This window comes from Mauremys reevesii, linkage group 19, assembly GCF_016161935.1.
Source record: "Mauremys reevesii isolate NIE-2019 linkage group 19, ASM1616193v1, whole genome shotgun sequence".
NCBI lineage: Eukaryota > Metazoa > Chordata > Testudines > Geoemydidae > Mauremys > Mauremys reevesii.
In genome coordinates this window covers 9,310,651-9,382,739 of record NC_052641.1, presented here as the reverse complement: position 1 = coordinate 9,382,739, position 72,089 = coordinate 9,310,651, and the positions used below count along the sequence as shown (strand labels likewise).

General features: G+C 44.1%; 1 protein-coding gene and 1 long non-coding RNA gene across 2 annotated transcripts; one reads left to right on the top strand and one right to left on the bottom strand.

Annotated features, from left to right (window-relative positions):
- Positions 1 to 27,818: 27,818 nt before the first annotated feature.
- On the top strand, positions 27,819 to 50,013 carry TNFSF8 (TNF superfamily member 8). The gene is made up of 4 exons (XM_039506052.1): positions 27,819 to 28,302; positions 36,899 to 36,944; positions 47,842 to 47,913; positions 48,453 to 50,013. The coding sequence occupies exons 1-4, from the start codon at positions 28,111 to 28,113 to the stop codon at positions 48,887 to 48,889; spliced, it is 747 nt and encodes a 248-aa protein (XP_039361986.1). The 5' UTR covers positions 27,819 to 28,110; the 3' UTR covers positions 48,890 to 50,013.
- A 2,190-nt stretch (positions 50,014 to 52,203) lies between these two features.
- Positions 52,204 to 66,754, bottom strand: LOC120386877. Its single transcript, XR_005589955.1, has 3 exons — positions 66,722 to 66,754; positions 64,019 to 64,125; positions 52,204 to 53,856 (listed from the first exon to the last, which is right to left on the bottom strand). It is a non-coding gene; the product is annotated as an uncharacterized LOC120386877 (long non-coding RNA).
- Between the last annotated feature and the right edge of the window lie 5,335 nt (positions 66,755 to 72,089).

Here is a 72,089-nt window from a genome sequence, read left to right as displayed (position 1 = left end):
TCACTCCGGGGGCCCTGGAAAACTCTCGTGGGGCCGGGCCCCCGGAGCTTCTTCCGCTCTGGGTCTTCAGCGGCAATTCGGCGGCAGGGGGTCCTTCCACTCCGGCCCCCGCCGCCGAAGACCCCAGCCCCCCTGAATCCTCTGGGCAGCCCTGGCAAAAGTAGTCTCAGCTACATTATTCAGTGGCGTTGCATGCACCTGCTTGCTGCAGCACTGAACTTTGCAGATTACAGGACATAACCAACTCTGGCCAAGATTTACAAAAGTAGAAAGCGAAAGTTATGCTTCTAGGCCCAAAAACTCAAAGGTATTTAGAACCCTTACTCCCACTGGTTTCAAATGGGAGTTAGGTGCCTAAATACCTGTAAGGATCTGAGCTCTAGACCCATACTTAAGCACCTAAGTCAATAATCTAATTTTCAAAAGTGCTAAACACCCAGTAGGTTCCTTTGGGCTGTTGTGTGCTCAGCACTTTTTAGCTGCCGAACAATGGATTTAGAAACCTAACTGTGACAGAAAGTAACTCCGTGTTCACCCCCTACACACGATTGTAATTTTTTTTGTACAAGGAATGTCTTGTAAAGTATCATTTGAAAACTCATAATTTGCTGGTCAGTATCATCCTAATACAGTACGTGTGGCAACATTGGATGTAAAATTGTCAGAGTTCCATGTATGATGTTATTAACACATTCCAAACTCCACAGCCTTGCCCAAACAGGGGTTGGCAAACTGCTCTGTTGTAGACAAAGGAATGTGTGCGCTGCTTAATTTGCATTTAAGCAGTAAACAAAGTCATCGAGCAGGAAGGGGAACAAAGAAAACCCAAAGAGGTGAGAAAAAGCCATCAGGGAACATCTGCAGAAAAGGACCTAGGGGTTACAGTGGACGAGAAGCTGGATATGAGTCAGCAGTGTGCCCTTGTTGCCAAGAAGGCTAATGGCATTTTGGGCTGTATAAGTAGGGGCATTGCCAGCAGATCGAGGGACATGATCATGCCCCTCTATTCGGCACTGGTGAGGCCTCATCTGGAGTACTGTGTCCAGTTTTGGGCCCCACACTACAAGAAGGATGTGGAAAAATTGGAAAGAGTCCAGAGGAGGGCAACAAAAATGATTAGGGAGCTGGAGCACATGACTTATGAGGAGAGGCTGAGGGAACTGGGATTGTTTAGTCTGCGGAAGAGAAGAATGAGGGGGATTTGATAGCTGTTTTCAACTACCTGAAAGGGGGTTCCAAATAGGATGGATCTAGACTGTTCTCAGTGGTAGCAGATGACAGAACAAGGAGTAATGGTCTCAAGTTGCAGTGGGGGAGGTCTAGGTTGGATATTAGGAAAAACTTTTTCACTCAGAGAGTGGTGAAGCACTGAAATGGGTTACCTAGGGAGGTGGTGGAATCTCCTTCCTTAGAGGTTTTTAAGGTCAGGCTTGACAAAGCCCTGGCTGGGATGATTTAGTTGGGGATTGGTCCTGCTTTGAGCAGGGGGTTGGACGAGATGACCTCCTGAGGTCCCTTCCAACCCTGAAATTTTCTGATTCTATGATTCCTTTCATATAGACTCTTTGGCCTCTAGTGCTCTGCTGAAAATGTTTTTCAAGAGAGTGACTGAAACTATAAAAAGGAGGGACAAACACCCTGAGGCACCCCGCTTTCTTTCCCTGACCATTGCATTCACTACACTGAAGACATAAAGGAAGCATTTGTTGGACCCTGGAGGAGGAGTCCTGGCCTACAAAGGCTGGTCAATAAAACTGCTGAAAGCATGTGGTGAGAAATTTGTTTGACTCTAACACAGTGGTAGGGAGAAACAGCTGCATTTCAGAGAAGGGAGCAGGTAGCAATTTTTGCTAAATCTTGTCTTTTTAATAGTGAGTGGTGCATGTGTAAAAATTCCAGAAAGACATAATTTCCTTCAGACACTATGGCAAGAAAATGTCAGCCCTTTAACACAGATGTACTTCTGACAATCCTGGTGCCTATTTCTGAGCTCGTAGTTTGAGGTTCTTAGAAAACATTTCCCACAAAACTATAATTATTAGTTTTTATTTGTATTGCAGCATTTTTTTCAGCCAAGATCAGGGTTGTACAAACAGATAATGAGAGCCTGGAGTTTAACTCTGGTCTCCTGATTCCCAGGCCAATGCCTTATATAGGTCTAATTGTGATGAATAACCTGTATCCCTAATACACCATCCTTAGGAATACTTGTGCCTATGTTGTTTATATACCTTTTCACTGGCAACTTTACTGGCCATTGAATCAGCTGTGTAGCTACTGTAGCTCTTAAAAACCATAAAATCAGCCAAGGGTTTATGAGGAGGAGGCAAGATTAATGTTGTAAGATACAACCACTAAACAAGCCAACATGGTAGCACTAAGGTGTAAACATGGACATAGAAGCATTCTGAAGTATTACCACACTTGAAGCAAGAGAGGCTATCTTTTGCGGTCATCGCAATTTGCCCGCAAGAGAAATAAGCTTAGAAAAACAGGCAGGCACGAGCTTACGTAATGGGTCAGGCAAGGAAATAATAAAGGAAGACAGGCAGTCAAAGAGGATTTTAACCACCAGTACTCACTAATCCTCTGACCTAGTTTCTGAAAGGCCTATATAAGGAAGAATATTCTCCACTCAGCAAGCTGCTAATAAGCAGTGCCAGCATTTGAGATTTGGAGCATATAGATTCTGAGATGAAGCTTGCTCTTCCTGGAAAATAAAGCTATGCAAGCGAACCCTCTTCAAAGAGAATTTCACCCTACATCTGTAACAAAAGCAACATTGTCTCCCTCCATGGCAACCATGGTTAATGCAACAACCTCATGCGCTTTATTCTGTTCGCCCATTTGTGGTTGAACCTTAAAATGGATTTCACTGGCAGGGCCGGCCTTAGGGCCGAGCAAACGGGGCCCACGCCCAGGGTGCTGTAGCCAGGGGGTGTGCCAGAAGGGGCTCGGGCTTCCCCAGGCTGGCTGTGGACTCCTCTCTTCTCCGGCCTATCCTCCGCACTGGGCCGACGGGCTTCTCCCCGCCCCTGCCCCACTGGCCCCTCCCTCACTCGCTCCTCAGTACGCTCACTGTCCCTCAAACTTCCCTAACACACACAGTCACAGTTTCACACTCCCCAACACACACTCTGTCACACAATCCCCCAACACACAGTCACACACACACTGTCTCTCTCACACACAGACTGGCTCTCACACCCACATATCCTCTGCCTCTCACAGTCCCCCAACACTGACTGTCTCTCACACACACACACACAGTCTCACACTCCCCAACACATAGTCACACACACACACGGGCTCTCTCTCACACAGTGGCTCTCTCTCTAACAGTGGCGAGGGGCTGCAGGAGGGCCGTTGGCTCCGGCAAGATGCAGCCCCCATGTGATAGCACAAAGCCTGCCTTGAGCTGCAGGCCAAGCGCCAGGCACCCCAAGCCAACCCAGCAACACAAAAGTAAATGTGGCAATACACCATATGCCATGCCACCCTTACTTCTGTGCTTCTGCTGATGGCAGCCTAGGAATTTGCTAGTTGTAGCAGTTACTCATTCTGATGTTATCTGATTAAAACATGACCATGTAGATCATTGTTGCAACCACTGTTATATATTTGCAACAAATCTTGTACATGTGGCATGTAAGATGTCTCTGAAAAGTTATGATTTGCTGAATATGTTTATGCTATTTGCATGCATGTATCATTTTTGTATTTGAAGTCATGAGTATTGGCTCTATACCTGTATTTCAAATGTTTGCTCCTGGGGTAACGCCCGCAAGGTAGTTACCCAGCACATCTTGAAGGGAGTAGTCAAAGTAAGTGGCTCATCAAGTGACACTTAACTCACAATGAATCATGGGAGACGCCCATCTACATTGAATGGACTTTCCTGTGGACATTCCATATGAAGTATAGGTAATGGCCCGGCGGTGATGGGGGGTGGGGAAGCCCAGGGTGCCCGTAGGAGGCAGGGTTAATGCGGGGAGGTAACCAAAATACAAGTTCACCCAGGGCATCATTTTCACTAAGGCCGGCCCTGTTCCCTGGTGAGTCTCTCGTCCGTGGTTATTGATCTGCATTGTGCATGTTAGTACAATTCTTACAGCTATATATCCTAGGTGTTTGTACAGCCATCCATCACCATATGATCTGAGAAAATCCCTCCATGTAAAATCAGTAGCAATAATGAAGTCCTTAGTCTCCTTCATGGAGTCTCTGGGTCTTCTCAGTTAAAAGAAAGCTCAGGCTGGAATCGAGAGAGACCCAAACTAGGACCCTCATGGGATCTTCATCCTGTCCAAACTGAAAAGAGCATATCTGGGCCTTTCACAGTTGGAAGCCACTGCAGCCTAAATTTTGAAAAGTGGCCACTGGTTTGGGGTGCTTAGTTTTTGGGTGGTCAATGTAAGATGTACTAGAGGTGTCAGTTTTCAGAGGTGCTGAGCAGCTCCATTGACTTCATATGGAGTTGCAGGTGCTCAGCTCTTCTGAAAATTAGTCCAAATGTGTCTCAGGATGGGCTCCCAAAACCTGAGGAACCCAAAACTATTATTCAGTTTTGAAAAATCTGGCCAGTGTTCACATCTTACAGATTCAACTTCTCCTTTAACTTACATTGGTCCCATTTTGGTATCACTCAATTAATATCAATGGGGCTAGTCCTGATTCCTAGTGTACCAAGAGAGAGGAGAAATGAGCTCTCTGTATAAGCCGTGAGATTTCTTTTGTATCTTTTTCTCCTCTCCAGAAACACTGTGGATACACCACAGGGTCGTAGATGATACTGTCCTGTTGGTATTTCCCTGTCGACCAGAAATGAGGCAGACCAGAAAATGCACAACAGAGCCTGCCCTGGTGAGAGTCCCAGCCCCTTTTTGCAGACTCAGGTGTGATCCTTGTCTCAGGAAGAAAGTCCACTCCTCAAAACAATGAGATTGAAGATACAGTTGGAGGATGTCCAATAGTGAGGCTTCAGAGGAAGGTAAAAAAACCTCCTAGCTAACTGTGTAGTGCTGCGGATCGGGGGAGAGGGGATATGAACAGAGAAGCCTCTCTGCCTTGGCAGGCAGAGGGGCAGGATAATCTAACGTCTCTGATTCTCTCCAGCCCCAGTCCCACCCCATCCCCTGGTGATCAGCTTATAGAAGAGGCTTAACCCTACATTTTACTTGCATAGCTCCATATATACTGCTCATAGATTTATTCAGGGCTAAAAAAATCCACCGGCACAGTATTTCACTTACTGAGGCATCGAATCTTTGAGCAGCTCTTGGTTTACGTGGTCTAGGAAAGAATATGAGGGAGGGATTGCTGAGCTTTCACTACAGCCTTCATAGCATTGCTTATCATAATCAGGTCCCCTTAAATCTTCGCCTTTCCAGATTAAAATAATCCCAGTCTTTACAACCTCTTCTCCTACAGAAATCCCATTTATAACACTTTCCCCTGGAACATCTCAAAGGCATTTACAAACAGCAGTAAATTAAGCCTCATGAGATAGGTAAGCTATGCATCCATATTTTATCAATGTAGGAACTGAAGCGCGGAGAGGTTAAATGATGTGCCCAAGTCCACATCGCAAATCAGTGTCAGAGCCAGGAATCTAGCCTGCCTCTCTTGACTGCCAGCCCTGCTAACCGTGAAACTGCCTTTAAGATTTCATCCCTCTGTTCGGGCTCTTTTCAATTACTGCTTTGTCCTGCTTGAGACCAAAATGAACTCTGCACTCCAGCCTCCCATTGATCTCATATAACGTTGCTGTAATAATTTCCATACTATTTTCTGTCCCCTTTAAAAAAAATCTATCTAATGTTCTTTAAAAATAAAACAGCCAGCCCCAGGGGAACATATGACACCACTGTCCTCCCCCCTTTTCTTTTATCACTATCTCGTACAGAATGTGTTGGCTGTGGGAGGACCTCTGAGAGGAATTTGCCACAAGTGCTAGTAAAAACTAACCACATTTTTCCTGCAGCTTCATAACCTCCTCGGTACATTGAAATCATTCAGTACAGCATGTTCGGCACATCCACGAATTACCTCCAAGCAGCTTCAGGGGCACTGGAGAGAGGCCAGGAGACTATTCTGCCCTCTTTCCCCCTCTCTAACCTTTCACAACACCTACCTGTTTATTAGGTCTTCATTGTACTTCAGTACATATGTGGGTTTATGTAACATTGAAAAACAACCCACTGCCCACTGATTCTCAGGAAATCTTACCAAACCACAGTTGAAATGTGTTAGCTCTTGTGCAATGTGTTCTGACGCTGCTGGCCTAAGCGAGCAGTGGTGGAACTAGAGCAGGCCAGAATAAGAACTGACCTGAAACGTTGCCCAACCCTCCAAAGGAACTGAACATAAACCTTGGCTTAGCTCTGAAAAACTCAACGGATTGTGTTTTTCTTCACGTTGGAGGTGGAACTCTCAAAACGAGGCAAGAAGAGCTCGATGTTTCACGTACTACATGGTGGGTATAACGCGAGAGGACTCCGTGTGCCCAAAGGTGAACTGATGGAATCGTTCCATTCCAAAAAGCACAGCCAGTAACGCCTTTCCACTCGGCACATATCTTTCTGTGTGTCACGGATCTATTAGCAAGTGGTATGGGCTGCTGGCTTTGCAGCTGTGTCCCTTCTGACTCTTTCTGAGGCATCACACTGCAGCTCTAGCTGCTTTTCAGGGTTGTGGCACTTTAGGCCTGGTGCCTCATTTCTGAGTCTCTTAATCTTTCAAATGCCTGTTCTTAGGTCTAGGACCATTCCCACGCTGTGTCATTGTGTGTTAACTGTTCAAGGGTTCCCAGGCTTCTGATAGGTAGGTACAGTAACAGGAAAAGTTAGTCGGCCGTCCTTATGAATTGCTAGACTCCCTTCACATCCTTTGGTCCGGGACTGGCCAGACTCCCTCGGAAGTCACCAGATGTCCAGTGTAGGTGTATCCTTGTCGATAGCTTGCATTTGCCTAATGGCCTCAGAACGGTTTTATTGTCTGTCACAGCATTTGGACATATTTGTCCAGTCTTGTATCGCTGCTTATCAGGGTTACAGGGATAGTATTGCTTAGGGTGCCCATATTTCCCTATGCTGAATACGGGACACCTGGTAAAATGACTCATGTTCAAGCGAGTTCAACGGCAATCAGTCGTGCAAACGTTCAAATTAACATCAAGCCCCTGTTAAAAAGAAAGACTGCATCGTTGGATTCTTTTTATTTACCTTCTTATCTTTAAGGCTTTAGGGTTCACATGGGGAGGGATGACACATACACCCCTACTCCCCCACACACACACATACACGGGGAGGGGTGAGAGACACACACTCCCAGACACCTCTCTCACACAGGAAGAGTGACTGACTGACCCAACCCTTCCTGCCCGGTGCTCTCTGCCTGTCTGGGTCCCCTGGACGGACCCGCCTCTCCTGGTATCTGGCATCGCATCTTCCCGAGGCAACACGTGGGAGGGAGGGGGCAGGGTCACTTGCCTCTCCCCAGATTTCTGTCACAGTTCACACCAGAATGTGGCCAGCAGAGCCTTTTGGCTCTGTGCGAGAGGGAAGGGACACAAGGAAGAAGGAGGAGGGGAAGGAATGACCTGGCCGGTGTCTTTGCAGAGCTCATCTCTTCCCATCCCCCACCACTCCTGTGTGGCTGGAAGCAGCTTGTCCCTTCCTCCAGCAGAGTGTCGAAAGGCAGCTAACACCTCCAGGCTGCTGCTGGCCACCAACATAACCCAGCTGCCTCCTGTCGCCAGGCTACCGCATAGGCAGAACTGGAGGAAGCCCTAAAGATGCATTGTGCACCAGGGCCCAGGGAACCTGACGCCAGGCCAGGGGTGGGCAAACTACGGCCCACGGGCTGGATCTGGCCCATTAGGGCTTTGAATCTGGCCCACCGGACTGCCCCCCCTGTGGTGCCACGGGCCCCACGCCACTCTCAGAAGTGGCCCGTGGGCAGGGGGCAGAGGGCTCTGTGCATTGCCCTGGCCTCCAGGCACCATCCCCTGCAGCTCCCACTGGCTGGGGTTGGGGCCGGCCCCGTGCACTCCATCTTCGCTCCGCCACCAGCCTGGCACACTCACCCCCATCGTCGCTGGTGGGGAAGTGACTGGAGAGCAGGGATTCGGCCAGCTGCAGGACCTGCCAGTACTGATGGGAAGGGAGATGGAAAATACGGGACAATTTGCCTGTGTTTAAGAAAAAGTTGGGACATCTGCAGGATGGCTTAAATAGGGGACTGTCTCTTTAAAAACGGGAATCCCACAATCAATCCTGCCTCTAACTAGGGAATCTTTTCTGTCTCCAAAATTACATGTGGATGTCAGATTTCTCAGCTCTGGAATGTAATGTATCTACCACTACTTCTTAGTTCTGAGGTAGAGAAACAGAGTATCTCTCTACACATTCTTTCTGTCTAGGGTCACAGACCTCGTCAAACACTTTAATCAGCAACTGTTCCAACATTTCAGGCATTACTCCTGGCAACAGTGTCTCACTGATGTATCATCCTTTTCCTCCCAACGAGATAGTAAAAAACCGTTACTTATGTTTTCTCATCTTTATCCCCCACCATCAGCTCTGGATGCTGACTTCGTTCTTGTTTGCACTGCTTCCATGTTTGGGCGAGGGTTTTTTGCCTGGAAATCCTGCATTCCCAATGGCTTGAGTGCCTCCATGATACCTGTTTGCTCTGTACCTAGGTGCTTCCTTATTTGCCTGTTACTCAAACTCTCTTCCTTGCTGTGGGTCTCAGTAGCACAACCATGTTTCATGTACCAAATGCTGGGTACTAACATGAGAGGACTCCACCTTTGTAAAACTGAAGTGGCTCTTTATTAATAGAACTATTTACAGGGGTGCTGCAACGGCAGCTCGCATTCCAACCATGTGCACACCGCATGATTGCCTGGTGCTTCCTCCAAATTCTTCCCTCCTGCAATCTGTGCTCCTTGCTCCATGCAGGTTGCTACACTTAGGGCTGGTCTACATTACAGCTGTAAGTCGACCTAAGTTATGTCGACTTCAGTTACATAACTTCCAGTCCAGCAGATACTGGAAATCCCATGTAATGTTCTACATCAGAGATGGGCAGCCTTTGGCGTGTGGCCTGTCAGGGAAATCCTCTGATGGGCCGGGATGGTTTATTTACCTGCAGTGTCCACAGGTTCAGCCGATCACAGTTCCTGCTGGCTGCGGTTCGCCATTCCAGGCCAATGGGGGCTGCGGGAAATGGCGGCCAGCACATCCCTCAGCCTGCACTGCTTCCCGCAGCCCCCATTGGCCGGGAATGGTGAACTGCGGCCAGCAGGAGCTGTGATTGCCTGAACCTGCAGATGCTGCAGGTAAACAAACTGTCCCAGCCCGCCAGCGGATTTCCCTGACAGGCCACGTGCCAAAGGTTGCTGATTCCTTTTCTACATGCTCTCAATATTCTCAAAGCAGTGTCTAGTGAAAGGTTGAGGTAGCATTGCATATGTTTAAAAACATTTCACTGTCTGATGAATTTCAAAGCCTTGAAACTAGATGACTCACTGGATATCCCTCAGGAACCAAGTGGGTTTGCATCTTTATATCTTCATAATCACCACAACATCTGTGGATATTCATAATCACCATATGTCAGACAGACAATAGCTAGTCAAACTTTCTCTCAGCCATTCTATTTTACCTGGAGGAGCTGCCTTTAATGGTGAGAGAGTATTTCTGTATCAACAGCCCATTCATTCCTCAGCCTCTGCTGAGGCTGCCAACAATGTGACCAATTAGGGTATTTCTATGCTGCAATTAAAAACCTGCAATTGGCCTGTGCCAGTTGACTCAGGCTCACTGGGCTTGGGCTAAGGGGCTGTTTAATTGCAGGGTAGAGATTCAGGCTTGGGCTGGAGCCTGGGTTGTAGGACTCTGTGAGGTGAGAGGGTCCCAGAACTGGATTGCCAATTCTCCAGGATTGTCCTGGAGTCTCCAGATATTAAAGCTTAATCTTTAATTAAAGATGATATCATATGATGAAAGCTCCAGGAATACATCCAACTAAAATTGGCAACGCTAGCCCAACCATCTCCACTGCAGTTAAATAGCCCTTTAGTCCAAGCCCACATCAGTGTAGACAGACCCTTACTGGCAATAAGCCTTTTGTGGTGTAGCCATTTTGTTGTGAGAGAACTGGATTTGGCATAACTCTCAGCCATCTTTCGACTTAGCCCTCATAAACTGGAAATGAGGACACAGCATTGGAATAATTTGGCCTTGCTTGGGCAGACAGAACAGAAACAGCTGCAAGCCGCAGTTTTACTGACTAGGATAGAGAAAGGTAAAGGACAGATTCATGAGAAAGGAAGAATTGTGGATAATTGACCTTGATTTTGGTTGTCTGTGGCTGTAAGTGTGACACCCTGGCACCCCAATATTCACCACTGTCATGTAATTAGGATATGTTTTGTACAAGGTATGCCCTGTGAGGTATCAATCTAAATGTATTGATCTGCTGGACATTAATATCTCATTGGATTGTATGTGCTATCATCATATGTGAAATTATGAAGTTTGGCTAGGTATATGTTACTGAAACATGTTGTGAGGATGAAAACACCCACAAGCAGCCTTTCCAGTACAACCGTAAAAAGGCCAAACAATGTTAATGGATTATTGAGGAAGTGCACACAAGCACAAAGATTACCCCAGGAACTGTGTACAATAGAAACCTGTTAGATAACACTACACAGTGGTAACTGTTTGACCCAGGTCACAGCACAAGAGCTTTCCAGCAAGTGGGGAGAAGATATAAAAGGGAGAAAATGCCATCCTGGGGGGACCTCACTCTCCCTACAACAACACACCTGGAAACACCTGAGGAACAAAGACTGAACAGGGCGGGGAATTGATGGTCCCAGGCTAAAAGAGATTTCTAGCCTGTGTATGAAAACCTGAGAAACCCAAGCTGCAAAGTCAAGGCAGCTTGTGCCTTAAGAATCTGACAGCCTGTTTATCACTCAGGGTGAGAATTGACTAATTCATATCCTATCTATCTAATATGTTCAGATCAGTTTGCGGTTTTATTTACTAGGTAATTTGCTTTGATCAGTTTGCTATCACTTATAATCACTTAAAATCTATCCTTTTGTAGTTAATAAACATATTTTATGTTTTAATCCAAACCAGTGTGCATTTAACTAAGGTGTCTGGGGAAAATCTCCGTTTGGTTACCACAAGTGTGCATGGTCCTCTTCACACTGAGGGAGAGGCAGACCGGGTGTTAAACCATATCCTGGCCAGATTTGACCAGGGCAGGACAGTACTGCTCTGGGGTCCTTATCTGGGAGACTGGCGGTTAGGGAGCCTGCATGTGACCACAGCTGGGTGTGTCCCTACCCACGTGAATGCTGGTGAAAGTGCAAGTTTGGAGGGCTTTGCAACTTGTCACAGCAGCACAGTGTGAGAGGGAGCCCAGGCTGGTGGGTCAGAGGGCTCAGTGGTACCCCAGTGCCAGGTGGCATCCCGGGGGAACCCATCATAGTAAGGTTGTGGGTTTTTTTCGCTGAAGCTGCTTTGCTGATAAGGAGAATAATGAATTGTTATTGGCTGTTGTTATGGAAATTGTTAACCTATTAGCGGCTATTATGAATTATCTGCTTTGTTGGGAGAAAATCTAAAAAGAGTTTAGTTAGAAAATATGCTTTGGAACAGTCAGAGGAAGTGTCTCTTTGGGCAAGGATCTGACACCAAAACTCCCCAGCAGCTGAACGGAAGGAGGGCCCCGGGAAGGCTGGCTGTTTATTCCTTGAAACCATCTTAGACTTTGGTAAATATAAAGGTTTAGGATGCTCTGAACCTGCTGTTATAGCATGTGTGTGTGTCCATGTGTGCACACGGGTGCTTGAGACCGAAATAAAGAGTAGTTTTAAAGGTAAAAGCACTCTTGTTTGTATCAGTCATTTTATCAGATGGAGGAGCTGTGTCCCCATTGATTTATTCTTGCAACGCCTGGAGACAAACGGTTAAGTTACCACTGCTTTGGAGTTTGAAAACTCTGGCCACAATTTGTCCACTAGGAACTGGGCTGAGGCACCCCCTACTGAATAGACTCTTGTGCTGGTACATCAGCATGTGCTCCTGTAATCTCACCAAAGATTTGATCCAGCCAGGTACTGCAAGTCCCCCGCCCTATTCAATGGTTTGACCCTGCATCTTTGATGATAGTGGACTGTGAATGAGACCGCGGTGTAAGCTGAGGATTCTCAGCACTTGGCATCTCATTCTCTGTGCACAGAGGTAGATGACTATCAAAACTTGTTCCACTGGAGGCGTGTGGAAAGCCTGCATTGTGGGTTACTGCAGTCTAGAACATCTCTTTCATGGCCATCATGTTCATTTTTGGCACCCACTTCTCCTCCCTTTGATTTAAATTACAGGTGTATTGACCTAGCATTTATTACTCGGATGCATCTAAACTAGGGCTGTCAAGCGATTAAAAAAATTAATTGCAATTAATCGTGCAAATAAAAAAATGAATCTTGGTTAATCACACTGTTAAACAATAATAGAATACCATTTATTTAAATAGTTTTGAATATTTCCTGTATTTTCACTTATATTGATTTCAATTACAGCACAGAATACCACGTGTACAGTGCTCACTTTATATTATTATTGTTATTACAAATATTCGTAATAAAAACAAAAGAAATAGTATTTTTCAATTCACCTTATACAATTACTGTAGTGCAATCTCTTGATCATGAAAGTGCAACTTACAAATGTAGAATTATGTACAGAAAAATAACTGCACTCAAAAATAAAACAATGTAACATTTTAGAGCCTACAAGTCCACTCAGTCCTATTTCCTGTTCAGCCAATCGCTCAGACAAGTTTGTTTACATGAGTTAATGCTGCCCGCTTCTTTTTTACAATGTCACTTGAATGTAAGAACAGGCATTCTCATGGCACTGTTGTAGCCGGCGTCACGAGATATTTATGTGCCAGATGCACTAAAGATTCAGATGTCCCTTCATGCTTCAACCACCATTCTAGAGGACATGTGTCCATGCTGATGATAGGCTCTTCACGATAACGATCTAAAGCAGAGCAGACCGATGCATGTTCATTTTCATGATCTGAGTTAGATGCCACCGGCAGAAGGTTGGTTTTCTTTTTTGGTGGTTCAGGTTCTGTAATTTCTGCATTGGAGTGTTGCTCTTCTAACTCTTCTGAAAGCATTTTCCACACCTCCTCCTTCTCAGGTTTTGGAAGGCACTTCAGATTCTTAAATCTTGGGTTGAGTGCTGTAGTTATCTTTAGACATCTCACATTGATACCTTCTTTGTGTTTTGTCAAATCTGCCGTAAAAGTGTTAGTAAAATGAGCAATAATGTGCTGGGTCAGCATCCAAGACTGACATAACATGAAGTATATGGCAGAATGTGGGTAAAACAGAGCAGGAGACATGCAATTCTCCCCCAAGGAGTCCAGTCACAAATTTAATTAGTGCATTTTTTTTAATGAGCATCAGCAGCATGAAGGGGCATTCAAATGTTCAGCATATCTGGCATGTAAATACCTTGCAACGCCAGCTACAAAAGTGCCATGCAAACACCCATTCTCACTTTCAGGTGACATTATAAATAATAAGCAGGCAGCAGTATCTCCTGTAAATGTAAACAAACTTGTTCATCTGAGTGATTGGCTGACCAAGAAGCAGGACTGAGTGGACTTGTAGGCTCTAAAGTTTTATGTTGTTTTATTTTGAGTTCAGTTATGTAACAAACAAAAAAATCTACATTTATAAGTTACACTTTCATGATTAACAGATTGCATGACAATATTTGTATAAGGTGAAATTAAAAATACTATTTCTTTTGTTTATCATTTTACAGCACAAATATTTGTAATAAAAAATAATATAAAGTGAGCACTGTACACTTTGTATTCTGTGTTGTAATTGAAATCAATATATTTGAAAATGTAGAAAAACAGCCACAAACATTTAATAAATTTCAATTGGCATTCTATTGTTTAACAGTGCGATTAAATGTGTGATTAATTTTTTTAATCGCGATTAATTTTTTGAGTTAACCATGTAAGTTAACTGCAATTAATCGACAGCCCTAATCTAAACCTATTAGATATTGATTTTCATGATGCATTAATGAGTTGATTTAGAAGGCTATTTACTGCCAGATTTATTTATTCATTTTCCTCTTGGTTTGTTGTATCTGCCGCAGGTCACAGTGCTCTGAATCAGGACAAAGATTTAGAATGGAAAAGAACATAAGTCATAGCAATCTCCCAGGGCCTAATGGGCCTTCTCCCCTTCATAGAGAAGAACCAGTTGTCCCAAATGTTGCTTCTGTTTAGGACAATGGTTCTTGAAAGATTTATTTCCATAGACCACTTCATGTGAGAGATGATTTCATGCAGAATTTCCCTCCCCAACCTGATGGTGTGTCCCCCACACGCCTTATCTCTTATTACAGTCACTCACTTCCCTTCTAGCCCTGACCACCTTTATACCAAACCCCATCTTGCACTTCCTGTCCCAGCCTCCTACTCCCCACCTCCTCTCAGCCTTCTTCAAGTACTTTAATTCAGTTCTCTTTACACAGAATTGAAACTTTCATAAGCCACCTCCACCCCTTTCATTTACCTATCTCAAAACATAGCAGAGATCCCGGGGGAGTGTCAGTAGGAGACATTTTTCCATAATTCAGAATGAAAATATTGTTGAGGTTTTGAGCCACTGATGGCCAGAGATTTTACATAGCGCTGGGCGGGAGCCAGATTTTCAGTATCACAAGATTTTTTTTTTCCCCATTCAGAAATGGAACAAAATAAAAGAAATCAAATTTTCCCATAAAACAAAATTTTAAAAACGGGTCTATTGAAACATTTAATTTTGGCAAAATCAAAGCTGCCTTTCATTTCAATTTTTTTTCTATTTATGTTCTATTTATGTTTATATATATATAAAATGGAAGGAATTTCTAAATGACAAGTTGTTTAAAAATGAAACCATTCCATTCCAAAAATGTTGCAATGGAACATTTTGACCTTAGCAAAATGCTTCCCTTCCCCGCCCCCACCCCCGGAAGATAAAATTTCCATAACATGTTTTGCTTTTGACAAATTAGCATTTTCTGGTGAAAAAATGTTCCATCAGAAAAATTTCCAGCATTGGACTGGGACTCAGGAATCCTTGATTCTGGCCCAGGATCTACTATGGATCTTCTGCATGACTTTGGGCAAGTCACTTCTCTGGGGCCTATGTTTCCCCTTCCACCTTTTGTCTTTGTTAACGGGAAGGAAGAATCGGGAAGGCAAACGCTGCATCTGGAAGATCAAAAACATCTGGCAACTCAAAAACATCTCCCTCAAGAAAAAAACGGAATGTGTACAAAGCAATTGTTACTACCATCACAACATATAGCAGTGAGACATGGCAACTTACCAAGAAAGATATGGAAAAGCTGGATGCATTTCAGCACAAATGTCTGAGAAGAATATTGGGAATAAAATAGAGAGATAGAAAAAACGAATGAAGTCAGAAAAATGACTGGACAGGGTACCCTCTCACAAATAATCTACAAAAGAAGGCATCAGTGGCCGGGACATGTGCTGAGAATGGAAAAAGAACGATTAACAAATACCGCCCTTGAATGGAAGCCAGCAAACGCAAGATGAAAGAGAGGAAGTCCGCGGATAACATGGAAACCAATGGTTCTGGATGACATCAAGCACCTCAACATGAAATGGGGAGATTTGGAGAGAAGGTCAGTTGACAGGCCAGGATGGCAAATGTGGGTAGCCCAATGTGCAGCAAAGCGTTGGATGGACTGATGTCAAAGGGAACTGTCTCTTACTATGTGTTTTTACAGCATGTAGCACAATGGGGCCTGAGTCTCAGTTGAAGCCACCAGGTGCTGCTGCGATGATAATAACGTGTAAATGCATTGTTCTAGAGGTCTGACCGAGGCGCCCAGGCAGCATGCTGATTATCTATTATCTATTCTATAATACTGCTTTTACAAATTATGTGTAGCTAGATAGACACCTGGCTAGCTGACTGATACTGACAAGACTGAGGCATAATTGGGAGTAGTTTACATTGCCTAGATTTTTTTTTTAAAAAGACATTGTATTAGCAAACCAAGATCACCACTTTGACAACTCTTGTTATATGTTGTATCCCTTTGCCTTGTCCTCTGCCTGTTTGTCTGCTGTTAGATTATGAGCACTTTGGGGTTGGGCCTGTCCTTTCTTTTCTGCGTGGCAAATGCCTTGAGACGCGCATACATTACAGTAAACAAACACTAATCACACCTACGGACTTGGTGGCAGTTCAGCTGTGCTGTGCTTCCTTTAGCATTTAGTTCTTCAGGGACAGGGACTGTTTTAGTACGTGATTGTACAGTGCCTTGCACATCAGAACCCTGGGGGCCATTTTTCATATTGACTAATAATAACTCATTTGCAAGCTCTTTAATCCCCACTACCACGCATTTTTACCCCCCAAAAACCCCAGAGGAAATAACATGAGGTAAAAAGTTGCTCCTATTTATAGCCAGAAAAGGAGGAGTCCCAGCAGTACATCAGATAGATGTTTATCTACTGCCACAGAAATGTTGAGTCGATTTTTTAAATTACAAACTTGAAGTTTCCTTTGCTTATGTCAGAGCTTTTTTCGTTTGCTTTCACAACCTACACCACCACCTCCTCTTTCTCACTGTCTTCATCCCACTCCTCTTCCTTATTCCTTAGCTTGTCTGGTTGATTGTAAATATATGAATTTTCAGATCCATAGAGCCCAAATGAAGTTAGAGAAGCACCATCTGCCCTGACAGACCCAGGAGTGACTTCCTGTGGAAATTTCTGTCAGTGATTACACGGCTGCGTACAAACCCAGTAGGCAGTTGGGAATGAAAATCTATCACACCTCCATGGGGAGAGCTGGTTTCTATTCCTGTCTGTGACCTTGGCCAAGTTACTTTGCCTCAGTTGCCCCATCTGTAAAATGGAGATAATAATGCTTCCTTTGTGAAGTGCTAATGTTATTTATATTACAGTAGTATCTAGTGGCCCGAGTGGACATTGAGACCCCATTGTGCTAGGTCCTGTACAAATACATAGTAAACCAACAGTCCCTGCACCCAGAGAGTTTTCAGTGTATAATGATAGACAAATGATGGAGTAAAGAATATATTATTCTCTCTCCTATGCAGATGGAGAAACCAAGACTCAGACAGGTTAAGTGACATGGTTAAAGTCACACAAGAAGTCTATGGCAGAATACCCAGATCTCCTGACTCTCAGTCCTGTGGGTAACCACCTATCTTCTCACTAGAGATAAACAGACAAACAAACCAAAACAGGAAATGAGTAGGATGTGTCCTCCAACTAGCTAATTAAATTACATTGGCCACAGGGCCAGGGTTAGGTTTGTGTGTGTGACCCATATTTTCAGTTCTGATGGTCTTTCCTTTAGCATATCTTTAACTTGCAATTTACAGGGTTTCTAGCATTCATGTTCTCTGGGGAGATGTTCTGTTCTTCCCCTCTCAGAAATTACAGTGGCAAGATGTGATACAATAATTTGAGGTCTGGAAAGCACACTTTAAGAGAGTTAAGGAACTTTATCTATTTTGCTGATCAAAGAGAAATTGAAGAGGCAATTTCACCACAGTCTATAGGAACCTATCTAGGGAGAAGGGATCAGACATTAAGGGACACTTTGGTCAATCAAGGAAAGACTTAACAAGATCCAATGGCTGGAAGCTGAAATTAGAAAAATACAAATTGAAAATTAGATGAAGTTTCTTAACAGTGAGGGTAGTTAATCAGGGAGCAGCTTTTCAAGGGTATGTCGTAAGTTCATCATCACTTGAAGTCTTTTAAATGAAGACTAGATCAATTTCTAAAAGATATCCTCCAGTTCCGTCACAGGTTCATGGGTTCATTAGTATTTAATGGGGTGATTCCTATAGAATTCCATTGGCAAGCAACATTGGCTCCATTTCAATATCTGAGACCTTGTCTTCATAAATACTGTCACTGCCAAAAGGCATGTATTCTCTTCCGTGCCCATTTATCTTACACTCACAATTACATAGTAATTTTGGCCAAACCGTCTACACTTAAAAAAATCCTTTTCTATCCACCAGCCGTATAGATACAGTCAACTTTTATGTTAATGGTTCTCATTAATGATGGATCCCTCTTTCCCACCTTGCGCTCAATCCCCAACTGCGCCATGGGTTATCTGGGGCCGAAGTGGCCCTTGGCCAGGCGTGCTGGAACAGTTTTTATAGGGCGGGTGCTGAAGGCGGAAACCATGTATTTGGGATGTTATACTTCAAGCCAGGGGGTGCAGTAGCACCCCCAGTTCTAGCACCTATGCCTTTGGCATAACCGAGAGCAGTTACAAAGCTACTTGCTTTCCCCCACCCCTCATGTCCTGAGCTGCGCTCTGCATCAAGGGAGCAGAGGATTTAGAGCTGGCTACGTCACCTTAACACCGCTCGTGGATTCCCCGGTGAATCCTTCATTTCCTTCCCTGGGGGTAGCTCCACTTTCCGCTGCTCAGGCTGTGCAAAGCAGCCAGAGCTGAGCCCCAGGATTGAGCCTATTATGTGATGTTCATCCCTGGCCTAAGGGCCCATTCGAGGCCTATCAGGCACGCTATTCCCATTTAGCATGTGTTTGTGAGGCGTAAACGGTGCCTAGTGCTAGCTGGATGCATTCGTACTGGCCCTCCGGCAGAAGGATGAATTTTCACCCATTGCGTTACAAGAAGACAAAAGTGTATATATAGCAATTCAATTTGCTTTGGCACCTGTACTTCATGTGTTCTATTTCAGGAGCTATGCAATTATCATAGCGAAACCCCAAACTAGGTAAAATGTATGGTTTGGTCTGGAAACCATGAGCAATTCTGTGGTTTTTGCTTTGGGTTTGTACCGAAACTAGGCAAAAGTAGGTAGTTTTGGTTGAGTTTTGCTTAGAGGTGTTTGAATTCATTCATACCTGAAACCGAGAGCAAACTTCAGGGGGCATGAACCCATGCAATCTAAAGAACAAAAAAGGGTTAGTCTGAAACCGCAGGCCAGGTTTGCAAATTGAATTTCACACCACTTTGAGCCATGCTGCTGGTTGCTGAGCCTCTGAGCCCCTCTCCTCTAAACTCTGCACCCATTTCTGACTTCCTGAGCCCTTTTGATCCGAGCTCTTTGTGGACTGCTGTGGCCTTCTGTTGTGAACGTGGTGTTTGAGGCTGTGCTCCCATTGTAAAAGTAGCCCCTTCTGTTGTGCTGCTGAGTGTAGACTCTTGCAGCGTGCCTTCTGCTTTTTTCCAAGCCGCTGGACATTCCCATTTTAGCCGGCATGCCTCCAAGATAGTGAAAGACTTTGGAGAAAATGGAGTACTAAGTAACACTGCTAGAAACACCTTGGCTGTCTGGAGCACATGTGACTGGGGGGAGGAGACTCTCGATGGTGTTCCCCTTGACTTGCCTCTGCATTCTCCTTGTGCCTTTGCCTCCAACTTTGCTGGGAACAGTGAAGTCCTTGATTTTCCATCAGAAGTGTCCTCACCCCTCTTCTCTGCCCAAGGAAGGAAGAGCTGATGCAAATCCTGAGACATTGGTCTAAAAGTGTCTAATTTAGAGCAGAATTTGGGAAAAGGAATCCCAGAATCCTCAAAACATTGAAATTGACATTATTAAGGCGCCTAAGGTTTCATTAACTCAGGAAAAGGCTAAAGTAGAAAATATCTGAAGATCAATGGAAAACTGAAAGTCTTTGTACCCTGTGCTGAGCATCAAAGAAAGAAACAAAAAATTAGTCTCGTTAGAGTTGGTATGGCAACACCCATTTTTTCATGTTCTCTGTGTATATCTATCTTCCTACTGTATTTTCCACTGCATGCATTCGATGAAGTGGGTTTTAGCCCATGAAAGCTTATGCCCAAATAAATGTGTTAGTCTCTAAGGTGCCACAAATACTCCTCGTTCCTTTTACAGAATTAAAAATAACTCATGGGAGGTTAGATTTAGTATGATTCATGTTGGATAGCTGCTTCTGGTGGATAAAGTATATGGCATCGATAAAAGCTCTGGGTGTTTCTAGAGCAGCAGTTCAAGTGAAAAATCTTGGTGAGTCAATTCAAGGTAGTGTATTGTCTGTCTTTTACCCATGCGGGCACATAGGGCTTGTCTACACTGCAAAGTTGTTGACAAAACTTTTGTCTTTCACGGGTACTTTAAAAAGCTCCCTCCCCCCCCCTGCGAAAGACAAAAGTTTTGACGATGCAAGTGGCAGTGTGAACGCGGCTTTGTCGGCAGGCGCGCTCTCATGTCGAAAAAGCTAATGTCACTAGTGGGGGCTGGAAATATTTTGTCAGCAAAAGTGCCAATAAAATACCGAAAAAGAGCGTTTACACATGCTGACTTTTAGTGCCAAGCCTGTGTCGATACAGCCTTGTTGCTAAAAGCTGCATGGTGGAGACAAGCCCCAAGAAAGAATACTTCCAAGACAAGATTTTTTTTTTTTAATCTCAAACACAAGGTTCATGTGCATGGAAGGTGAGATTGCTCAATGCTGGCTTACCTCTGCTCCCTTTGGTTGTGATTTTTCAAAGGTGCCTATGTGACGTAAGGACCCAAGTCCCATTGACCTGCAATGGAACTTGTGCACCTAAGTCACATAGTTGCTTTTGAAACTAGTTGCTTGTATTAAAGTGAATCCAAGTTTTATTACTGACTGAGTTAGGCCAGCGCTGAACATCTTTGCAAACCCAGCGCGGAATTGCTTGTCTGGCATTATAGACTGGACATATAGGAGCTCAGGCAATGGAGTTCAGTGCTGCCAACCACTAGATTAACCCGGCTGACTTGTCGGTATCTCCCAGTGGCTAATTTAGGTGCCTCCCACCTCTGCTTGATGGCTTCTGTGAACACCATTCATAGGCACCTAATTCTCCCCATGCATTGCATAGAAAGCCTGGGCTGTGAATTCCACTGGATGGCAGAGTGCTTAAAAGCAGGGCGCTGCAGCATTGTAGCACTGAAGTCCCTTTGTGAATCTAACCTTTACGCCCTTTGTGCCTCAGTTCCCCAACTGTACAATGGGAATAATAGCAGTGCCCAGCCTCTCAGGGGTGTTGTGAGGATTAAAAATTGAGAGTTGCTCAGCACCCACAGTAACAGGGGCCCGATAAGTAACTTAGCTCATGATCCAGTTTTTGCAGGTTCTTTTCTTCCCCGGCTGACAGTGATGCAAGAAATAAAACAAAACAAAACAAACAACAACAAAAACTTCACACTCTAAAATGAAATGTCTCCTCCCTCCGAAAATTTTGATTGATTTCGATCGTTTTCTGAGGGTAAAACCATTCCTGCTTGCCAGATTTGCACACAGGGATTTGTCCTGTGTCCTTTCTCCTCCCTTGAGGCATAGTTTGCCTTTCACGTTAGATGTGACTTTGTCTTTTCCCTGTCTTGTATTATTTCCCAATTAAGTTTAATATATTAATCCCACAGTCAGCAGATTGAGTATTTGGTTTCCCTTCTTATAAGATATTCAGAGCTTTATTAACAGTCTGTGCTGGAATGTAATTTTTTCCTGTGACCCTTTATTATAATGTGGATGCTTTACTGCATCCAGAGCCCAATTCATGTCTGCAGTAACTCTGTTGCTTTGGTAAGATTAAAACAGGGCTAATTTTGGCCCTCTGTATGTTTCATTATTTGCTTTTTGTGTTTACAATCTCCAATCCGATTACATTTCTCTAACAAGTCTTTTAACAGCATTTTTAACCCAATTTGCTTGTATGTGGAACACAGAAAAGGTCATACTAGAGCAGACTAATGAGTCCTCTAGCCCAGTATGCTGCCTTCTGCAGTGACCAATACCGGATATTTCATAGGAAGGTTCACGGAAACATACTATGATGGAATAAACTACCCAGAGGGATGTTCCTTCCTGACTCCAGGCCATTAGGCATTAACTGAAATCTGACAGTTTGAATCCCTCATCAGTATTAAGCTATCTCACTTAACTCTGATTTACCTGCCACGTCCGCAGGTTCAGCCGATCGTGGCTCCCACTGGCCACAGTTTGCCATTCCAGGCCAATGGGGGCTGTGGGAAGCGGCGGCCAGTACATCCCTCGGCCCGTGCTGCTTCCCGCAGCCCCCATATGCCTGGGACGGCGAACCGCAGCCAGCGGGAGCTGTGATCGGCCGAACCTGCGGACGCAGCAGGTAAACAAACCAGCCCAGCCCGCCAGGGGGCTTATTCTGGCGAGCCGCGTGCCAAAGGTTGCCTATTGCTGGTCTATATAATCCCTTTTCATATCCAGCTAAGCTCTATCCATAAATGTTATGGCAATGAGTTACACAGGTTAATAATGTATTGTGCAAAACACATGGTTTCTTTCTTCCTCTCCTCCTCCTTATTCTTATGCTTCAAATTGTATTGAGCACTTTCTGTTATGAAAGTGAAGGGGTAAACAAAGGTTATCCCATTCTTTCTTTCTTTGGTCATTGATTTATTTGCCTCAAGTCATATTTTGTCATGTGTGTGACTTGCTTCAGTCAAACACAAGTTATTGGCATACTATAAGGATAACAGGATGAAATGCTAGGGGCTGTATTATACAGGAGGTAACACTAGATGATCTAATGGTCTTTAAAATCTGTGGTTGTGTCTTGCACTGTGAGCCCAAGATCTTTCTCTGTAAGTGGTTTGAGCATTGGCCTACTAAACCCAGGGTTGTGAGTTCAGTCCCTGAGAGGGCCATTTGGGGCAAAAATCTGTCTGGGGATTGGTCCTCCTTTGAGCAGGGGGTTGTACTAGATGACCTCCTGAGGTCCCTTCCAACCCTGATATTCTATGATGATTCTAATCCTTGACCAAGCAAATAGGGGGGGAGGGATAGCTCAGTGGTTTGAGCATTGGCCTGCTAAACCCAGGGTTGTGAGTTCAATCCTTAAGGAGGCTACTTAGGGATCTGGGGCAAAAATTGGTCCTGCTAGTGAAGGCAGGGGGCTGGACTAGATGACCTTTCAAGGTCCCTTCCAGTTCTAGGAGATTGGTATATCTCCAATTATTACCTTTATTTATTCCTTTAATCAGCAAGTTCTGGGACGGCATAATACCCTTGATTTCAATGCAAGCTCACCTCATGTGGCCTCGTGTCAAGATCATGCTCTCTGTGGGGCACTTCCAAAGCCCAGTGTGGTCAATGGGAACTTTCTCCATTCACTTTAATGCGTTTGGGATGAGGGCCTTTTTTTTGTGTGTGTGCATTTGATTATTCCTCCCAATCAGCTGAGTCAATTTATTGTTGCCTGTATTTGACCCTCGTTCAGTGACTTGAAACCATTCCACTGACCTTCCCAGGCCAAGCTTTGCCGAAGTGTCCTGAGATCTTGGGTGACTCCGATCTTGGGTACTCAGCTGTGGAGACCCTGAAGAGGCCATTTGCAGAAAGCGTTCAGCAGCTGCCCTCTGAAAATTAGCCTTCTTTCAGGTGTCTCAGATTAGGCACTCAGAAATTGAAATGCCCCAAATCACTACTAGACGTCTGAAAAATCTGGTCTTGGGCTCATGCTGTATGTTAATCTTAACCTTCCCTTTTCTCTCAGCTTCATAGTTTCCCTCTCACCCTCTCCATTCCATCCTCCAGGTCACTGATGAGACTATCAAATGGTATCGGACCCAGAAAAGAAAATTTCCATCTTTATTAAATCTTACCTAATGTGTCCTGCTGTGAGATACCAAAGACTGTCAAACAGCCCAGACTCATCCCCTCTTTGGAAAGGATGCTATGCAGACAGAACTATTACAGTCCATGGCAGACAATAACTCCAACTGAGGGAATGCATTACCTGAAAAATCGATGTGAGTTATTGCACTATCATCACCATTCGGTTTGTATTGGCTTATTATTGCATTTTATTATCTGCCTTAATGCCACTAGTTTCAATAGGTACTGTACTTTGAGAACGATGGATGATGCACATCACCTATTGTTATAAAAAGATTTTTGTTCCCTACAGGCAATTTACAGCTAATTCGATATACCTGCTCTGCTATTGCCTTGAAAGGCTGACTGATGTGTTGCCTTTGAACAAGAGAGCTGGCTGCACAGCAAGAATAAACACTGTGCAGTTTCCCGGGGAGAGAATCCCGCACAAATTGCTGATTTAACCTTTATTTTTTTCTCCCTGTCTTATGTCTAGTTTGGTTCAGTAATTTTGATTGTTTTTTTCTTCCCATCTATCCCAAAGGAGGAAGTCTTGGACGGGAGCTCCATAGCACTCTCTGAAAAAGAATAGTGTATTGTAACAGCCCCAGATATTGTCGTAACAGTAATAGGTGTGTAACACACACGGTATCATTAACTTTATTGATTTGCACCAGTCACCAGCCAGGATCAGAACCACATGATACATGGGCCAGTTTCCAATTATGTCAATGGTTATTGTTACAGTAACACTTATATTCCTATGTCCCACTGATTTTTCAACTTTGTCTCAGTTGGAATAATTGACTTTCAGTGGGACTTAGGCTCCTAAGTCACTTAGTCAGATCCTTAAAGGTATTTAGGTGTCAAACTTCTATTGATTTCCATGAGCTTTAGGTGCCACAATACCTTGGAGGATCTGGGCCTTAGGTATTTTTAAACTTGTATTCAGTGTTTCCTAGCCTTTTCCATGTGGACACACCCATTTCTGTATTGGAAACCTGCAGCTCTGGGACTCCTCTCCCATCAAGCTGGATCAACCTTCTGCCATTTGTCAATCTGGGAAGGGTAGGGTGGATGCAACCTATTCAGCTCCCAGGGCTGAAAAACCTAAGTTTTAAAGCAGGAGTGCAGAATATGGTAGTATCCGTTGAGTGATGCATCAGAGCGCTCACGGTGGAAAGGTCCCTCGCAACGGCATCCGTGTCCCAGAAAGTTCTGAATGCATCAGTCAACCCACCCAGGCCCTGATCTAGACTATAATGTAGGCCAAAGAGAGATGTGAAGAAATGATTCACTGTGGGAATTTTAAAAGGTGTGACTCATCTTGAGCATACATATTTTCAATAACCTCAGTTTTCTGATTCTGCATTTCCGGTTTCCAATGCTTTACCAGTGTAATCGTAAGGACGTGTGGGACAGAGGTGCAGCTGAGTCTAAAATGATGGGCACTGCTTGTTGGAGGGGGCTGTCTGAGTGGTTCAATGTGGAGATGAGTCAGAGGCCCCCCTCTCCTAATACCAAATATTTGCTGTGTAAGACCTTTTATTCATTTTTCATCTACATTCCAGGCACCAACCTGACTCATCAAATATATGTTATGGTTCATGACAAAAATCTGCCTAGAGATAAGTTAGTTGTTCATAAACTATGGGCCAGATTCTGGCAGAAGAGCTACAAGGGCATCAATGCAAAAGAAGAGGAAGATTTTGACAGCACCTGGACCTCTTTCAGAGAGAGGGTAAGTGCCTCATGAGAGGTACTGAGGAGCCTCAGTTCACAGTGACTTCATGCAGGGGGTGAATTTTACATAAGCCATGTTGGCTAGCTTGAGTCCATTCAAGTTTGATATTTTTCCTTTCCACTTGAAACTAGTGCAGTGAAGTTAAGTTGGAGCTAGAGGTTTTTTTTGCTGTTTCCCTGTCAGAGGAGTCACTTGTGTACTCTGCAAAGAAATAATTAGCATTGCTGGTTTTGTGGTTCACTTGTTTTCTCCCTTCTTGTCCTTTCACACAAAGGCAGAGAAAAGATCTGTGCAGCAGTGTGCCACATTCCGTGTAGTAAAGAGTCAACGCAAAGACCTGGCTACACTCTGCCTTTAAGGCTCTACAGCCGCAGTGTGGGAGAATACGCTCATATGAAGCTCCTTGAAGCTGTATGCAGCACGCTGGCCTGCAGCTCTGCATTCCAGCCCGTCACTAGATAACCAGGGAGATGATAGGGGAAGGACTCCAGGACTGATGACAGAATCCACGGAGTGATGGAACATCACCATGGAGATGTGTTTGAAAAAGTTTTAGTTGTACCCAGGCCAGTGTTTATGGGACACATAAGCCTGTTTTCAACTATAATGAAACCTCTCCCAGCTCTCTACACACTGCACTTGCCACTCACACCACAGGCTCACCTTGATTTGATTGGCTAATGAGGTGCAGTGTCTACTACTCAGTTATGGGGGAATTTATGAAGCATCTGTTCACCCTACAATGGAGACCATTAGAAACTTGCTAATAGCTCTAAGATAAATGTCTATCAGACAGTATTTGGTCCGGCCATGAGGGCAGGGGACTGGACTGGAACCTCTCAAGGTCCCTTCCAGTCCTAGAGTCTATAAATCTATGAATAACCACACAGCTTAAGTTGCCTCTGTAATGCAAGACATTTCCTACAGTCCATATGGGGATGTAGACAGGGCTCTGCAGACACTTCAGATAAATGGAGAGTGCTGCCTAACGCCGGTATGTACTTTTCATATGAAAGGGGAAGCTGTGTTTGTGCCGATGTTGTGTTTGCTGTCTTTAAGTAACAGTCTGCACTCATGAGTGACACAGCTGTGAGACTAAGAGCAGAGTTCTACAAGAAGTGGCCAGGGGTTGAATGGGTACCAGGAAAAGGAACATTCATAGAGGAAGCTGTTTCTCTTTTATTTTATTGGACAACTGCTGAGAACATCTTGGAGACGGAACGGCTTGGCCAAATAATGCAGTTGTTTAATGCCAATGTAAGGAGTGGTTGAAAAGCCAATGTTCACCTTAGCGCAGAAAACAGTGGAGAAACAATTCAATGAGCATTGTGCTTCTTTACACCAGGGCTGAATTTGACCTAAGATGTCCAGCCATTTTCCCCACCAAACTTCATTAATCTATCTACTTATACAAGCGTCACCAGCATCGGATCTGCGTGCCCGCCTATTACAATGATTATATGTACTACAGTACAGCTGTATTACTCTTACTCACATTTATTACAGTGGTGCCTAAGGGCCAACCAAGACTGGGGCTTCATTGTGCCAGGTCCTGTACACAGTAATAGCAAGTCTCAGTGCAAACACCGTGTAGTCTAAATAGACAGGCTAGCAAAAAGGCATTATTGTCCCCATTTTATAGCTGTATAACTGAGGCACAGATGGACTGTGTGGTGTGTCACAGCTCACTGGAATCAAAACTGGTTTTGCTGAAACACAGTCAACGTCATTCACCACAAAACTTCCCTTCTTTTCTAGGCAGCCATCTTCCTCCCCGAGCTATTTCTCTGGATTCCATCATGAAAGGAGTCCATCCAACAGTCCCTCCAAGCTTCTGTCAGGCCATTGCAAGGTCTTTTCAGCTCTGAATCTGCTGTGCCACCATGCTGCAAATGCCACACTGCTATTTTTAGCATGCTAGCTCAGGCAGAGCCAGTGTGAGTGTCTCTCCAGGCTGGGAGGCCCGCTTCCAACTGCAGTGTAGACATGCCCAAAGTGATTGAGGAGCCGGGATCTCACTGATTTTAATGGCGCTTGTGTTCCTAAGTCATGTAGGCACTTATGAGAATCCCTCCCAATGTTTCCAATGTCAGGACTGATGTTCACCAAGCTCGTGTTGGCTCAATCACACCGGGACCCAGATTTCCAGAAGAGAAAAGGAGATCACAGTCCTACATTGCTTGACTAAGAACAAGAAGGAACTACACTGTGAAACAGGAAGATACCAGCCGGGGTGATTTACTGTACTGAACTGTCCCTGTAGTTGAGTAGGAAGTGAAACAGCATTTGCCTTGCACTCAGTTTCACAGAAAGAGGGTGGAAGGGGAGGGGGGGACCAACCTTGGTTACCATTCACCTTCTGACATCAGAAACCTCCGGTGCAGCATGAGAGGCTGCCTTCACAAAATCCCTGATCAAGAACATGAAGCTCCTTCCCCTCTTCACGGCTGCATCCTGCCTCACGCCCCCAGGTCCCTTTTTCTTTGTACGACAAATGATGAAGCTTTTTTTCCAGATCACATGAGCCCAGGATGAAGGGGGAAAATCCTGCTAGGAGTGGAGATGGGCTGCGAATGAGAATCTGATCAAGGGGAGATACGGAGTGATACACTGAGGGCTATATAAGAATGTGCTCCTCACCAGAGAAAACATTTTTCCAGGTGAATGATTCTCATGAAGCAGCCATGACCATGACTGAAGCCGGTGTTTCAAGGAGGCTCAGTGCCGGTAACAAAACATACTTCTATTTCACCACAGCTTCCCTCACGGTGTGTCTCGTCTTTGCTCTAGCAACCATCATGGTCTTAATCGTTCAGAAGGTAAGTCACTGCCAGCTTTTCTCCTTCAGTCTCTTTTTTCCTCCTGCTCTCTAAAAGGGTTCTTGCAACTGGAGATTCAGACACCACCCCCCACAAAAAAATGTAGATTAGGAAGATAAAGGCAAAACAGACGAAGAGAAAGAGAGCAACGTTATAAGGAAATTATTTATTTTCTCTAAGTAAAATACTAGTTTCTTGTGCACAATATCTTCCACACAAGAGAAACAGAAAACCTCATGCTCCAGGACATAATCCATCAGGAGTGCCTAGAATGAGGTTTTTACTATGTGGTTCTCATACTTTTCTCTAATCTGTCTGGTTCTGGCCACCATCAGAGGCAGGACACTGGGCTCGGTGGACCTGTGGTCTGATCCACCATAGCAGTTCTTATAGTACTGTGATGCTTTGCCAAAATTCTTTATTGATTGATGTGATAGAAGGAACCACTGTCTATGACACCATGTATTTGCAAGTAATGGTAGTTTGCGAAGTGTGTGGGGTGGGGAGAAGCAGTGCTTCAAAGGCATTGCATGGTACATTCCTGCAAGCATTCAGATTTCAAGCTCATTAACGGACAGAGAGAGAGACATAAGGGGACGTAAGTGAGGGAGGGAGATAGATGTTTTCAGATTGGCTTTGGAAAACAATGGAGAGGACACTGAGGTAGAGGGATGCAGAGAAGCCGTTCCAAACTAGCACAAGCTGCAGAGGATAAGGCTCTTGAACCTAGTGTCAAGGTTGGGGGAAGGAACAAGAAAGCAGGTCAGTGCTAAATGCAGATAAGGAGCAAGAAAAATGAGGAACTCTGAGGTAGGTTGTCGACAAGCCTGTGGAGTATTTGAAAATAAAAGAGGACAGCTCTGAGCTGGATCTTGGAATGAATGGGGAGCCAATGGTGTATTTCAGGATGGGGCGATGGGGTTATATTTCTCTGTACAGCTGGACATAGTGAATAAAATCTTGAAGCTATTGAAATCAGCGAGAGTTTTGCCATTGCCTTCAGTGGAGCCAGGCTTTCACGCAGTGGGGTTAGAAATCTTATTATAAATCCAAGTTCTGAAGATGCCCCACTGCACCTGTTAGAAGGGAAGCTACAGTAAGTAGCTAAAGACCCAGATTTATGGGAGAAAGTTGGACTGAAAAATGCTACCCATCATGTTCTTGTCTCTTGAGTTACTAAATTGAGCGTGTGTGGAACGATCTGGAATTTACCTAAAAATGAAACCTCAGGGTCTGTTACATCAGTGTACATAAGAAGTCACCTAATTGAAATCAAGGTTGTTACACTATGTAAAACCAGTGTAAGCGTGGTCAGAATGAGACTCCGGTATTTTAACATAATAATCAACTAATGGGACACTAAGGAAACACCTAAAATCATGGATTAGTTAATTAGCTGCAGAGATCCCAAATGGCAGAGGAATGATAATGAAGGATTAAGGTTGTTCATTTTGGAAACAGAGCTTGCAAAAGGAGAAAGCAGCAAGCTGATAGCTCAGGCGTGTGATGCAGAGAATCATGATGCAATTTTGTTCTGCATGGGGGAATTAGGGAGTAAGGAATGTGTCTCCTGGTCTTGCTTTCAAGACACTGAAGAACTCACATGCCTAAATCATCTCCCTGTGGTCCCTTTATTCTCCCTCAATGGGGTGGTGACTAACCTACAAGCCCAAATGATGAACTGTGCCACCCCATGAGCAGTTCCTCAGTGGGATGCGTTTCTCATTTGGAACATGCTTCCTCCCTCGTGCTCACGCTCAGTGTAAGATGGGGCAGGAACTCCTCTGAGAACTAAGTTTGTTGCTGTTGAGTTAGGCGATCCTCTAGTCTAGGTGCTTTCTTTAATGCACCCCCACAATGCAAGTGTTTTTCGGAAGTTCTCATCATCGGACCCACATGGCTCACAGGGCTCAGTGCTGTGACACACTGCATCCAACCGTGCTGCTGGATCAGACCCATGGGCTGTTTTGATTTTCTCTAAAGTCTTTTTCAGCTGGATTGATGGGTGATTGCCAAAGGCACACAGGGCAGTTAGGTAGCCAATGCCTGTTGACAGTCAATGGAAGTTGGCTGCCTACCCCTCATTTATGCTGTTGAAAATCTCCCTCTTAACAAATTTCCACTAAAAATTTAAGACTTAAGGCTCTTACATACGGTGAAATTCAATAAAAAAGCACAGGAGCTCTGCAGACCTGAAAGCAAGATGCCCTGAACATTGATTATACAACATGGAAGATCACAATAAACAAACATCCATAAATCCAATCATCCCTCTGGAGCTAATACAAATATCGTTAAATAATAATCCATCCTAGTGCATTTCATAGCGCACCAAAAAAAAAATCTTCACACCCACTTCTCTAGAGGCAATGGCTTAGCAGTGTAAATTTAGACTCCATGGAACTATGTATTGGGACAGAGTCAACTCAGTTCTTCATGCTTCTGCTAGAGATACATTGACCATCTTCCAGTTTACTGTATCTCGCTCTTTTAGGTGAGATCTTGTTTTTCATAAAAGTGGAAGGGTTTGCCATGGCGGGGCATTGGATAAAATTTCCCTTTCTGATTGCAGCTGTGAGAGACTGATGCCCTGCACCTCAGAGGTGTCTCCGTTTCATTGTGGCTGTAGGTATATATTCATTGACGCACACTGGGGCAGAGGGTGTGATGTAAACAATAATTATTCTGGAGCGCCAGCCTTAAATTACCCGGTTGTAGCAAAATGTTGCCGTGAACATGGCAATAGTAGACTCCATTTATCCCCAAGCTTGTATTTTATCAGCCATCGTAACTACACACAGGGACAGGACATTTCAGGGGTTTTTAAATGCTCAGGTTTCTAACCTGATAGGATTTGGTTTGGCTTTTCCCCCAGAGCTGTTCAGCCCTATTACAGCAATGATGTAAAGTTTTATACGTATATGCCCAGTAATTATATGGAATGATCTAGTCTTTAAACCTGTTATAGTTAAAATTCGAGAATAATTTCACCAGCTGGAATCCAGCCCAGCTCAGTACAGACCAAAAGTCATTCCTATCCGATGGCTATTTAGTACACTGTCCAACATGATTTCTAAAAATGTCACTCTATTTCCTACGCAGACATGTTGCAATTTGCATTAAAGAATGCCCCCTGGTGGGCAAACTTGGCAGAGACAGCAAGAACTGAATACCATGGAAAATGAGCCACAGACTCCTAAAATAGAACCCTGCAAAACAGGACTAAGGCATCCTGACGGGAGCAAGACCCCTCTGCTCAAACCCATGCTGTAACCTTTCTATGGTTAAACAGTATCCTTCACTGTCCTAGGCTGGCAGCCGGGTACCATTCACCAGCACTAAAATCATTCCCTCGTAGTCACGCCTGCATTTGTAATGATGCCCCGTCTCAGGTCAAGTGTGAGGCTTGAGCCAGGAGATGCGGGTCATTATTCCCAGTTCTGCCATTGACTATGTGAGAGGTTGGGCAAGCTGCTTAAATTGTCCCTGCCTCAGTTTCCACATCTGTAAAAAGTGAGTAATGATGCTCACCCACTGTGAGGTCCTCAGATGATAAGTATGAAGAATTACGATGCTGGTGCAACCAGGATGCAGATTTTACCGTCCCTGCTGTAACAAGTATATCCAAAGATTAAGAATTAGGTAGCTGTTTATAGGCTCTGTGGGAATATAGGGGCTAGCTGGAATGGCTGGGACTCATTCATTAATTTTCCTGTCTTTGTATTCTTGCACCTCTTAAAAGGCAGAAAAATGGGGAACTGTCGTTGTTTTAATAATAGATAGTTTAAGTAGGGTGACATCCTAGGGCAAAACTCTCACTGATGTTGATAGGCCCAAGATTTCCCCCCTGGAGCCTGGTTTTCAGAGCTGCTGAGTATGCATGACTCCGGTGGCGTAGGCTGAGCACCCCAAAACTCCTGAACTAATGATGCTGCCCTGATGTCTCTGTATGGCACTATGTTAGTTAAGTGCCTTTACATGGATTTTATAAGACCAATCCCACACTTCAGTGAATGCAGGTAAAATGGACTTTCAATCCTAAGGGGGCTAAAGATACTCAGCCTGTATTCTCACAATTCAAGGGTGAATCTCAAATGGTTGGGGCTTCAACTAAATCAATAGCAAACCATCCCACTAAGGATAGCCTAATTTTGGCAATTAATTTGGCAATTGATCTTTGATTATCAGCAGGTAAGTATGCCCAGTGGTCTGTGATGGGATGTTAGATGGGTTGGGATCTGAGTTACTACAGAGAATTCTTTCCTGGGTGCTGGCTGGTGAGTCTTGCCCACATGCTCAGGATTTAGCTGATCGCCATATTTGGGGTCGGGAAGGAATTTTCCTCCAGGGCAGATTGGCAGAGGCCCTGGAGGTTTTTCGCCTTCCTCTGCAGTGTGGGGCACGGGTCACTTGCTGGAGGATTCTCTGCACCTTGAGGTCTTTAAACTACAATCTGAGGACTTCAATAACTCAGACATAGGTTAGGGGTTTGTTACAGGAGAGGGTGGGTGAGATTCTGTGGTCTGCATTGTGCAGGAGGTCAGACTAGATGATCATAATGGTCCCTTCTGACCTTAAAGTCTATGAGTCTATGAGGTCGAATGCTCAGGATTTCACCCTGGGGAATTTGGAGTCAGGGTGAATACCACACCTGTAAATAGGGATGCTTAGCTGAATCTTAGCCCAAATACTGAATTCAAACCACTTGGGTCTGCAAATGTAGGCCAAATTGCTTATAACAATAGATTTTCTCTCCACGTGTGGGCCCAGATGGGAGATTTTGGTGACAGTTCAGTGTGGTAGGTTCTGGTTGGAGTCTGGATGTTGAGATATTCACAAGTGGCTGAAAAAAGTTATCTGAACAGAAAGAAAGAAAGAAAGAAAGGAATTTCAGAACAGGCTCATGGCAGTGCAAGTGCACTGAAGTCAACAAAGTGACACCTAGGCTACGTCTTCACTACCCGCCGTATCGGCGGGTAGCGATCGATTTTTCAGGGATCGATATATCGCGTCTCATCTAGACGCGATATATCGATCCCCAAACGCGCTCCTATTGATTCGAACTCCACCACATGACGGCGGTGGCGGAGTCGACATGGAGAGCCCGGACATCGATCGCGCCGTGAGGGGTAAGTGATCGATATAAGATACTTCGACTTCAGCTACTTTATTCACGTAGCCGAAGTTGCGTATCTTATATCGATTTTCCCCCTTAGTGTAGACCAGCCCCTACTTATACTAGCTGAATTTGGCCCTGCATTCAAATTCAGTTTTAAAAGGAGGCATAGAATCTGGTAAAAGAGTGCTGCTTTTTCCAAGCTCATTCATCCATCCCTACTTATATCTTCTGCAGGGCATGTTCTGGAATCTGATGCAACAGTAAACCTCACACCTCATTGTTTGTTATTACGTGGTTGTTTAATTATTATGGGTATCGTTCCTTTCCAGTCAGGGGATATGTGACCTTTGCAGGTTTTCTCCCAGGGAGAGGGGTCTGCAAAAAGCCATTTATCAAGATGATTTTGATTAGATGACAAATGAGACACCAAGCTGATTTGGTTTGGGAAGGTTTTTTTTTTTTATAAAAGCACTTTTTAAAAGCTGATTTTCCCTGGTACATGATTATCATTTTCTCTAATGAAGCAAACGCAAATCAGTCTGCTTGTGATGACTGAGACCATTCATCACCCGCACGCACAGCCATTGCAGATTTATAATGAATTTTTCCCAAGCCTGTACAGTACAATTTCATCTCTTTGAGCACCTAGAGGGGAATGCTTTACATTTCAAATTAGAGCATTAAACTGAATCTTTTTGCTGTGGGAAAGGAAAAAAACCCGTACCCAATAACGATTAGAAGCAAGCACTAAAGTTTTATTTGAGTGTCTACTCAATTATTCTTGAAATAAAATGCATTAGTATCTGTTATTTTCCATCCATTCTGACTGTGCAAGAGGGAATGCAATACATTAGTGCATTTTAATTTCCCTCAAGTCACCCCATCTGCACAGCAAACTACGAGTTGCCAGATTTATATATTTTTTCCCCTAACCTCTATTTCAGAGGAAGGTTGGAAAGGTGAATGGCTCACTCTAATGCTAATGGTTCAATTGCTTTGCAAAACATTCCTTTATAAACAGCTGTGGAACCGTTCCCTGATTCCATTTAGTGAAAAGGAGGGTTGTCAAGCGATTAAAAAAATTAACTGTGATTAATCGCGCAATTAAAAAAATTAATAGCGATTAATCACACTGTTAAACAATAATAGAATACCATTTATTTAAATATTTTGGATGTTTTCTACATTTTCAAACATATTAATTTCAGTTACAACATAGAATACAAAGTGTACAGTGCTCACTTTATATTTATTTTTATTACAAATATTTGCACTGTAAAAAACAAAAGAAATAGTATATTTCAATTCACCTCGTAGAAGTACTGTAGTGCAATTTCTTTATAATGGAAGTTGAACTTACAAATGTAGAATTATGTACAAAAAATAACTGCATTCAAAAATAAAACAATGTAAAACTTTAGAGCCTAGAAGTCCACTCAGTCCTACTTCAGCCAATTGCTCAGACAAAGGAGTTTCATTACAATGTACAGGAGATAATGCTGCCCCCGTCTTGTTTACAATGTCACCTGAAAGTGAGAACAGGCATTCGCATGGCACTGTTGTAGCCGGCATCACAAGATATTGTCGTGCCAGATGCACTAAAGAATCATATGTCCCTTCATGCATCAACCACCATTCCAGGGGACATCATCTGAGTCAGCTGCCACCAGCAGAAGGTTGATTTTCTTTTTTGATAGTTTTGGTTCTGTAATTTCTGCATCGGAGTGTTGCTTTTTTAAGACCTCCGAAAGCACTCTCCACACCTTGTCACTCTCAGATTTTGTAAAGCACTTCAGATTCTTAAATCTTGGGTTGAGTGCTGTATCTATCCTTAGAAATCTCACCTTGGTACCTTCTTTGCATTTTGTCAAATCTGCTGTGAAAGTGTTCTTAAAATGAACATGTGCTGGGTCATCATCCGGGACTGCTATATGGCAGAATGCAAGTAAAACAGAACAGGAGACATACAATTCTCTCCTGAGTGATTGGCTGAAGTAGGACTGAGTGGACTTGTAGGCTTTAAAGTTTTACCTTGTTTTGTTTTTGAGTGCAGTTATGTAACAAAAAAAATCTACATTTGTAAGTTACACTTTCACGGTAAAGAGATTGCACTACAGTACTTGCATAAGGTGAAGTGAAAAATACTATTTATTTTGTTTATCATTTTTACAGTGCAAATATTTGTAATAAAAAATAATAATATAAAGTGAGCACTGTACACTTTGTATTCTGTGTTGTAATAGAAATCAATATATTTGAAAATGTAGAAAAAACATCCAAAAATATTTAATAAATTTCAATTGGTTTTCTATTATTTAACAGTGTGATTAATCGTGATTAATTTTTTTAATCTCAGTTAATCTTTTTGAGTTAATCGTATGAGTTAGCTGCAATTAATCGACAGCCCATGTGAAATGTAATTGTAGATGCAAAGTTTCCTTCTTCACGTGGCAAAATGCGCCCACCTCTTCTTAGAACTGAGTATATTGCACTGAGATTTAATGCTCTGACTCCTTGGTTGTGGGGTCCCATAGTGGGAAAGACGGTTTAATGGCTAGGGCCCTGGATTGAAGCACAGGAGACTTGCATGTAATTCCCAGCTCAGCCTCCCTCAGTGATCTTGGCCGAGTCACCCATTCTACCTCATGCCTCTGTTCTCCCGCTGTAAAATGGGATAGCATTTTCCCCGTCACACGAGGATCCTTAGAAGGTAAAATCCATTAATGGCTGTGAGTCACTCAGGCTAAGATCGTCAGAGGCCTTTAGGCACCTAACTCCCACCGGTTTCCTTTGGCAATTAGGCACCTAATTACCTTTGAGGATCTGGGTCATATAAGTACCTAAATAGAGCTCTAGCTGCATAGTACAAACTTCTACCATTTGGACTAAGTGCCTTAGATGAGAGCAGTAGCAGCTGATCTGTGGGTCAGTCACAGAAGGGGGTCACAGCACCGTTGGCCAGGGTGTTATATTAAAAACATTCATAGACATTTCGGACTAGCACCCCAGGACTTGGAGGAATAGAAGGGATCACAAGGCTGATCCTTGTGCTTCACATTTACAGAGTCAGACCAAGTAATGCCACTTACTCTTGACCTTTCTTCCTTCTCCCCAGCTAACCATTGCAGGACTCACCAGACTTTAGCCCACTGTCAAGTATGTTCCCTTGACATTTTCAGGTATTTCCGCCCTGTGGCCACTGAGTGGAGAGCCTTTCACCTGTCATTTCAGCACTTCTGGTTCTAGTCGCAGCCAGAATTGGAGGACAGACCAATTAAAATTAGAAATAAACCACCTCTTGCTTGTAGGACATCATGGGACATAAGTGAGGGATAAGGCCTTGCGCTGGTCTGCTGCTCAGGTTGAATTTCACTCTTCAGGGACAGAATGTGATAGAACATAACTTGAAACCACTCTATACCTTGAACACAAATATTCAGAGGCCCTAGAATAAATATCGGTTCCCTTTTCTTTCAGGATCTGCCTCCCCCCGAGGACGGAGGTACAAGTACACTCATAAGAGGTAAGACCTGTAACTGACTATCAGTATAATTTGCCTGATTTATAATGCAAATGCCACCCAGGGTGACGAAAAGCTGTTTGCGCAACTCTTAATCACTTACCCAAACTCTCCTCTTGTTGTAAAAGCCGAGCCAGTGGAAAAAGTTTACAAGTTACTCGGTGCCTCCGGAAACGAGTGCACAGCTAAGCAAATAACAAGTACGTCTTGTCTTTGGTATATTTTTTTGCCAGAGGATGTGAACATTAATCTGATTATAAGGTAGCACGTGGATGGCTCAGTCCTGCATTCCTGCATGCAGAGACACATTCTACCCTGTTTTTATTAGGGATGGGTCATTGGCACTCATGTCAAGACCACTGGGACACCATGGGTTCCCAGGACTGATATGACTTCAAACAGTACTGGGCTCACATTCTGCTTTGGAGAGGACGCAAGAAAGAAGGAGAGTTGAGGCGGAGGTAGGTGGGAGGATGGTGAAAAATGGGGCATCAAGAGAGGCAGAGGGAGAAATACGTGGGGAAAAACAGAGCACAGAGGAGGAGACAATTCTAATGAGAATAATGTATACAGTGGTCCAAGAGTCTGCTTTCACTCAAACCATCATAAAACTGGAGTAATTGTTGGTTTCACTGCAATTATCCATCTGCTTAGATGGGCCCCCATCACCAAGTGTTTCAGCATTTCACAAATATTAATGAATTTATCTCCATCTCCAAGGAGAAGGAAAGCGTCATTACCTTTATCATTTTACACGTGGGGAAACTGAGGCACAACGATTTATACTGGCTAGCCCAAGGTCACACAGAAAGCATGTGGCAAAGTCAAGAGTTTAACCAGGAACACCTGGGTGCTAGTCCAGTGCCTTAATTACAAGATCATCCTTTCTCTTACTCAGCATTTACACAGAGTTAACTCAGAGCAGTGTCTGGCCAAGTACATACACTATTCAGCATACCAAATTGCCGTCCTGTGCCAACTATGCCATCACAAGCTTCCTGGCATCATAAATGTCTCATCGCTTCTTACTATTTTCAAATTGAATCTCTCTGGAAATAACCCAAGGTTTTAATTTACACAACCAGGTTTGGGTAAAGAGAAGATTAGATCCTTGAAGTCCAGATTCTGCTCTCAGTCACCCCAGTACCAATCCAGAGTAATGGCTTCAGGGGAGCTACTCTGGCTTCACACCAGAGTAACTGAGTTTGATATCAGAACCTGAGTAAGCTTTACAAATGCCCTCAGAAGCTTTGCAAAACATCATCAGCCAAGGCTGGACCATTTCTAATCTTTAGACCAAGAGAAGGAAAGGCAAGCCCTGGCAAGGTGAATATAGGGACTAAAAGAGACACTCAGAGGACCAGGGCCTTGGCAATTGTAAGTTGACATGGCCTCACTGACGTCACTGGAGTGATGCTGATTTACAGCCATCTGAGGCTTAGTAAGAGGCACAGGGAGCTGCAGTAGTGGATGCTTACCATAGACAGAGGAATTGATGAAAATCAGGTGCAACACAACGGGCGACCAATTAATCCAAAGCTAATGGTACAATACAATTCTCTGTGGTGCAAGGTAGATTTCTCACTTATTCTTGTATTAGCAGGAGTGTTGTATGCAAGAGACAAATAGTAATTCTTCTGCTGTACTCCATGTTGATTAGCCTCAACTGGTCTTTTGTGTCCAGTTCTGGGCACCACATTTCAGGAAGGATGTGGACAAATTGGAGAAAGTCCAGAGAAGAGCAACAAAAATGATTGAAGGTCTAGAAAACATGACCTGTGAGGGAAGATTGAAAAAATTGGGTTTGTTTAGTCTGGAGAAGAGAAAACTGAGAGGGGGCATGATAACAGTTTTCAAGTACATAAATGGTTGTTACAAGGCAGAAGCAGATACATTGTTCTCGTAAATCTCTGAGGATGGGACAAGAAGCAATGGGCTTAAATTGCAGCAAGAGTAGTTTAGGTTCCACATTAGGAAAAACTTCCTGTCAGGGTGGTTAAGCACTGGAATAAATTGCCTAGGGAGGTTGTGGAATCTCCATCATTGGAGATTTTTAAGAGCAGGTTAGACAAACACCTGTCAGGTAGATAATACTTAGTCCTGCCACGAGTGCAGGGGACTGGGCTAGATGACCTCTCGAGGTCCCTTCCAGTTCTATGATTCCATGATTCTAAATAAACACATTGAAACCTTGATTCCTTCCCAGCCAGCTCCTGCCAACTGCTCTCTCTCAGCACGAATAACTGGGGGACTGTCAGACAGAAGGAACGTGCACTCTCAGGGAGCTTACAAGCTGTCACTCCCATTCACTCCCTAGACATACTCAAAGTGGGATTTGTGTGCTCTTTAAGGCCCCTTTCCATGACTCAATTGGAATAAAGTGGCCTTAGTGTAAATATACATTCTATATAGGGGGTGAAATGCCACCTATATGTTTTACATACAAAAAGCTACATTCAGAGACAGTTAGTTAGGTTGTAAAGTCAAGCATTCAGCACTTAGGAAATGCCAGATTTATGGTTGTCGGTGCAACCTTAATTCTACTCCTCTGTGTCCCGAAGGAGGCAGGAATGCAGTGGAAAAAATAGCAGATCAAGTAATTAAAAAATGTATCAGGCAACTTCACAATGGGCTAGACATATGCTACTTTCCAGAGTTGATTGAATGATACTAAAAACATGCATTACATTTTCATCTCATGTTTCATTTAGAGTTTACATCCTATTGCATATTATTAACTAAATACCAATGGGTACTTAACAGCAAATTTATTCAGGTGTACATATTCCTTACTCAGCTGTCAATCCTCCAGGGATAGGTTTGAAATCATCTAATGGCATCTAATTGAGAGGGATGCTTTGCCAGCTAATTAAATGTTTATTTGAAAAAGTGCCACGGAAGCATCGCTAAATCTCTTTTCAATATTCGGTGGAATGGCACAAGCAACAGAGGGAAAAATTTAAGACTACCATAAAATAAATCTTTCCTGAAATGTAGTCTCTGCAGTTGTGAAATCGGTTCTTGGCATGCATTTACCATTTTGCTTAACAAGTGATTTCTTCCTGTCAGAAGCTGTTTGGTGAGAGTCAGATATCGGGGCTCCACAAACCTTTCCGTCTATTATTCCCCTTCAAGTTCTGTCTCTCCAGCTTGCCGATTCCTCTTGTCTTCTCTGGATCATGAAGACACGGCACCAAACTCTGCTCTCATTGACCCTGGGGTATACCAGGAGACACTTCATTGTTTGCCTGGAAGTAAGATGTTGAAATTCATTAGCAGCTGAGTGATTAGACACCAGAGGAGATATTTTGATCTCTGTTATGCCAGAGTAAATCAGAATAAACTTGAAGTCAGTGGAATAATTCCAGATTTATACCAATAGAACTAAGAGCACAATTTGGTCTTATGGGTTTGAATTTAGTCTCCCTTACGCCAGAGTAAATCCGGTACAACTTCACTGAAGACTCTGGAGTTACACTGGGGCAAAAACAATGTAAGAGAAAGCAGAATCCAGTCTTATGATGGTAGTCAGTTACTAAGGAGTCTGTCTGGACTGAGAGAGATGGAGAGACTGCAACTTTACTGATCTATCTTTGCAAGTCACAGTCAGTGACTTTGTATATGTAATGTGGGGAGGAGAAGGTTACCTTGCCAGGACTTTAGTATGGAATTTGACAGACAGGTTTGGTATTGCCCTCTGATAGCTTCCTAGTCCCCAGTTATAGGTTTTGTTTGTACCTCCATTTGCTTTTAGGAGAAAAAATTGGGTGGTGGCAAGTCTGGGCTTGCAAATGCTAATCAGGTCCTTCAGTTTACCTCCAAACCAGGCGTCCCTACGTGACCACCAATACAATATGTCTGGCATAACATGAACAAGTGGCTGGAAGTTAAAGCCAGACAAATTAAAATTAGAAACAAACCACCTCTTAATTGTAGTGAGGGTGATTAACTATTGGAACAAACTACCAAGGGAAGTGATGGATTCTCCATCTCCTGATATCTTGAAATCAAGACTTGCAGAAGAGATGTTTTAGTCTAAACCAAGCTACTCGGCTCAATATTTTTAATAGCCTGTGATATACAAGAGGTCCCACCCGCTGTGATACTGAGGAACCTGGGGAGTTGGGCAAGGAGCTCAGATAGCAGGAAACCAGGCAAACAGACTGCCTCACCCAGTTTAGTTTCTGGTGAAAGTTTTGACAGAATCAATGTGTTCCTGTGGAACGTATCAATTCCACCAAGTCAGCATTTTCCAGCAAAAAGTTGCTACACTGGAAATTTTGCCACCATCTCTCATTCGTCATGATTATTTGTATTACAAGAAAGCCTGGAGATCAGGGCCCCCTCGTGCTAGGTACCGTGCAGGCACATAATGAAAGGTAGTTCCTGCCCTAAAGACAGGACAGACAAAAAGGTAGGAGGGGAAAGAGAGGCTGATTGAAGCAATGAGGACACCCAGCAGGTCATTATATATAGATCTTCCTACCGTATTTTCCACTGCATGCATCTGATGAAGTGGGCTTTAGCCCACGAAAGCTTATGCTCAAATAAATTTGTTAGTGTCTAAGGTGCCACAAGTCCTCCTGTTCTTTTTGCTGATACAGACTGTCATGACTACCACTCTGATACCTAATCAGGGTAAACTTCATCTGCCAAGACATCCTATTTAAGTGTCTTCTCCTGTTTACTTCTTGATCCTGTTGCCAGAGGGCTCCCTCTGGAGGCTGGATTCACCATGATCTCTGTGTGTGAGACAGAGAGACTGAATGCATGTGTATGGCCTTCAGATTCTTCCTGTCCTGAAACTACAGTCCACTGAATAACATTGGGTATCTGTTATAGGCACCTTCCTTCTTGCATGACTGGTGGAATCTGAGTCACGTTCTCAATGTGACTGCAGATGAGGCTGTAACCCAGCTGAGACACATGTTCCATAGACATAGCAGCTCTATTGGTCGCGTCAAACAGGGAGCCTTCTTTGATCTGGACCCCCAAGGAGCTACGCTAGGCTTGTGTGAGCTGTTACTCTCTCCATGGCTTTCAGCATGCAGACACCACATCCCGCAGGAGAGGTTCCTTTGGGAGCCACACGTAACTTACTCCAAGCAGCCGTGGCAATGGCATACAAATATTGAGATGCTCATGATATAAGTAGCATCTTCAGGACAGAATAGTCCGCGCACCTTCCTTCTAGGGATTCTTTCCCACTGTCAGATGCTCCTCAAGTTCACAGCATATTTGACCTTCAGGTACCACACAACTCAGGGGACAAGAATGCAGCCAGCAAAGATTCCCTTACCCTGGTTTCCAGACTCTGGCCCTGGTTTTCCTCATACTTACTGTGGTTTAAAACTGATGGAACCCAATTGACTTCAGTGGTGTTACTCCTAATTTACACCATTGTATGTAAGCGAATTAAGCCCTGCACACACCGATCTTCCCATGTTTCTGATCACACACACACACTAGTTTTACACTCATGGAACTCCTCTGATTTGCACTGGGCCAGTTGCGCTCAGAATAACTAACTTGAGAAGCAAAACTGAAAAATGGTGATAAGCAGCCCTAGTGGCAGCTTGAGCTCAGGAAATGCTTCTCTACAACTAGACCTTTTTTTTTTTTTTTTCCGTGCTTGGTTTTCTCAGAAACACAGCTGATGTCACCAAATAAATGCTATTAAAACTTGCTGACGTCAATGACAGCTAGTTCAGGCTCACAAAGGCCAGGTACACTCACGTCAGCTCAGAGCTGATCGTGGGAGATGCCTTGAATGTCCTGAGATCGTCTAGTGAGGTACTCAGCTCTTTGCATGATCATGCTCTTTATCTCAAGGCACCATTCTTGGCTTGATCAATAGAGCCTGCAGTGCTGGAGCTTTAAATGCTACAGGGGCTTTTCTGATGTTAAGGGTGAATTCCACTCCATAACACTGAGTTTCCATAAAAAAAAACCCCAAACAGACTCTACCTTCCAGCAGGACAGATGAAGTTTTAAGGGGCCAGGGGTATGAATGCATCTTACCAAAACCTATTTTTCATCATGATGCAGATTTTAAGTACCTAGGATAGGTAGTAAAGCTTTCTCTTCTCTTCTCTTCTCTTCTCTGTAGTTTCTGGGCAATTTCCAGTACTGCATGAAGCAATGTGATTAAATCTGTGCTTTGCTCTTTCTTTGACTGGGATGTTCAACAATGGAGGAGTTGGGTGCCTCACTCTCACGGACCTTCCATGTGCAACCATCACCTACCTTTGGCCCTTTGGAAAATCTCAGCTTCGGTCCTACGTTTCGTGTTATCTAATTTCATTCATTCCTGTGTTCGTCACCTGCCTGACCAATGGTGGTATGAGTACAAAGATTGCAACATTAAAAATGGCCAGCCAGTAGGATTCGCTATAGCGGCTCAATGGCTCCCCTGTTTGCCCATCCCAATGACAGGCAGCCTCCACCTTCTTACTTAAAAGTCAGGCTGTTCTTGTAAACAGATGTTCGGAGACCTAGACATGAGGATCTCTTGTCTTACTCTTTTATACGAAACTTTATCTGAAAATCTTAACTAGTCTTAGGCCTGGTCTACACTAAAAAGGGGGTTCGAATTAGGGTACGCAAATTCAGCTATGTGAATAGCGTAGCTGAATTCGAAGTACCCTAATTCGAACTACTCACCTGTCCAGACGCGGCGGGGTCGAACTCCGCGGCTCCCCCGTCGACTCCACCACCGCCGTTTGCAGTGGTGGAGTACCGGAGTCGACCGCGGTGCTTCCGGAGTTCGAACTATCGCGTCTAGATCAGACGCGATAGTTCGAACTCCGAGAAGTCGAACTCACCGCGTCGACCCGGATGGTAAGTGTAGACTAGCCCTTAGACAGAGGCCACATTTTGCTCTCATTTACACTGTGAAAATGAGTAACTCTATTGATCTCAGTGGAGTTACCCCAGATTTAATACTGGTGTAACTGACAGCAGAAGCGGGCCCTATCATTAACAAGGCCTCATAAGAACCCTGTGAGGTAGATAAGTATTATGCCAGTTTAACAGAAGGAGAAACTGAGGCACAGAAAGGTGGAAGTGACTTGCATATGGCTGCATATCTTGGGCCAAATTCTTTGCTGGTATAAACTGATACAGCTTCATTAAAGCCCATTTACACCTGGAAAATTTGGCTCTGTTGTGTCAGATCCAGGTACAGAACCCAGGAATCCTGACTTCCATTCCCCTGTTTTAGCCACTAGACAACACTCCCTCCACATCTGGATTAAAGGTCAGAGGTTTGACTTACGCCCTGTGTAATTCTGTGTGACAGTCAATGGGGCTTTCATGTACATTGTGAAAGTAGCATTCACCCATCTGGAGGAAGTGATTAGTGGTGCATTGAAATATATTTCCTGGCCTGTGTGCTCTAGTTTATAACACCCAGTTTATAAACCAAAACAGTTAGGGAAACTATGGCGGGGGGGACGGGATAAGAGATGCAAGATCTTTCTGTCTTAATCACAAAGTAATGGTTATTATTACTATTTATTATTTGTGTTACCATAGTGCAAGGGAGACCCAGTCATGGAGCAAGATCCCACTGTGCTACGGGTTATACAAACACAAAACAAAAGACAGTCCCTTCCCTGAGAGTGTACAATCCCAGTATAAAACAAGAGACAAGAAACAGTCATAGACAGAGGGGATGAGTGCAGGGAAACAATGAGACAGCATCGGCAGTGGTTCCAGCACCCCAGCTGCTGAACTGTGTCAAGGTTTTTTTGTTGGTATCACAGCAAAGGAAATTTTTGAGGAGAGATTTGAAGGGGGCTAAATGACGTAGCTTTGTAGATGTTAATGGGGAGCAATGCCCAAGCGCGAGGGGTGGCACGGGAGAAAGCCTGAAGGTGCTTGTTTGAAAATTGAACCAGTCCAGTGGAGGGTTCAGCATGGGTAGACTGGAGGCAATCATCCACAGTGAAGGAGAGCTGATAGGTAGGGTGGAGCAAGGCTGTGAAGGGCTTTGGAAGTGAAGAAAAGTACCTTTTATTTGACGTGATAAAGAAGAGGGAGCCAGTTGAGTGATTCAAAGACAGTGGCGGCGCCAGGCACCAGCGCTCCAAGCACATGCTTGGGGCGGCAAGCCGCGGGGGGGGGCGCCCTGCCGGTCCCTGAGAGAGTGGCAGTCAGAGTGCCTTCAGCGACACACCTGCGGGAGGTCCGCCGGTCCCGCGGATCCAGTGGCAATTCGGCGGCAGGCGGGACCGGCGGAACTCCCGCAGGTGTGTCGCTGAATCTGCGGGACCAGGGACCTCCCGCAGGCGCACCACCGAAGGCAGCTTGCCTGCCATGCTTGGGACAGCAAAAAAGCTCGAGCCGTCCCTATTCAAAGAGAAGTGTGACATGCTCAAAGCGACAGGCTAGGGAAATGGTCTTTGCAGCAGCATTCTGAATGGATAGCAGTGGGGTAAGATTGCCTTTGTCAAGGCTAAGGAGAAGGCTGTTGCAGTAATCGATAAAAGAAGGAGAATTGGGGAACAGGTGAGCAAGAGGCTAAGAGCTGACAGGATCGTTGGTTAAGAAGGGTGGAGGTTTGGCTTACAAACATCTGTATCCAAACTGTGGTAGAATGTGGAATTCACTCCCTGCTGTATTGACAGAATTCAGCTACGCTGCACTATTTTTGCCCAGTAGAGGGACCTGTTCTCCTGTTTTTGAGCACCGGCAAAGCAGCTACAGAAATAGAGTGCCCTACTCACTGCAGCATATGGTTCACACGCAGCATGCATGAGATCACCTCTCCATTGCATAATTTGAGTCGCTCGGCTTCACGATTGCAAATCAGCCATTTCTCATTGCCTCATCATCAGAGAAAAGGATGTGGGGGAAATGCCTTGTGCATAATGGAAATAAAACTTCCGGAAGGGCATATAAAAGGAGCAATTGTTTCATAACGTTCAGGGAACGATTGCAAGAGTTCATGAACCACTAAAAAAGTTTAAAATCCTCTTTCTACAGTCCTTCTGTCCTCTGGCTACAGCTTGATTGTGCTGATAGGCCAGTGAGTAAGGATATGACAGTGAGCAAATGGTAGTTCCAGGCTTAAGGATGGCAAAGGGGTCTGAGGAGCTAATGGTAAAAGTCTCAAGTATCTTTCGTTGGGTTTTACTGACTTTCCCTGTGCCCCATTCCTCCCCAGCTTCAGTTCCTGGATTGATTGAAGGTGCTTGCATTGTGCCTACCAATTCCTCTTTCACTATTGTTATGCAGGAAGAAACATATGCAACAATCAAATTGTTTTGTATGAAGTAACCAGCAGCCTTCAGGTCTAGAAGGTCATCAGACTCCCCTGAACATCTTTGAGCCCATCTTAACATTTCTCTAATTATAAAGAAATAGGGTAAAATTGTCAAAAATGCCTGTGTGAGCCTAAATCCCCTTTTCAAAAGCAAGGCCTTATCTTCCCTAGAAAGCTGTTCTGCTTTAACTACATTGGCTTAGTTAAAGCAGTGCAACTCGCTAGGGTGGTTAAATGTGCTTATACTGTTATAATGTATCCCCATGTGGGAGGGGAAAGAAGGGATACCAGTGTATGTCACCTTTATACCAGCGTACCTGGGTCCTAAGGCTTGCACCCATATAACTATATCAGTAAAAAAAACAAACCATACCCCTAAATGAAATAGTGATAGGAAATCGGTGTGTGGATCAGGTGTTATTTAGAAAGTTAATGAGACTTAGGCTATGTCTACATTTGCAGAGGTTTTGCACTGTCTGTTTCACTGGTGATTGGGACCCAGTGAAAGAAAAGCGCTGGTTTGTGTTCCCACTTCCACAGGCGTCAGAGAGCGTTCACATTTGCTGCACTTCCGTTGCTGATGAGAGCAGCGCACGGAGGGCAGCTATCCCACAGTGCAGCTCTCTTCATTTTGAGGATAGGTCTTGTGGGAAGTGGGAACATGATCGCGGGGCATCCTGGGTCCCTGCACAGCCCCCTCTCCCCAAACACTGATCAGCTCCAGTAGCTCAGCACTGCTCCAAGCCGGGGATCCTTTGCTCCCTGGAGCAGGTATTGTCACCTGGCCAGATGATAAGTGAACACTTGCCAAGAAAACAGGAAAGGGAGTTTCTAAGTTCCTGGGGCTCTACAGGGGGAGGGGTGGACATCTGTTTAGCTGGCGTCAGAGCAGCAGAGATGCTGGCCAGAGTGGTCACCTAGGCACTGTGGGATAACCTCTGGAGGCTAAACAGGAAGAACATGTCTTCACTTGCACGTCACCACAAAAGCATCATCGGTAAGAGCTGTACGGCTCTTGTGGAAGTGGTTTTCTTTTTGCGGTGAAACTTCTGAGTTTCACCGCAAAAAGTCATTGGCAAGTGTAGTCGCTCCCACAGTTTTTCCACAAAAAAAGGGACTTTTTTGCACTTTAAATGGCAAGTGTAGACATGCCCGTAGAGGCCGAGTCTCTTCTGAAAATGGTGCTTCAGCTAAGTCACTTGCAGTACAATAGGGACAATTACTGCAAAATGTATTACAATAGGAACAATTATGTTTCCAGAACTTTGAGTTATTAACTCCCAGTAAATGAATTTCTGGGATAATATTTCGTTTATTTTCCAGTTCTATCTCTGTTGTCTTTTACTGACATACTCAGCTGACAAGTATTCCATCTGGGTATCAGCGGAATGAGTTTAAAGCAATACTGAGCTAAAGTCATCCCTGACTTCAGTAAAGTTAAACCAGGAATGAATTTTCTCCATTCATTAAAAAGTGAAATGAAGCTAGAATAGGATTATGCTGCACTGAGGACCATGGGACTTGGACTTTTTACTTGGGACAGGGAACGGTTCATGATGGCTTGGGTTGGAGGTAGCAAACGCTCTAACGGAAATGAAACTGCAATGGCTGTTTATCTTTTGTTTCCTCCAGAGAATGAATTAAAAGCTGTTATTAGAACCCTACAGAATGCTTCATTTATGAAAGTGGCTGCATACATGACAGGTCAGTGAATTGAGTCCAGCTAATTCAAGTTTACGCGAGCCTATATCTCAAACTGGCTGAAGATTTTCCGTCCAAAAAAATAAATTGGTGGAAAATGGCCTTTTGACTAAATTGACATTTCCATGAAAATAGCGCTTGTTTTGTGGGGGAAATGAAATAATTTTTTTAAAGTTTTCAGCAACCAAATGTTTTGTTTTTAAATGATGAAAACAAAACTTGAATGAACCTATGTCTTTGTCCTACTATTTCCCACCACATGTTCCTGACAACATTTTGACTACATCTGCTTGTGCTGGGGGGGTTTCTGCCTACCTGTAGATAGCAGCCAAGTGGTTTAAGTTGAGAAGGGAGGTGTTCAAAATTCTCAGCCTCAAACCTAGTGGGCCTAGGACAGTGGTTGGTGTCTCCTATGGAAGAATGACAGAATACTTGGCTACCATTTGCCAGCAAATAAGTCCAGCAAGCTCTCACTAGTGTTTTTAAATAGACTATACACCACATTGGTATATTGTATTAACTCATTCTCCTTTTCTTTCTAGTGTCAAAGCCAATAAATAGTCCAAAACTGAAGTGGACAAACAATCGTATTCTCCAAAACATCACGTACAACAGCAAAGGAGACCCAGTGATCCACACGCCAGGCTTGTACTTGGTCTACTGCAACTTGCACTTTCATCTAACCAACTTCTCAAGCAACACAATCCACCTAAAGATGGAACTGCTTGTGAATAACATCACCAACAGGCAAACGTTACTCACACCCTGTTTCAGCACCAACAGGCAAACAATATTCAAGCAGTGTACATCAGTTACAGACAATGACAGGATATATCAGGAGCTCTCCATTCTCCATCTGGTGAACCTAGATGCAGATGACTGGCTATCAGTAAAAACTGAGCATTACGAATATTTGGATTTAGATTTCTTGCCCAATGACAATGTTCTTGCAGTCCTCAGATACAGTGATAAAAGTTAGGAGTGCACTGACTGCTTCCTGTAGCTCAAAGTAACCTACCTTCAGTGACAATGCCTCTGCTGGACAATACCTGGTCTTAGTTGACATACCTTACCTCATCCTTAGGGGAAAATAAGGAACTTTCCAAGCGTCCAAAAGTGAAATCTAAAACACAGTAAAACATGCACCCAACAGACATAGGAGAACACTCTGCTTTGGCTGAGAGTGGGATTGCCATGATGCCAGAAGACTGTCCACCAGGAACGGGGCCAGCAAGTGATTCGCAGACCCGACAATGGCGCCTCAAAACAAAAACAAAACCAACCAAATTAGGAGAAGAACTTTCCATTCTGAGAATGATCATTTATCTGATATCTTCCACTTACACAAGCAGCTGGGCAAGCGTGACTAGCCTGGGGGGAATGGGACCTCTTGTCATCTGAGGATTTTGGAATTATACACGATCGTACTTTGAGCTAGTTTTTCCCAAAACTAGCAGTCAAAGCTGATACCTGATGCTTTTGTTACGACTAGAGCAAGCGACTGTAAATCTGTGAGAGAGCCTGTGGGCAGCATCATTGAAAGCAGAGATGGGAGGAAGTTCGGTCATGGGAGGCAATGTGGCCCAGCGGTAAGGGCAGTGGACTGAGACTTGGGTTCTGTTCCCTATTCTGCTACTGATCTGCAGGGTGGCTTTGCACAAGGTCTTTCACCGTTGGTCCATCTTTCTATTTAAATTGTAAGCTCTCTGGGACAGGGACTATGTATTTGTACAGTGCCCAGCACAATGGGATGCTGATCTCAATTGGGACCTTGAGGTACATGCATAATACAAATATTAAAAGTAGTAATAATAATCTAGTCCGTGTGCCATGTAGCAGGGTTGCCCCTTACAGTATATTTTCAAGTGCCTTGTAAAGTCAAGTTTTAAATGTAATCTGAATGTCACCACAGCATACATGCTGATAAACATGGCTTTTAGGGAGCTCGGAGGAGGAAGGAATGGCCCACACTGCACTAAACACCTGCAATTTTGTGACATTTTCTATTGAACTCTGGAGTTTAAGCACCCATATTCGGGAATGTTTGCATCCGGAGTTTTGATGTGGCCCACTATCGAGCTCTGGCATTTCGCTCAGTGTCTGCACTGTACTTTTGGTTTGACCTTGCGTCTGTTACTTCTGAGTGTAGGGGGTGGAGGATACGACAGGAGAGGACCATCCTCTAACGTGAAGAAGTTATTTATCTATAGTACAGTAAATCAGAGCATTACCTGAAATTCCAGCTTCCTAAACATGTTTAATTAAAACATAATTCCTGTAATACTGGTGACAGCAGAAAATGTAAAATTAAGAAAGCAAGCACTAGATCATACTCTCTTTTCACCATCAAGAGCCTACTGATATAGTTTTTTTTCATGAGTACCTATATTTTGTTTTAGCCACATGGGGCATGGGTCGCTTGCTGGAGGATTCTCTGCAGCTTGAGGTCTTCAAACTACAATTTGAGGACTTCAATAACTCAGACATAGGCTAAGGGTTTGCTACAGGAGTGGATGGGTGAGATTCTGTGGCCTGCGTTGTGTAGGAGGTCAGACTAGATGATCATAATGGTCCCTTCTGATCTTAAAGTCTATGAGTCTATGACTAGAGCTGGGAGAACTGTACACAATGGATTTTTTTTAGTGGATTTAGCTCCCATTTGTCTTTGTGAATTACCCCTAAACAGACTACCGTTTTTACTAGAGGTTTTGCTATTCAGGTTTTTCTGATTAATGGTTTGTGTGAGAACATTCAGAATATTTGTAATATTCATAATTCATTATTTATGTCATGTGACTGGCCACCTAAGTCACATGCCATGGTTTCTGCTTCCTGGTCAGATGACTTCAACATGCACAAAGAGCTTTCAAAACACATCCACTTCATCTGTGCCAATACATAGTCACACAAAAATGTGTGCATGGAAACATAATTACATAAGTCATAGGTTTGCAGGTCAGAAGGGACCAGTGTGATCACCTAGTCTTGCAGGCTATAGAACTCCTCCAAAATAATTTCTGTTTGAACTAGAGAGTCTCTTTTAGATCAGAGGTTCTCAAACTGTGGTCCGTGGACCACCAGTGGTCCACAAGCTCCAGTCAGGTGGTCCACAAGTAGTTCCCTCTAAGGTGCGCATCTGGGCGGCCTCACATGAGAGAATGAAGGGCCACCCACCTAATTAGTGGAGCTGTGCAGGCATGGCTCCACTAATTAGGTGCCTGGATCCTGAAGAAGACGCACATGTAAGGTGAGGTGGTGGCCATGGGAGGAATAAGGGATAGGTGGGACGGGGCAGTGGGGTGATCAGAGAGGGTGGGGGGAATTTGGGATGTGCAAGGCTGTGGTGGCCAGAGAAAGAGGTGATTTTTCCCCAGCTCCAGGGCTGTGGCTGCCAGGGAGAAACCCTCCTCCTTCCCAGCCCCAGCTCAGGGGCTGCTGCAGTGGGGAAAAGTCTGCATCTTTTCCTAGATGCAGACCCCCCACTGTGAAGGAGGGGGGGGGTCTACATCTAGGTCCACTGCAGACCCCCCTCCTTCACAGTCCCACCTCGGGAGCTGCCGCGGCGGGGAACAGAGGGCACATCCATCACATTAGAAAAGTAAGACTACTGGGATTAAAATATGAGTTGTGTGCTTTTATTTGTAGCACAAAAACCATTAATTATTAGTAAGGGTTTTTTTTATACAGTGCTTTTATCCAAAGCACTTTACAATAGTTAGCTAATGGTATAAACAACATTTGGAAATATCATTAAGTGGTCCACCGAGACCCTCAGCAATTTTTGAGTGGTCCACAGAAAAAAAGTTTGCAAACCACTGGTTTAGATCATTCACAACATTTCCTGTTTTGATGACCATTCATGTGAAAAATGTTTCACACACATATACACACTTGCAAAAAAAATGAGTGAAAGGGATCATAGATGCCATGGGAACAAAACCAGTATTTTTTATTTAAAGGAATATTTTTTTTTGCAGCATTCACCTAACGCTATCCATTCAGATCCTCAGTAGGGTCAAATCGTCTCTCTGCTCTTAAAAATCTATAATGGTCTATGAATGGCTTTCTATCCAGCATCAGCCTGCACTTGCGTGTCATATAGAACCCAACAAAGGTTAAAGAGGCTCATCCCTCTTAGGAACCTTTAACAAGGGCTGATTTCTCAGCGAATATGAATGCAGGAGCAGCATTGACACAAAAAAAGGCTTTGAATTTGAAGGGCAACATAGCTTTTTTTTTAATAAAAAAAAATCCCCCTGCATACAGGGCCGGCTCCAGGGTTTTTGCCACCCCAAGCAGCAAAAAGAAAAAGAAAAAGAAAAAAAGCCGCGATCGCCAGCAGTACCGCCGCCACTTCAGTCTTTGGCGGCAATTCAGCAGCTGGTCCTTCGCTCCAAGAGGGAGTGAGGGAACTGCCCCCGAAGACCCGGACATGCTGCCCCTCTCTGTTGGCCACTCCAAGCACCTGCTTTCTGGGCTGGTGCCGGCTCTGCCTGCATAGGATGATATGTCTCTATTCTTTCAGCAAATGGAAGAAATAGAGTGGAACTTGACCAATCAGCCCCTGGCTTTGCATGACAGCACAATCTGGCCCTTACCATGCCACATCCAAGAAATAAGCATAAATTACAGCCAGAAAGTCGGATCATTCAGAGGGCGCACTTTTGCCGCTCAGCTAGATGTGTGTCAAATGGCTTTCATTAAAACAAAGCCCTGGGCCAGGCACCAGACTCCACACTTTATTGCAGAGTCCAAACCACTTTACTATTTCATCTTCCCCCAACCTCCTCTCTTCTCCTTGTTTTTGGCCATGTTTATAGAATAATAAAAGCCCATTCCAGTCCTTTGCACTACATCATGCCATTTCAGCAAGGTCAATGGTGACAGCCTTTGGAGGACACATCATTCCACGGGCCTAGACGTCACGTGTTGCAGAAGACCAAATTCTCAATGAAGGCCGCTTTTCAGAAGGTTGTTGTTCTCCTGTATTAAATCTGCCTCGCTTGGTCTTAGACTCAGGGCACACTATGCAAAATTCATTTAGTAAGGGTGGTAGACCAATCCACAAGTTCTGAATGTACCTTCTCTGAGATTCCCTCAAATGATAGAACAATCTTGGACCATTGAAAGAGCCTATTTCACATAAACACTTTTGACTATCCCTCCCCATGTCCTTATATGTGGCAATCCTGTGGTTGTCTGTGTGTATGCTACGTTCCTAACTTGACCAGAAATGGGAAGCAGCAGAAACCTCATGTGGAAGTCTGATCTTTCTGGGTTTCTGGTCCATTTTCAGAAACCAAAGAAACTAAATTCTCTGAATCTTTTTATGCTTTCTTGGCTGAGTCTACAGGTGTTGGAAGATTTGTCCATCACCGATAAATATAGGTGAGATTTTCAAAAGTGCTCAGCATTGGTCTAACTCTGTTCCTGTTGCTTTATTATTGATTTGAATAGGCGCAGAGATGAGTGCTTTTAATAATCTCACCCTCTGATAACTGAAAATCAGAGGGCTGAGCTGGAGTCATCGATTTCAGAAGTGGACCTGAACTTCCCCAAAGGAGGAAGGCTTGGGAGCCAGGCTTTTGACTCAGACCATTATAAAGCTTGGGGTCACCTATACAGTTCTGTTCTTGATCCAAACTCTCCCAAAATTCAGAGGTGGCCAGATCAGGGGGATTTAGTTGTGTTCTAACTGCTACATATTCTCAACGTAGGCAATGGGTGGTTTCATCCGGTGACGTGAAGTTTCCATCTCCATTTATGTCCAGTCTTCAGATCTTCCTGGATGGTGTTCTGGGGACAAGGCTGTAGACAATCTGGGTGAAATCTGAGGGCCGGCACAGCTATATGCACCATATAAATCCCACTGATGCCATATTGTGAGGATCCAAGTTGAACATAAATGTTACATAGGCCTTATTCTGGTCCTCCACAAAGGGGCTCCTACAGAGGAAACAATAATAAAGATACAACTTCCACCAAAGAGACTGAACTAAGCAGTTAGAATAAGGCTACGTTTACACTACAGCTTATGCTGGCATAATTTATATCACTCAGGAATGTGAATATTCCACCCCCATGAGCAACGTAAATTACGCTGGCATAAGCACTCATGTGGGCAGTGCAATGTCAGCAGCAGAGCGTCTCCCGGTAACATAGTTTCTGCCACTTGTGGGTATTTTTATGCCAACAGGAGAGCTCTCTCCCATCAACATGTAGCATCTTCACCACACACGCTGCAGCACTGTAAGTGTAGACGTGCCTTAAGGTAGTATGAGCTCTGGGGCCATAGAGACTTGGAGTATAATTTTCAAAGGAGCCTGAGAAATTTAGGTTCCTAGGCCCAGATCCTCAAAGGCATTCGGGTGCCTAACTCCGATTGAAATCAATGGGATTTTTGAGAATTTGGGCCAAAGCCCAATTTTCCAACAGGGGCTGTTTACATGGGTGCAATGCACACTACAGGGTGTGAGGTCTAAAGCACATTAATTGGTCCATGTAGGCCCTGCTGGTGTGCAAAAAAGGTTTGAAACAGCATTACGTTAAAGCACCCTAGGGAAACTTTAGTGCACACCGGCATGGTCTACACAGACCTATTAATGTGCAACACGTTAGCGAGCTTTAGACATCACACCCCCATAGTGCACATTGGCACACCGTGTAGACATGCTCTAAGTTTAATATAGAGTCAGTGGGACTTGGGTGCTTTTGGAAAATATTACCTGTAGAGACCCTCCTCCCCCCGCAAAGAAATGTCATGAATAAATGTCCAGGGCTACATTTTCAGATGCAATTTATGATTTTGAGGGCCCAACTTGACACCTCCTTGAGGGTCCTGCTTTTCAGAGGATGGGAGTTTATCACGCTCTGAAATTCAGGTCTCTTTAAGGTGCTTTAATCTGGGTGCCCTTCAGAACACCTAGCACCACTGGTGACTTTTGAAAATGTATTATTATTTTGCCGAAGCCCACTAGTCATGGACCAGAATCTCATTGTGCTAGGTACCATGCAAACACAAATGTAGACCCTGTTCTTTGATGGGACACTACTAAATCAAGACATGATCCTTCAAATGCTGAATAGTGGAAACAACTTTGGATTCCAAGAGGATTACTCATGCGCATCTCACTTATGTGAGGATAAGCACATGTGTAAGTGGTTGTAGGATCAGGGCCCATGTGTTTGCAGGATTAGGCCCTTAACTAGTATCATGATAGTGTTCTACCCAACGATAGGCTCAGGTATCACTGCAGCATCATATTCCAGGGTCCTTGTCTTCTTCAGTCCTGTTTAATACAAGATTACTATGAAGTTATTTAGCGCTGACGTGATCATTTCTTACAGTAGAGGTCCAACAGAAGGTTGCTTGGCATTAAGAACATAAGAACGGCCATACTAGGTCAGACCAAAGGTCCATCTAGCCCAGTATCCTGTCTTTTGACCATGGCCAATGCCAGGTGCCCCAGAGGGATCGAACAGAACAAATCATCATCAAGTGATCCATTCTCTGTCTCCCATATCCAGCTTCTGGCAAACAGAGGCTAGGGCACCATCCCTGTGCATCCTGGCTAATAGCCATTGATGGACCTGTCCTCCATGAGTTTATCTAGGGAAAGTATGATATTTCAGAGCAGCAGCCAGTCCCACATCTCCCCAATGGCATCCACTTGTGCAGCAAATCATTGATGCCAAGTGCAGTGCAGTGCTGGAGAATATTTAGGTAGCTGTGCTTGCGTTCCTGGTTAGGGCATGTTTAGACTTTATTTTTCCAGTACATGGAGGGGAAAAAAGGAATGAGAGTGGATCCTATTGCAGTCAATGGCCTGAATCTGATTTCACTTTTACTAGTTTACGCTCATTACCAATGGTCAAAAATGAGGGGTGCGAAGAGAGGGGTGGAGCCCAAAAATTTGAAAATGTTAATTCTCCAGGATTTGAAGAGGAATAATTTATTGTTTACTCTACATTTTCTTCAATGTTTTTTGTTTCTCCAAACATCCATTTTTGAAATATTTCACCTTTTCAGATTTTTTTGTTTCTTTGTTTTCCCCCCTTCCTCCTCCCCCCCGCACCCATTTCCTCCCCATTTTTTCTTTTTTCCACTGAAAAATGGGTGGGGGAAAGGTGGAAGAGAGGGAGGGGAAAGGAAAAAATAACAACCCCCCCCCCCCACATGCAATAAAAACCCCCACTCAGAACAGCCTTTTTTTTTGTTTTCCAATTTCTAAAAATACATTTTTAAAATGAAAACTTTGAAAGCCAATATTTTTTTTTTCTTGAAAACGTTCAACAAAACATGTTTTTGTTCAGTTTCAGTTCTATTGCTGCTTCATCCCCATTGACTTTCACTGAAAATTAATCCCAGTTTAGGTCACTATCCTGAAAATAGGTGTCCCTGTGCTTGAACTTGATGGGACTAGTCACATGTCTAGGGTTAAGTACATATGGAAATCCTTAAAGGATGAGAGGTCTTGCACTGGGCTAATGCCACTGATTTCAAAGGAGTTCATCCAGATTGATGCTGATCAGACTCAGGCCCCATCATGAGCAGGATTGGGCCAAGTGTGTCAAAGCCTTTACAGTTAAAGGCTATTTAAACAAAATATGTATAAACATGATTGTGTTCAGTGAGATAGTGTAGCCAGGGGCTTTAGCAATGAACACAGATATAGGACGTCTAAATAAATGTCATGTAAACAAACTAAAATGAAGCAGCCTTTTTGTAAATTGTTATTTTCATTTTAGAAATCTGAATAAATAGACCTGGTTTGTAACTCAGTGATGGCTTGTTTTTAATCTCAGTAAGTGTCATAGATAAAGATGCATGCCCCCGGGTACAAGCAAGCATTAGACATTCTGGGTCAGACAGGGTTGTGGATCTGTCTTCAGCTGACTTATGCTCAGTTATGGTTAACTCAATACATGTAAGTGGTTTGGGGGGAAAAACACATTTGTGTGCAAATGTAATTGTCACGGCATTGATCCTTGTGTTCTCTTCCACTGATCAGAGGTCCAGAGTCAATGGAACTCATAAGAACATAAGAACGGCCATACTGGGTCAGACCAAAGGTCCATCAAGCCCCGTATCCTGTCCTCTGACAGTGGCCAACGGCAGGTGCCCCAAAGGGAATGAACAGACAGGTTATCATCAAAAACAACAAGGAGTCCGGTGGCACCTTAAAGACTACCCGATGTGTTTGGGCATAAGCTTTTGTGGGTAAAAAACCCACTTCTTCAGATGCATGGAGTGAAAGTTACAGATGCAGGCATTATTATACTGCCACATGAAGAGAAGGGAGTTACCTCATGAGTGGAGAACCAGAGTTGACAAGGACAATTCGATCAGGGTGGATGTGGTCCGCTCCCAATAATAGATGAGGAGGTGTCAATTCCAGGAGAGGCAAAGCTGCTTTTGTAATGAGCCAGCCACTCCCAGTCCCTATTCAAGCCCAAATTAATGGTGTTAAATTTGCAAATGAATTTTAGTTCTGCTGTTTCTCTTTGAAGTCTGTTTCTGAAGTTTTTTTGTCTTGAGGTTATCATGAAGTGATCCACGCCCTGTTACCCAATCCCAGCTTCTGGCAAACAGAGGCTAGGCACGCTATTCCTGCCCATCCTGGCTACTAGCCATTGATGGACCTATCCTCCATTAACTTATCTAGTTTCCTTTTGAACCCCGTTATAGTATTGACCTTCACAACACCCTCTGGCAAGGAGTTCCAGAGGTTGACAGTGTGCGTTGCATGAAAAAATACTTTCTTGTGTTTGTTTTAAACATGTTACCTCTTAATTTCATTTGGTGGCCCCTTGTTCTTGTATTATGAGGAGGAGTAAATAACACTTCCTTATTTACTTTCTCTATACCACTCGTGATTTATAGACCTCTATCATATCCCCCTTTAGTCGCTTCTTTTCCAAGCTGAAAAGTCCCAATCTTATTAATCTCTCCTCATACAGAAGCCATTCTATACCCCTAATCATTTTTGTTGCCCTTTTCTGTACTTTTTCCAATTCCAATATATCTTTTTTGAGATGGGGCGACCACATCTGCCCGTGATATTCAAGATGTGGGCGTACCATGGATTTATATAGAGGCAATATGATATTTTCTGTCTTATTATCTATCCCTTTCTTGATAATTCCCAACATTTTGTTCACTTTTTTGACTGCCGCTGCACACTGAGTGGATGATTTTAGAGAACTATTCACAATGACTCCAAGATCTCTTTCTTGAATGGTAACAGCTAATTTAGACCCCATCATTGTATATGTATAGCTGGGATTATGTTTTCCAGTGTGCATTACTTTGCATTCATCAACATTAAATTTCATCTGCCATTTTGTTGCCCAGTCACCCAGTTTTGTGAGATCCTTTTGTAGCTCTTCGCAGTCTGCCTGGGACTTAACTATCTTGAATAGTTTTGTATCATCTGCACATTTTGCCACCTCGCTGTTTACCCCTTTTTCCACATCATTTATGAATATGTTAAATATGACTGGGCACAGTGCAGATCCCTGGGGGGGGAGCATCACTATTTACCTCTCTCCGTTCTGAAAACTGACCATTTATTCCTACCCCTTGTTTCCTATCTTTTAACCAGTTACCGATCCATGAGAGAACCTTCCCTCTTATCCCATGACAGCTTATTTTGCTTAAGAGCCTTTGGTGAGGGACCTTGTCAAAGGCTTTCTGAAAATCTAAATACACTGTATCCACTGGATCTCCTTTGTCCGCATGCTTATTGACCCCCTCAAAGAATTCTTGTAGATTGGTGGGGCGTGATTTCCCTTTACAAAAATCCTGTTGACTATTTCTCAAGAAATTATGTTCATCCATGTGTCTGACAATTTTGTTCTTTACAATAGTTTCACCAATTTCCCCGGTACTGAAGTGAGGCTTACTGGCCTGTAGTTGCCAGGGTCACCTCTGGAGTCTTTTTTAAAAATTGGCATCACATTAGCTATCCTTCAGTCAGGGGCGGCTCTAGGCATTTTGCCACCCCAAGCATGGCAGGCAGGCTGCCTTCAGCGGCTTGCCTGTGGAGGGTCCGCTGGTTCCACGGCTTCGGGGCCAGCAGACCCTCCGCAGGCACACCTGCGGGAGGTCCACCGAAGCCACGGGACCAGCGGACCCTCTGCAGGCAAGCCGTGGAATGCAGTCTGCCTGCCGCCCTCGCGGCGATCGGCAGAGCGCCCCCCGTGGCTTGCCGCCCCAAGCACACGTTTGGTGTGCTGGTGCCTGGAGCCACCCCTGCCTCCAGTCATTTGGTACAGAAGCTGATTTAAATGGTAGGTTACAGATGTCAGTTAGTAGTCCTGCAATTTCACATTTGAGCTCTGTCAGAACTCTTGGGTGAATACCATCAGGTCCTGGAGACTTATTACTGTTTAGCTTATCAATTTGTTCCAAAACCTCCTCTAATGACACCACAATTTGGGACAGTTCCTCAGATCTGTCACCCAAAAAGAATGGCTCAGGTTTGAGAATCTTCCTCACATCCTCAACAGTGAAAACCGATGCAAAGAATTGATTTAGTTTCTCCGCAATGGCCTTATTGTCTTTGAGTGCTCTTTTAGCATCTTGATCGCCCAGTGGCCTCACTGGTTGTTTAGCAGGCTTCCTGCTTCATATGTATTTTAAAAATATATATTCTATTTTGGAGTGTTTAGCTAGCTGTTCTTCGAATTCTTTTTTGGTCTTTCTGATTATATTTTAACACTTCATTTGCCAGAGTTTATGCTCTTTTCTTTCCTCATTAAGATTTATCTTCCACTTTTTAAAGGCTGCCTTTTTTCCTCTGACTGCTTCTTTTACTTTCTTGTTTAACCACAGTGGCCCTTTTCTGGTTCCCTTACTATGTTTTTTTAATTTGGGGTCTACGTTTAAGTTGAGCCTCTACTATGGTGTCTTTAAAAAGTTTCCATGCGGCTTGCAGGGATTTTACTTTTGGTGCTGTACCTTTTAATTTCTGTTTCGCTAATCTCCTCATTTTTGTGTAGTTCCCCTTTCTGAAATTAAATGCTACAGTGTTGGGCTGCTGTGGTGTTTTCCCCACCACAAGGGTGTTAAATTTAATTATATTATGGTCACTATTTCCAAGTGGTCCAGCTATATGTACCTCTTGGACCTGATCCTATGCTCGATTTAGGACTAAATCAAGAATTGCCTCTCCTCATCTGGGTTCCAGGACTAGCTGCTCCAAGAAGCAGTCATTTAAGGTGTCAAGAAACTTTATCTCAGCATCTCTTCCTGAGGTGATATGTACCCAGTCAATATGGGGATAGTTGAAATCTCCCATTATTATTATTAATGAGTTTTTTATTTTAATAGCCTCTCTCATCTCCCTGAGCATTTCAGAGTCACTAACACCATCTTGGTCAGGTGGTCGGTAATATAGCCCTACTGCTATAGTCTTATTTTTCAAGCATGGAATTACTATCCATAGAGATTCTATAGTACAATTTAGTTCATTTAAGATTTTTACTTCATTTGATACTACGCTTTCTTTGACATATAGTGCCACTCCCCCACCAGCACAACCTGTTCTGTCCTTCCGATATATATTGTACTCTGGTATTACTGTGACCCATTGATTATCCTCATTCCACCAGGTTTCTGTGATGCCTATTATATCAATAGCCTCATTTAATACTAGCCACTCTGGTTCACCGATATTATTTAGACTTCTAGCATTGGTATATAAGCATTTTAAAAACGTGTCATTTTTTAGATGTCCTCTATTGCATGACATAATTGAATGGGACTTTTTTTCATTTGACTGTTTCTCATCAGATTCTCCCTGAATTTTTATCATTTTCCATCCTCTCCTCCTTATTAGGACATAGGGAATCTCCATGTATAGATCCTCCCCTAAGGGATGTCCAAATCACATGCTCATCCCCACCTGTCGGCTTTCCCCGAGCCCTTAGTTTAAAAACTGTTCTACGGCCTTTTTAATTTTAAGCGCCGGCAATCTGGTTCCGTTTTGGTTTAGGTGGAGCCCATCCTTCCTGTATAGGCTCCCCCTCTCCCAGAAGCTTCCCCAGTTTCTAATAAATCTAAACCCCTCCTCCCTACACCATCGTCTCATCCATGTATTGAGACCCTGCAGTTCTGCCTGACTAACTGCCCCTGCACGTGGAACTGGAAGTATTTCAGAGAATGCTACCATGGAGATCCTGGATTTCAGTCTTTTACCTAGCAGCCTAACTTTGGCCTCCAGGACCTCTCTCCTATCCTTCCCCATGTCTTTGGTACCTACATGTACCACGACCACTGGCTCCTCCCCAGCACTACACATAAGCCTATTTAGATGTCTCAAGAGATCCACAACCTTCGCACCAGGCAGGCAAATCACCATGCGGTTCTCCCGGACATCACAAAACCAGCTATCTATGTTTCTAATGATCTAATCGCCCATTGCTAATAGTTGTCTCTTCCTAATAACTGGAGTTCCCTCTCCTGGGAGGGAGTATCCTCCGTGCAAGGGAAGAGTGCCCTCTAGAGACGCCCCCCATCCTGTATCCTGCAGTGCAGCACAGCACCCCCTAGCAACACACTGGAGCAATGGAAACTCTTCAGTTAGCGTAAATCAAGAGTCAATTGAGTTAAACTGGTATAAGCGAAGGGAAAAATCAGACCCCATGTTTCTAAAACACATAATTTGGTTCTATGGAAATGAAACAGGATTCAAAACAAATTACTCTAGTGACTCACAGGGCCTGACTTTGTGCTCACTTACACCGGCAGAAATTTGGAGTAATATCATTGAAAGCAATGCAGTTCCCCGGCTGTTACACAGGTGCAAGTGAGAGGACAATTGGGCCCATAGACATTAACTAGAATGAGATCCCTGCTAAGGAATTTTAAAGGTTGGATTAACATTTCTGCAGAAAGGTTATACATCTCTGGGATGGTTGTAGGACATTTCTATCAGTAAAGGGGCTGTAGCAAGGGATAATGGCTTGCTCATGGTGTTTTAATATATTGTGGCAAAGTTCCTCCTCTCCTCTAGTAGGTCCTGCGCTTATTGGCGGATTTCTTCCCCTCAGTGGTTTTCCCCTTGGATGAAACCCATAGTCTGGATCAACTACTCCTATGTCTGATTAGGAGTAGCGGGGCTAGGGGGGAACCCGGGCCCGCCCTCTACTCCGGGTTCCAGCCCAGGGCCCTGTGAATTGCAGCAGTCTCTATAGTGCTACTTGTAACCGCTGCTTGACCGCTACAGCTCCCTGGGCTACTTCCCCATAGCCTCCTTCAAGCACCTTCTTTATCCTCACCACAGGATCCTCCTGGTGTCTGATGCTGCTAGATTGTATGGTGTTTTCCTCAATCCTCCAGTAGTACCCCCTCTCAGTTCTTAGTTCCTTGTGTCTCTTGCTCCCAGCTCCTCATGCAAACTTCTTTCCTCTGGTTCCTCCTCCCTAGACTGGAGTGAGCTCCCCTTTTTATACCAGGTGCCTTGATTAGCCTGTCCTGATTGGCTGCAGGTGCTCCAATCAATGTAGCTCTCTCTGGTACCTTCTAGAAAGTTCTTAATTGGTCCCAGGTGCCTTGATTAGCCTGTTCTCATTGGCTGCAGGTGCTCCAATCAATGTAGTTCTCTCCGGTGCCTTCTATAAAGTTCTTAATTGGCCCCAGGTGCCTTGATTAGCCTGGAGCAACTGCCATTTTGGTTCCCATGGTACTAGGGATTTGCTTAGCCTGGAGCTAACATACCTGCTCCTCAATACTTTCCTGTAGCCATCCGGCCTTGCTCCATCACAATATTCATTGCCACTTTTCCACTGGCTTGATCCAGCAAGGTGCTCAGTAACCTGGCCCCGATGCAGAGAAAAACTTAAGCGCTTGTTTAACTTTAAGCACATGTTTACGTCTTATTGAAGTCAGTGGGTCATAAGCACATGTTTAAAGTTAAGCGTGTGTAAAGGACGCTGTCTTGAATGGGGCTGGACTTAAGTGCAGCTTGGGTGCTTTCCAGAGTCAATGCCATTTCAGCTTATAAGGTGATTCAATCTTGGTACATTTACCTTCTGCCAATACTTTAAACAATTGCTCAAGCACTTTGATTCCTCATTATCATATATATTAAATGTTTAAAAAAAAAAGCCCTGAATAACTTTAATGCAATTTTAAGGTTGTGAAATCCAATAACTCAACAGTGACTTCAGTGTGAATTTTGTTTTACTATTCACTGAAGCCACGCAAAGGCTAATAAGAATTGAAGGTTGTGACGTTTCCCTAGGCAAAGAGCTCAGTAGCTTTCAGACTGGATAGTTTTTATTGCAGAGTAAGAGAAACCAAGAAAGAAAGAACAAATATAAAGTCCCCATGAGAGACAACAGTGCGAGTGATGCATTCTGTAAATGTACCCATCTTGAACTCCATGTTGTAGATAGGTTAGGAGTGCCAACTTAATCTTAAAGGTTCAGTACTTAGGAAACTAGAGCCTTTCAACCTGACTCAAACCCCTTGGGACCCAACTACAAGTGTCATGTTCAGGGCAGGCCTGAAAAAACCCAACCCACTCATGCTCTGGTTGGGTCGTCTCTGATCACCTCCTCCAGCCTCTGGGGTTGGCACGGCAAAGGATGAGAGCCCTGCTCCTGCTGGCCGCCGCCACCTTCCTGCTCTGGGTGTATGCCACCTAGTGAGTGTGTCAACAAGTCACAGTGCCTCTCGCTCCACAACACATAGAGCATTGAGGCAGCAGTGGCCATGAGGAGAGGGGCACGCAGCTGCTGCCACACCTATCCCATGGGCAGGAGGCAGCCGGAGATGGAACAAAGGCAGCGAGTGCTGGGAGGGAAGGGGTCCCTTTGGGAATGGAGGTCCTCCTCACCCTCAGAGATGAGGCTGACGACACGGGTTTGTTGGTGGGGAAATGTTAGGTCTAGGTTGGACTTTAAAATCTATAGTATACACCAGAACCGTTAACCGCTAAGGTCTGTGGCTAGATGTGAGATTTCCCAGTAGTGTAACCTTACTATCATGAGGATTTACTAATGCTACTGGTTATATAAAGGGAAGATCTGCTAGGATTTCATTAATTGACAAGGCTATATTACATTAGAAGTGTTAGCTAAAGAAATGCTATCAACTTACCAAAAAGCAAGTGAAAAGTAGTTTCGGGTACTTTTGCAGAAATCTAGGAATTTCCCGACTGAGTCAGACCCAATGACTATCTTGTCTCCAGTAGTGGCCAGTACCAACTGTTTCAGATAAGAAAGAGTCTGGAAGTCAACAGATGTGGGATAATCTGCCAGGTGCTCCCCCACCCCCATTAGAGTCTCATACCAACTATCAGTTATAGAGACCGGTTAAACCATGAAGCATGTTTATATCCATTCCAAAATGTTTGTTGGCATTAAGTAGAACACTGGATATCCTTGACATCCCTATAAATGACCAATTCCTTTTTTAACCTTGCTAAATTCTCGGCCTCATTGATTTCCAGTCTAATTATACAGTTGTGTTCAAAAGTATTCCCTTTTATTGGGTTTTGAACTGGGTGGTTATTGAGGATTTACAATCACATAGCAACACGAGAGAGAAAAACATTTTTTGTAATGTGAAAGAACTCCACAGACAACAAGGGATACTGACTATAGAGGGGAAAGAATGAAAGGGACTGATTAAGCAGAAGAAACAAATGCTACACAGAGGGCCAATTTATCAAAATAGCACAGCTTGTTCAGTGCTGAGAACTTTCGGAAATCTGCCCATCAGTGTGAGTGGGAATTTCTGGTGGCTGAACTTTTATGAACATCTGGCTTTACTCCACGCATTTGACTGGGAAAACGAAGTGTGTGTGAGGAGAGGGGATATTTCTTTGTCTCTAGTCTCTTTCAGTAGCAGGCCTCATAGGGGTTATTTGTATTGGCAGAGGTGACAATTTTAAATGATAGTGTGATTGTTAAGTTTATAGGCTCCCTTTCATTTCTAAAATGTAAGTGATGGTGTAGCCCAAGTGACACTTTAGGGCAGGGGTCGGCAACCTTTCAGAAGTGCTGTGCCGAGTCTTCATTTATTCACGCTGATGTAAGGTTTCGTGTGCCAGTCAAACATTTTAACGTTTTTAGAAGGTCTCTATCTCTAAGTCTATAATATGTAACTAAACTATTGTTGTCTGTAAAGCAAATATTTTTTTTAAATGTTTAAGAATCATCATTTAAAATTAAATTAAAATCCAGAGCCCCCCCGGACCCGTAGCCAGGACCCGGGCAGCATGAGTGCCACTGAAAATCAGCTCGTGTGCTGCCTTCGGCACGCATGCCATCAGGGGTGGCTCTAGGAATTTGGCCGCCCCAAGCAGGGCGGCATGCCGCAGGGGGCGCGCTGCTGGTCCTGCGTCTCAGGGGGACCTCTTGCAGACGTGCCTGCGGAGGGTGTGCTGGGAGGGCGGCAGGCGGCTCCGGCGGACCTTCCGCAGTCATGCCTGCAGGAGGTCCACTGGGCCCGCGGCTCCGGTCGACCTCCTGCAGGCATGACTGCGGAAGGTCCGCCGGAGCTGCCTGCCGCCCTGCCAGCAAAATGCCGCCCCAAGCGCGCGCTTGGCGCACTGGGGTCTGGAGCCAGCCCTGCATGCCATAGGTTGCCTACCCCTGCTTTAGGGTCAGATCCATCCAAGTCAATTACACTAGTTTACACCACCTGAAGATCCAGATCTAGCTTTTTAAAGCAGTCCATACGGATTGGTCATAATTCCCAGGTTAGTCTGTAAGTTTGCCTTTGCACTCCAGCACTGCATGGAACTGGAACGCTTAACTACATGCCAGAGGCCCTTTACTGATAGTGAGGATTCTCCTTTAGTTCAGATCAGAGGCAGCTGTGTTTTCAGAGCAGGAAGCTCTGAATTCTATCTTCACCGTCAATATGAAGTTCCAAGGGGGCAGCCAGGGTATGTAGCTGGCCCCAAGAGTCCCAGGAGGTGGTAGGCCACCTATGGCACGGGTGCCGAAGGCGGCACACGAGCTGATTTTCAGCGGCACTCACACTGCCCCAGTCCTGGCTACCGGTCAGGAGGGCTCTGCATTTTAATTTAATTTTAAAAGAAGCTTCTTAAACATTTTGAAAACCTTATTTTCTTTCCATACAACAATAGTTTAGTTATATATTATAGACTTAGAGAAAGAGACCTTCTAAAAATGTTACAATGTATTACCGGCACGTGAAACCTTAAATTAGAGTGAATAAATGAAGACTCGGCACAGCACTTCCGAAAGGTTGCTGACCCCTGCTATAGATTGATTACAATAGGGCTAGCTAGAAAACAAGATTTCCATTTTGTAAAATACGCTGAGCTCTCAGAATTGGGTTTAATGCCATGTTGGATCCAAAACAAGATATTTCAATATTTTCAGGGGGGCAAAAGAGAGAGGCACACATCTACCCTAGCCATAAGCCCAGTGGTGAAGGCACTCACTTGGGATATGGGAGCCCCAGCTTCAAGACAGGGACTTGAACCTGGTATTCTCACAGCCCTGGTGATTACTCTAGCCACAGAGCCACTAACTACTCTGGAGCTCTGCTCATACTCTCTCCTCGTCTCTCAATTTCATCCTGGCGCTGCAAAAACCTTCTCAATTAATTGGTACTTTCCAACAAAAAATGTTTGCCATAAAATTCCCTGACATGTCAAATTACAAAAGCAGGTCCCAACACAATGCTTGAACATTCGGGGGTAAGCAGTTTACAGAGCAAATGTTTCCAGCCAGGCTTGAACGTCCGGAAAATTAAGGGTTTATAACAGAAGCAGCAACCAAAGTGACAAAGAATGAAGATTTCCCTGCACCTACTGGTACCCACCGTCATATCTGGACACTGCTGAATAATATCTGCCTGGGATGGTGTTTAGCCCTGGCTCATAATAATACAATCCTTCTGATTAGATATGTTAGGTACTACGTGAAATCCAAAGAGCTCATGGCCAGGTTTCCAAGGGTTGAGCACCCACAACCAGGGCTGGATTTTCCAAAGAGCAGAACTCCTATGTAGACACCTAAACAAAAGAACCAGATGTTCTCAGCAGCCAGTAGCTCCCCTTGTGATATTCAGGGACAGATTCTCAAAAGAACTCCCTGCCCAGCATACTGAGTTCTTTAGGAAAATCTGGTCACTTCTGTGGATGCTTAGAGGGGAGCTGAGCTCTTGCATTCCTGGCTGCCAAGCCCTTTTGAAACACTTTGATCCTAAGTGGCAAGATTGTTTTAAAGTTCCCCAGAGGAAGGAAGGCCCCAATTCCCTTCCAAAGGCTTTGTCCCCATTCTTCAAATTATGCAGCGGGAACACTGCAAGGAATAGTTGACAAGAGTCCCAATACCAGTGGCAGGGAACATGACAACATGCAAGGGTAGGTTTTTAAACTCCAGTTCCTCTTCCCTTTCGAGAGCAGATTGCTAATGGTCACAGAGATCTTTGCTTTCCCAGAAGGGTTTCCAAAGAGTGTCCCAGCACTGCAGCCCCCTATTTTCCTCAGCCATGAAGGAGGGAGGAAGGTTTGAGCAATCTTTTTGACCGTCACTTCCTCTTTCCATTTCCTTGATTGTTTTGTTCTCACTCTTTGCTCCGCTTATGCCAGCTGCTGAGTCTGCCACCTTCCACTCCCACATAGGAGATATTGCTCAGACCAGATGTTCTGTAGGTTGGAAAGTGAAAGAAGAAGAAATGGAAGATTAATGGAATTCTTAAGCAGTAATGCAGCTTGTGCACGAGAGCATAGAACTTCTCAGTGCCTGTTTCCTGTTCTTATAACAGGCCAGTGCCGGTGTTACAGATAAAGGCAATGTTTCTTGTGGGTTACAGCAAGATACTGGAGATCAAGAGATCTGAATGTTGGCTGGGGTTTTGCAAGGAGCCTAAAAGGTAGTTAAGTGCTCAAGTCCCATTGAAATTCAGTAAGATTTGGGTTCCTAAACTCCTTAAACTCCTTTACAAGTCCTCCTGTTCTTTTTGCGGATACAGACTAACACGGCTGCTACTCTTAAACTCCTTTGAAACTCCCAGCCTCTCCTCCCAGCTCTACCACTGACTGACTTGCCCAAGGTCATATAGTGAGAGTCAGGACCATGTTTTCAGAAGTGACTGATATTGGCTGTCTCAATTTTCAGGAGCACAGCACCCAGAAGCCAGGAACACCCAAAATCAGTGTCCTACCAGTGCCCTAGGTTCTCCTACCTAGAAAAAAAGGTCATAACAATATTTGCCAACCATACCTGTTGGTCATCTCAATCAGATATCACTGTAGTATCAGAGTGGCTGAACATTGTAGAAAAACCTAGTGAGTTAATGCAATTCCAGTGAAGTAAGACACTTTTTTCAAAGCCTGGTTTCTGGACCTGAGGGTTGTAAACAGGTGTCCAAAAAGAAATCAACCACTCTTCCCTACCTTTCCTATACTGCTAAACGGGGTCCTGGCTTGGAAAACATTGACATCAGCCTTTGTAATGTGATTCATTGCTATCCATGTAGCAATGCATCTTTGTTTTTTTAGTTTGAGAGTTGCTTGAATTAAAAAAAAATCTGTGATCATAAAGAGATTTGAATGTACTAGGACTTGATGATAATGGAATATTGGCACCACACGCATTCCAAGATAAGGGATTGAATGCAGAGGATATCACTCTAGCAAGATGATAGGTGACCATTTAGAGACAAATTATTTAAGGATATGCATCTCTTTAAGAATGTTGTGCTCAGATCAATCTTCCCTACTTCCAATAATTCTTGGTTCTTAAACTCCCACTGAGAGTTCCCATTGTGTCTCTGATAATAATAGGAGATATATCTATCTCCTAGAACTGGAAGGGACCTTGAAAGGTCATTGAATCCAGCCCCCTGCCTTCACTAGCAGGACCAAGTACTGCTTTTTTTTGCCCCAGCTCCCTAAGTGGCCTACTCAAGGACTGAACTCACAACCCTGGGTTTAGCAGGCCAATGCTCAAACCACATAAGAACATCTGTACCAGTCAGACAAAAGGTCCATCCAGCCCAGTATCCTGTTTACCGACAATGGCCATGCCAGGTGCCCCAGAGGGAGTGAACCTAACAGGCAATGATCAAGTGATCTCTCTCCTGCCATCCATCTCCATCCTCTGACAAACAGAGGCTAGAGACACCATTCCTTACCCATCCTGGCTAATAGCCATTTATGGACTTAACCACCATGAATTTATCCAGTTCTCTTTTAAATGCTGTTAGACCACTGAGCTATCCCTCTCCCCATCAGCAACCCACATGCAAAGCTAAGAATTACCTAAGGGACAGATGAACCATCATGAGGCTGCTAGGTCTAAAATAGAAGGAAGATGACTAGAAGATCAACTTCATGTAAACCCACACACCCTATCCGTGAAACACTAGGTGAAACCCCGTTATCTGAGAGGTCTAATTATGAAAGTTAGGTTGTAGCCAACTTTCCTGCAACAATCCAAGTCCTGGCATCATTTGTTGTAACTTCCGGAACTGGAAATGTTTTGATCTCTTCCTTCCTTCCTGGAGATAATGGATTTTTCAGGTCAGTGACAAATAGATGACAGGAAAGACTTGGAAACAAGAGGTTTCACAAGGGATGCTTAAAACAAGTCAAGAGAGAGACAACTTGGTGTGGACAGTTAATGTTTCTATTATCTTATAGGAATGAAATCTTCCTCCTCTTGTCTGTTTCTGTAGGATACTAGGAAATAGGAATTAGGGGTCTTCCCCAATCTGAATTAAGAAAGACTCCCATAGACTTTCTCAGACATCGGATCAGACCCTATGTCTTGTAATTCATATTTTATGCATTTATTTATACGCTCGTTCAATAAAAAGGTGTGTTTACCTTTTGCTTAAGATACTCCTTTGTGCATTTCTAAATTACAACTCTATAGCCTCCTTCATTCACCCACTAAATAAAATAAATCATAGCAAAGCAGATCAAGGCCATAGTCTCAGTCTTTATGATCTCTCACCAGAGCCCTTCTAGCTCTCCTAGCTAGAGAAAGCAAATGTGTTGTTAATAGGGCAATTTGGGACTTTGCTACCAATTTAGCAAGTTCCTGGGTTGTGCAGGGTGAGGATGCTGACGTGGTATAGCAATGTTACAGCTGGAAGGGTGATTGTGTGGTTCAAGCATTGCACTGGGACTCAAAATGACATGGGTCAGGTTTGACTTTGCTACGGACTCAGTGTGACCCTGGGCAAGTCACTTAGGGCCTTATTTTCAGAGAGATAAGTACACTGAGCGTGAAGCGGGACTGAGACCATGGCCCTGTCTCTCCCTTTGGGATAGATTCTATCTCCAGCAGGTGCACAGTGGACTCCCCATTGCACACCGACTGCAATTGGCATGCTTCTTGCACCTTTTCTTCTTCCTTGCACCAGTGCTGCAGCCAGGAACAAACTGTCCATCAGATCAGATTGCAGAACCCTTATTAGCAGCACTTGTAATGCAAGAGGCAGAAGGGGCACAGGTGGGTTTTCAGATGTCAGGCGTAGGGCTTGTCTACACTACCGGCTGGATTCGCAGGCAGCGATCGATCCAGCGAGGGTCAATTTATCGCATCTAGTATAGCTGCTGAGCGCTCTCCCATTGACCCCGGTACTCCACCAGAATGAGGTTGATGGGAAAGCGTCAGGTGTCAACTCACCGCAGTGAAGACACCATGGTAAGTAGATCCAAGTATGTCAACTTCAGCTATGCTATTCACGTAGCTGAAGTTGCATATCTTAGATTGACCCCGCGTGGTAGTGTAGATACGTCCTGAGTTTATGACACTTACACTTTGATAGGTAAAGGGAGAAACTGGACCTGGAAGGGAAGGAGGGAACAACTGCACAACTCAGTGCTGCTATTTCTACAGAGTTTGTGAGTTGCATGCTGGCAGCTGAAGCAAGGATTCAAGGTAATGAGCGGTCAAGAACTGTCTGTGCAAAAACAACTTTTATGTCCATAGGGAATATGAAGAATTAGCAGAGAAGGGAATAGCACCAGTCATGCAGTTATGCAAGAATTGGGGGAAATGGAACCTCTTAGATTATGGTAGCCTGCCCAGGATTATTTGCTTGAAGTTATGGGTGAAAGGCTTCATAAACAGAAAAAAAGTTGATGCAATGAACTGGTCTATAAATAATTGCCGGACATATCTGAAATATGGCATCAAACATCGATCCAAAGCTCTGAAAAAGAAGCGCCAGCTCCCCACAGTTTGTGATCGCTGAATTTCAACTGGCCATTGGGATTTCATTTGGATCTTCGGATTCTGATGTAGTAGGAAAGGAGTGTGAATGTGGAGTAGGGTTTATATTGTTATGAATAACAATATTTATAACAATATTTAGAATATTATATATCAACACTGTGTCCGGTATCTGCCTGCTCCCCCATCCCATAGGGAGGCCTCTATCAGAGCCTAACATTTGGTGGAGAATGCGGGCAGATACCAGATACAGTGGAGACTTGCGAGGGATTTGTGAGATGAAAAGTATCCATGGGGAGGTACTGCATGGAGTTTTGGGAATGTGCTACGTTAAGTATGAGTGAGTGAGAGTGTGCGGGGAGATACCACACGGGGTTATTGAGATAATATTTAAAAAGTATAACGGGGTAGAGGAGGCACCCCAATGGATTAAAGTTAAAGCCCCTTCTATGTTAGAGAAGGAGATTATTGTATTGGGGACCTGCCTTGGATGGAAGATGCAGTAGAACCTGACGTGATAATTGACACATTAGAAAACACATTTGAGAAGCATGGACAGCTATACAAGGCTAATGTCAGCAAGAAGCAGGCAGCTGTGATATGGCAGGCTACATAAAAGGTAATTGAATACCGGGGCGCGGCGGGCATGTGCAGGGCTACAGACCCTGCAAGAAAGTTTTAAAATCTGCTAGGAAAGTTTAGTGAAGAAATTAAGGCAAGTACAAGTCATGCAGACTCAGCTGAAACAGCTGGAAAAACAAAACAGAGAACTGGAAAAGAGAATGATGGAATGGGGACACAGGCTAGGCCCTGCAGCATCAGAGCTGGGAATGGAATACTGGGGAACAGACTCTGCCTGCATGCAGAGCTATGGATGTGTTTGCTTGGAATTAACCCCAATAAACATTGCATGGCCTGCACGTCAGACTTCTGGTCTTCTGCTCTCTGTCTGTGTGACTTGAACCAGGGGAGAGGGTGAAGGAAAGGGGGCACTTAAG

What these genes read in the sequence shown, in the direction of transcription:
- TNFSF8 (XM_039506052.1), top strand. Translation starts at nt 28,111, where the DNA reads ATGTGCTCCTCACCAGAGAAAACATTTTTCCAGGTGAATGATTCTCAT. An exon ending in TGGTCTTAATCGTTCAGAAG is followed by an intron (nt 28,303 to 36,898) that starts GTAAGTCACTGC and finishes CTTTTCTTTCAG; the next exon opens with GATCTGCCTCCCCCCGAGGA. An exon ending in TACAAGTACACTCATAAGAG is followed by an intron (nt 36,945 to 47,841) that starts GTAAGACCTGTA and finishes TGTTTCCTCCAG; the next exon opens with AGAATGAATTAAAAGCTGTT.